This window comes from Coptis chinensis, chromosome 9 (assembly GCF_015680905.1).
Source record: "Coptis chinensis isolate HL-2020 chromosome 9, ASM1568090v1, whole genome shotgun sequence".
NCBI lineage: Eukaryota > Viridiplantae > Streptophyta > Magnoliopsida > Ranunculales > Ranunculaceae > Coptis > Coptis chinensis.
Genome location: NC_141464.1, coordinates 84,695,501 through 84,766,699, shown reverse-complemented (window position 1 = coordinate 84,766,699; position 71,199 = coordinate 84,695,501). Strand labels below are relative to the sequence as shown.

General features: G+C 37.1%; 6 protein-coding genes and 3 pseudogenes across 9 annotated transcripts; 4 read left to right on the top strand and 5 right to left on the bottom strand.

The window, feature by feature from the left end:
- The first annotated feature begins 23,548 nt into the window (after positions 1-23,548).
- LOC147479033 (uncharacterized) lies at positions 23,549-27,195 on the top strand. Its single transcript, XM_086586321.1, has 6 exons — positions 23,549-23,588; positions 24,086-24,456; positions 25,839-26,091; positions 26,186-26,340; positions 26,475-26,748; positions 26,840-27,195. The coding sequence occupies exons 1-5, from the start codon at positions 23,549-23,551 to the stop codon at positions 26,559-26,561; spliced, it is 906 nt and encodes a 301-aa protein (XP_086442447.1). The 3' UTR covers positions 26,562-26,748; positions 26,840-27,195.
- LOC147479034 (acetylajmalan esterase 1 pseudogene) lies at positions 26,584-27,051 on the top strand (annotated as a pseudogene).
- A 952-nt stretch (positions 27,196-28,147) lies between the features above and the next one.
- Positions 28,148-31,925, bottom strand: LOC147479032 (uncharacterized). Of its 3 annotated transcripts, none has more exons than XM_086583923.1 (9): positions 31,676-31,925; positions 31,248-31,548; positions 31,012-31,056; positions 30,843-30,922; positions 30,653-30,717; positions 30,497-30,563; positions 30,261-30,377; positions 29,492-29,564; positions 28,148-28,383 (listed from the first exon to the last, which is right to left on the bottom strand). In XM_086583923.1, exons 2-9 carry the CDS (start codon positions 31,251-31,253, stop codon positions 28,351-28,353), a joined length of 486 nt encoding a protein of 161 aa, XP_086440049.1. In that variant the 5' UTR covers positions 31,254-31,548; positions 31,676-31,925; the 3' UTR covers positions 28,148-28,350. The 3 variants fall into 3 exon arrangements, with proteins under 3 accessions (XP_086440049.1, XP_086440050.1, XP_086440048.1); XM_086583924.1 differs by having other exon boundaries at positions 30,261-30,374; positions 31,676-31,816; XM_086583922.1 differs by lacking the exons at positions 28,148-28,383; positions 31,676-31,925 and adding an exon at positions 28,814-29,055 and having other exon boundaries at positions 30,261-30,374; positions 31,248-31,445.
- A 133-nt stretch (positions 31,926-32,058) lies between these two features.
- Positions 32,059-33,602, bottom strand: LOC147479031 (uncharacterized). The gene has a single exon (XM_086583921.1). It carries the CDS (start codon positions 33,487-33,489, stop codon positions 32,059-32,061), a length of 1,431 nt encoding a protein of 476 aa, XP_086440047.1. The 5' UTR covers positions 33,490-33,602.
- Positions 33,603-38,632: 5,030 nt separating this feature from the next.
- On the top strand, positions 38,633-40,673 carry LOC147479030 (acetylajmalan esterase 2-like). Its single transcript, XM_086583826.1, has 5 exons — positions 38,633-38,978; positions 39,319-39,531; positions 39,626-39,780; positions 39,921-40,194; positions 40,285-40,673. Exons 1-5 carry the CDS (start codon positions 38,657-38,659, stop codon positions 40,494-40,496), a joined length of 1,176 nt encoding a protein of 391 aa, XP_086439952.1. The 5' UTR covers positions 38,633-38,656; the 3' UTR covers positions 40,497-40,673.
- A 579-nt stretch (positions 40,674-41,252) lies between these two features.
- LOC147479029 (dihydroceramide fatty acyl 2-hydroxylase FAH1-like) lies at positions 41,253-45,993 on the bottom strand. The gene is given in 6 exon segments (XM_086581805.1): positions 41,253-41,809; positions 42,361-42,507; positions 43,431-43,536; positions 43,655-44,034; positions 44,942-45,012; positions 45,836-45,993. Coding segments are annotated over 5 exon segments (819 nt in total). The 5' UTR covers positions 44,993-45,012; positions 45,836-45,993; the 3' UTR covers positions 41,253-41,674.
- Positions 45,994-47,583: 1,590 nt separating this feature from the next.
- On the top strand, positions 47,584-48,852 carry LOC147479028 (putative pentatricopeptide repeat-containing protein At3g15930 pseudogene; annotated as a pseudogene).
- Positions 48,853-54,904: 6,052 nt separating this feature from the next.
- Positions 54,905-57,626, bottom strand: LOC147479027 (uncharacterized). The gene is made up of 3 exons (XM_086586320.1): positions 57,306-57,626; positions 55,740-56,163; positions 54,905-55,667 (listed from the first exon to the last, which is right to left on the bottom strand). Exons 1-3 carry the CDS (start codon positions 57,384-57,386, stop codon positions 55,222-55,224), a joined length of 951 nt encoding a protein of 316 aa, XP_086442446.1. The 5' UTR covers positions 57,387-57,626; the 3' UTR covers positions 54,905-55,221.
- A 754-nt stretch (positions 57,627-58,380) lies between these two features.
- On the bottom strand, positions 58,381-67,723 carry LOC147479026 (anaphase-promoting complex subunit 5-like; annotated as a pseudogene). Its single transcript, XR_015209894.1, has 21 exons — positions 67,501-67,723; positions 67,262-67,421; positions 67,058-67,176; positions 66,725-66,965; positions 65,789-65,910; positions 65,497-65,672; positions 65,281-65,359; positions 65,110-65,196; positions 64,477-64,606; positions 64,351-64,383; positions 63,442-63,690; positions 63,228-63,305; positions 62,856-63,118; positions 62,376-62,435; positions 62,184-62,251; positions 61,552-61,657; positions 61,314-61,455; positions 60,755-60,853; positions 60,257-60,521; positions 59,728-59,795; positions 58,381-58,762 (listed from the first exon to the last, which is right to left on the bottom strand). The product of XR_015209894.1 is annotated as an anaphase-promoting complex subunit 5-like (transcript).
- Positions 67,724-71,199: the final 3,476 nt, after the last annotated feature.

The window sequence follows — 71,199 nt, the reverse complement described above, 5'->3', positions numbered from 1 at the left end:
ATATTAGGTTACCAAAAAAATGGTGTATATTAGGTTTTCAAAAAAAAAAAAAATTGTGTATATTATGTTACCAAAAAAAAAACTGATGTCTTCGGCAATTTGCAGTGGCGTTTCTTGACATTCCCATTATGTCTGGGTTGTTTAGGTATTTATTGTGCCACTGATGTCTCTACATTTGCTTTTGTGGCATCCCATTTTTAGACTTCTGAGCTTCAGAACCACATTCTTAGGAGTTGTAGTCTAGTGCCTTTGGATGATATTCTTGATTTTTCTAGCAATGCATTGAGTCTCTGCCTAACCGATTTTGACCTCAATTCTCTGGTTGTAAATATAGGAACCATTATGTTTTCGCCGAATGATTTACTACAAACTGCGAAACACCCACTTGCAGCGGAATAAGGGGTGTCACGGTTTGGTTAGATATGGTACTTTTGGATCAGCTAAGATAACTCTGAGAATCCAATGGCTATGAGATCAGCAACCTCTTGATTTTCTGTTGTATTCCTATCAATAGATTGGACGTTGTGCGGGCAACGATCTAACAACCCCCTTCTTTCTCTCTTGGCCTATCTCACTCACAAAGCTAGAACTGATTTTGGATCTATCTTTTTTTGTCTCTCTTTTTCAATCAAAATGAACTGTGAATTCGGCCAGGAGAGAAGGGTTTGTTTTTATAGGCTACAACAGGGACCATGAGGAGAAATTAGGATTGGGCCTCCTGCCAGGCTTGGGCTTCCTATGTTCCCCCAGAACACACGACCCAAGTCCGTCAACAAATGGCTTATTCCACTAAAGGCCATTGTTGCACTACCGCCCAAATCCCAAATTACGTGTTATGTTTATGGACTTTATATTATATGCTTGTTGATCTCCCCATGTTTAAGATACCAAATGCCCGTTGATTAAGTCAAGTTATTGACAACTACATTAATCAACTTCTTATGTCCTTGAGTAGTACCACTCAACCTCATTGTCATATTGGAATAAATCCACCTGCAGGGTTTACATGACAATCCTTTTAAGCTCCACAAGGGGACATCATCAACACGACTTCCTGTGGGTCATGGATTCCTTCTATAATCAAAAGCAAACCTTACATACAATGTCATTACCCAATCCATCGAGTTTGTTGATTCACAAATGAATTTCACTCATTGATGATTTAAAGCAATGTACAATGCACGTAAATGCCCGTTATTATATCCGGATTAAGAGGACAAACATCTATAATAACAGAGGTGTTTGTTCTCTTATATAGTCAGTATAAAAATAAACAACCTCACTTGGTCCTGTTCAATACACACAAAGTGTACTAGTGCAATCCTATAGTCAAGATAGACTAATACCAGATTATACTACAACCTTACCAATGGTTTGTCCAATCCATTTAGGTTGTGAACGTTTACTTATACTTTATAAGCTAGGTACTGATGATATGATATTCTGTGTGTCACTACACACCATATCATCTACAACATAAAGTATTAGACACATGCATATAACTAATAACATATATAATATGCATAACATTTGATTCTTATTTAAAATATAAAGAATTAGAGTTAATTCAAAAGTAATGCTTTTAGTATATAACCCTATCAGTAAATGCTACCGTCCCTTCAAAACCACAACACGTTTTGGAGGAAGCGTTCTACGATAGGATTGTTGCTGGTCTCGAGAGGGAGTTTGATTTATTTGCTCATCAAAAGGCAGTCATGAGATGTTTGCAGTCGGAACACGTAAATAATTTTCAACTTGCTTTTCAAATGGAGGGACTTGTACAACGTATGTCGCCGGTGGAGTATCGTTCAATTCTCCAGTACCGTCTCACGATTCCTTTGTACCCTGAAGGTGGTTTATGTCCTGTTTGTAAAAAAGAGTAGATTGAATGCTTTTGGGGACCATGTAGCACATTGTCGACATTTTCCAGGTTTCAAATATCTACATGATTATGTCAGAGACATTTTATATTAGGTTACCCAAAAAAATGGTATGTTACTAAAAAAAATAAAAAATTGTATATATTATGTTACCAAAAAAATAAAAAAATAAAAAAATGATGCCTTCGGCAATTTGTAGTGGTGTTTATCGACACTTCCATTACGTCTGTGTGGTTTAGGTCTTTATTGTGCCACTGATGTCTCTACATTTGCTTTTGTGGAATCCCATTTGTAGACTTCTGAGCTTCAGAACCACATTCTTAGGAGTTGTGGTGCAGTCTGTTTGGATGAGATTCTTGATGTTGCTTGTCGTGCATTGATTCTCTGCCTAAACGATTTGGTCCTTAATTCTCTGGTTGTAAATGCTATCGTCCCCTCCAAACCACAACACGTTTCTGTGGAAGCGTTCTACGGTAGGAATGTTGATGGTCTCGAGAGGGAGTTTGATTTATCTGCTCTTCAAAAGGCAGTCATGGGATTTTTGCAGTCGGAACAAGTAAAGGATTTTCTACTTACTATTCTGATGGAGGAAGTTGGACAGCGTATGTCGCCGGTGGAGTATCGTTCTATTCTCCAGTACCGACTCATGATTGCTTTGTACTCTGACGGTGGTTTATGCCCTGTTTTCAAAAAGAGTAGATTGGATTCTTTCGGGAACCAAGCAACACATTGTTGACATTTTTCAAGTTTCAAATATTGACATGATTCTGTCAGAGACATTTAAAATTAGGTTACCAAAAAAAAAAAAAATGGTGTATATTAGGTTACCCAAAAAAAAAAAAAAAAAACCTATTGTATTTTAAATTATAAAAAAAAAAACTATTGTATATTAGTTTACCAAAAAAAAAAAACAAAACAAAAAACCTGATATACATTAGGTTTCAAAAAAAAAAACACTGATGTCTTCGGTGATTTGCAGAGGAGTTTATCGAACTCCCATTCCGTCAGGGTGGTTTAGGTATTTATTGTGCCACTGATGTCTCTACATTTGCTTTTGTGGCATCCCATTTTAGACTTTTGAGCTTCAGAACCACATTCTTAGGAGTTGTGGTCTAGTACCTTCGGATAAGATTCTTGATGTTGCTAGCAGTGCATTGAGTCTCTGCCTACCAGATTTTGACCTCAATTCTCTTGTTGTGAATGCTACAGTCCCCTCAAAACCACAACAAGCCTTGCAGCGTAAGTTATCTGAGGGGATTGTTGTTTGCCTCGAGAGGGAGTTTGATTTATTTGCTCGTCAAAAGGCAGTCATGGGATGCTTGCAGTCGGAACACGTAATAGATTTTCTGCTTGCTATTATGATTGAGGAACTTGGACACCGTATATTGTCGGTGGAGTATCGTTCTATTCTCTTGTACTGACTCATGATTCCTTTATACTCTGACCGTGGTTTATGCTCTGTTTGCAAAAAGAGTATATTGGATTCTTTCGGGGACCATGCAGCACATTGTCGATATTTTCCAAGTTTCAAATACCGACATGATTATGTCAGAAACATTTTATATTAGGTTACCAAAAAAAATTGTATATATTAGATTACCAAAAAAAAAAACCTAATGTATTTTAAATTATAAAAAAAAAAATAAAAAAACTAATGTATACAAGGTTACAAAAAAAAAAAAACAAAAAAACTGATGTATATTAGGTTACCAAAAAAAATAAAATAAACTATCGAAAAATAAAAACTAATGGATTCGGCGATTTGCATTGGCGTTTATCGAACTCCCATTCCGTCAGGGTGGTTTTGGTATTTATTGTGTCACTGATGTCTCTACATTTGTTTTTGTGGCATTAAGTTTTACGACTTCTGAGCTTCAGAACCACATTCCAAGGAGTTGTGGTCCAGTGCCTTTGGATGAGATTCTTGATGTTGCTAGCAATGTATTGAGTCTCTGCCTTCCCGATTTTTCCCTCAATTCTCTGGTTGTAAATACAACCATCCCTTCGAAACCACAACACATTTTGGCGGAAGTGTTCTACGGTACGATTGTTGCTGGTCTCGAGAGGGAGTTTGATTTATCTGCTCGTCAAAAGGCAGTCTTGGGATGTTTGCAGTCGGAACACGTAAAGGATTTTCCACTTGCTATTTCGATGGAGGAACTTGGACAGCGTATGTCGCCGGTGGAGTATCGTTATATTCTCCGGTACCGACTCATGATTCTTTTGTACTCTAACAGTAGTTTATACACTGTTTTCAAAAAGAGCAGATTGGATGATTTCGGGGACCGTGCAACACATTGTCGGTATTTTTCAGGTTTCAAATACCGACATGATTATGTCAGAGACATTTTATATTAGGTTATAAAAAAAAAATGGTGTATATTAGGTTACCAAAAATAATAATAATAATAACCGCTGTATATTAGTTTACCAAAAAAAAAAAAAAAAAAACTGGTGTATATTAGGTTACCAAAAAAAAAATGGTTTATATTAGGTTTCCAAAAAATAAATGGTTTATATTAGGTTACGATAAAAAATTAAAAAAAAAAAAAAAAAAAAAAAAAAAAAAAAAAAAAAAATATAGATTAGGTTGCCAAAAAAAAATGGTGAATATTAGGTTACCAAAAAAAAATGATGTAGATAAGGTTAACAAAAAAAAAATTGTGTATATTATGTTACCAAAAAAAAAAAAAAAAAAAAATTGATGTATATTAGGTTACCAAAGAAAAAAATGATGACTTCGGCGATTTGGAGTGGCGTTTATTGACGCTCATATTACGTCTGGGTGGTTTAGGTATTAATTGTGCCACTGATGTCCCCATATTTGCTTTTGTGGCATCCCGTTTTTAGACTTTTGAGCTTCATAACCACATTCTTAGGAGTTGTGGTCCAGTACCTTTGGATGAGATTCATGATGTTGCTAGCAGTGCATTGAGTCTATGCCTACCCGATTTTAACCTCAATTCTCTGGTTGTGAATGCTACTGTCCCCTCAAAACCACAACAAGCCTTGGCAGAAGCGTTATACGATAGGATGGTTGTTTGTCTCGAGAGGGAGTTTGATTTATTTGCTCGTCAAAAGACAGTCATGGGATGCTTGCAGTCGGAACACGTAATAGATTTTCTGCTTGCTATTACGATTGAGGAACTTGGACAGCGTATGTCGCCGATGGAGTATCGTTATATTCTCTTGTACCCACTCATGATTCCTTTGTACTTTGATCGTGGTTTATGCTCTGTTTGCAAAAAGAGTATATTGGATTATTTCGGGGACCATGCAACACATTGTCGATATTTTCCAAGTTTCAAATACCGACATGATTATGTCAGAGACATTTTAAATTAGGTTACCAAAAAAAAATGGTGTATATTAGGTTACGTAAAAAAAAAAAAAAAACATATGGTATTCTCAATTATAAAAAATAAATAAAAATAAAAATAACTGATGTATATTAGTTTACCAAAAAAAAAAAACAGAACAAAAATCTTGATATACATTAGGTTACCCAAAAACAAAACTGATGTCTTCGGTGATTTTCAGAGGAGTTTATCGAACTCCCATTCCGTCTGGGTGGTTGATAAAACATAAAAATGATAATTTACCTACGAAATGAACGATGAAACTCAAAACGTAAGTAAACTAAAACTTAATTACGTGCCTATATTTATCAAAGATTTCTACTCTCAATCCTATGATATATACTGGAGTAGATGATTCGTTCCACTCCTAGTCCTTCCGCATGCTGTGTTCTCTACGTATAAGTAATCTTGACTCTAAAGTCTAATGAGAGATTTACGAAATGGCAACTAGACTACGATGCAACTACCCACAAGACGCAACTAGTCGACTATTAGAACAACTATGGGAATGCTACGTCGATTCTATGATAAGGAGTTAGAGGGGGATTGATCCTACCTTAACTAGACTTAATCCTACTAACGATTTAATCGTCAGAATCCGAATTGAATCCCCCGCAGAATCATCTGGGTTACTCCTAATCCCTAATTACACATGACATTTCTACCAATTCATAACTAGCATGTGAACGATTACTCCCATTCTCATGGTGAACTAATAATTTCTAGAGTGGAAGGGAAATTACGAAAACTCTACGATAATCGAATCAAGCTTTCATCAAAGCTTCTCAACCCCCTCAAATGGAGGGTTAGCCGAGAATCATCAATGCTTATCATTCCCAATGGAATTCAAACAAGACATGATATAAAGATTTGAACTTTGCTTGTTTAAACTCAATTCAAAACTACTCATGCAATAATTGAATTTAACTAATAATGACAAACAATTGAATCTAAGAATTGAACTAAATAAGTAAATGGAAAATGAACTAGATTACCAAAAACACTATTTTATTAATCTAATGAATAATAAAACAATTATTCAAATATTAAATTAATAATCCACTTGTTCTAAAGTAATTAAATATGAAACTAGATCTAAAACAAGATATGAAAAACTAATTAATTAACTAATTGGAATTCTCAAACTAATTAATGGAGGCTAACTAATCTAGGTCTAACTATCCACACCCCCCATTAACAAATAGTCAAGCTCTTGTTTTTATACTTTCAGATCCAAAAATTGTGCATGGGCTTGGAGCCATGATTTGGGCCAGAGAATCAGGCCCAAAACCCAATTCTTTCAGTTTAAAAAGGCCTCTTCTGCTGCAAGTGGCTTCAACAGATTTTTCGTCCACTTTTGCTCCTCTGATTGACTCAAGGCTTAGACCATTGGAAAGCTCTTTCCGAGCCGGTCGTTTTGACATAAGGTAGGCCCAATTCCGAGGTCTGCGTCCAAATATACAGCCTTTGGAAGTTCTACGACTTTGAGTCTTTGTTTACGCCCGTGTCGACTTTTTCTTTTGGGGGCTTTTAGAAAGGCTTTGTCTTCTTGAATCTTGGCCTTTAATCACGGAACTCCTTAGTAACCGACCTTTGCTCCTTTATCTCTATAAAGTGACACATTTCTGCACATAATGAACTTTGAAGCCTGAAATGCATAAAAACACGTAATTAGTGTTAACTCTTAATTATTACTCACATAATTGGTCTAAAAGTGTGACTGTTACAGGGTTAAAACTACAGTTTTGGGCTCTTATCAGTGGTTTAGGTATTTATTGTGCCACTGATGTCTCTACATTTGCTTTTGTGGCATCCCGTTTTTAGACTTCTGAGCTTCTGAACCACATTCCTAGGAGTTGTGGTCCGGTGCCTATGGATGAGATTATTGATGTTGCTAGCAGTGCATTGAGTATCTGCCTATCCGATTTTGACCTCAATTCTCTAGTTGTAAATGTTGCCGTCCCTTCAAAACTACAACACGTTTTGCCGGAAGCGTTCTACGGTAGGATTGTTGCTGGTCTCGAGAGGGAGTTTGATTTATCTGCTCTTCAAAAGGCAGTCATGGGATTTTTGCAGTCGGAATAAGTAAAGGATTTGCTACTTACTATTCCGACAGATGAACTTGGACAGCATATGCCGCCGGTGGAATATCGTTCTATTCTCCGGTACCGACTCATGATTGCTTTGTATTCTGACGGTGGTTTATGCCCTGTTTTCAAAAAGAGTAGATTGGATTCTTTCAGGGACCATGCAACACATTGTCGACATTTTCCAAGTTTCAAATACCGACATGATTATGTCAGAGACATTTAAAATTAGGTTACCAAAAAAAAAATGGTGTATATTAGGTTAACCAAAAAAAAAAAAAAACTATTGTATTTTAAATTATCAAAAAAAAAACTATTGTATATTAGTTTACCAAAAAAAAAAACAAAACAAAAAACCTGATATACATTAGGTTTCAAAAAAAAAAAAAAAAACTGATGTCTTCGGTGATTTGCAGAGGAGTTTATCGAACTCCCATTCCGTCAGGGTGGTTTAGGTATTTATTGCGCCACTGATGTCTCTACATTTTCTTTTCTGGCATCCCATTTTAGACTTTTGAGCTTCAGAACCACATTCTTAGGAGTTGTGGTCTAGTACTTTTGGATGAGATTCTTCATGTTGCTAGCAGTGCATTGAGTCTTTGCCTACCAGATTTTGACCTCAATTCTCTGGTTGTGAATGCTACAGTCCCCTCAAAAGCACAACAAGCGTTGGCAGAAGGGTTATACGGTAGGATTGTTGTTTGCCTCGAGAGTGAGTTTGATTTATTTGCTCGTCAAAAGGCAATCATGGGATGCTTGCAGTCGGAACACATAATAGATTTTCTCCTTGCTTTTATGATTGAGGAACTTGGACAGCGTATGTCGCCGGTGGAGTATCGTTCTATTCTCTTGTAGTGACTCATGATTCCTTTAAACTCTGACCGTGGTTTATGCTCTGTTTGCAAAAAGAGTATATTGGATTCTTTCGGGGACCATGCAGCACATTGTTGATATTTTCCAAGTTTCAAATACCGACATGATTATGTAAGAGACATTTTATATTAGGTTACAAAAAAAAATTGTGTATATTCGGTTATCCAAAAAAAAACCTAAAGTATTTTAAATTATAAAAATAAAATAAAAAAACTAATGTATATTAGGTTACCAAAAAAAAAACAAAAAAACTGATGTACATTAGGTTACCAAAAAAAATAAAATAAACTATCGAAAAATAAAAACTGATGGATTCGGCGATTTGCAGTGGCGTTTATCGAACTCCCATTCCGTCAGGGTGGTTTTGGTATTTATTGTGCCACTGATGTCTCTACATTTGTTTTTATGGCATCAAGTTTTACGACTTCTGAGCTTCAGAACCACATTCCTAGGAGTTGTGGTCCAGTGCCTTTGGATGAGAATCTTGATATTGTTAGCAATGCATTGAGTCTCTGCCTTTCCGATTTTGACCTCAATTCTCTGGTTGTAAATGCTACCGTCCCTTCGAAACCACAACACATTTTGGCGGAAGTGTTCTACTGTACGATTGTTGCTGGTCTCGAGAGGGAGTTTGATTTATCTGCTCATCAAAAGGCAGTCATGGGATGTTTGCAGTCGGAACACGTAAAGGATTTTCTACTTGCTATTCCGATGGAGGAACTTGGACAACGTATGTCTCCGGTGGAGTATTGTTATATTCTCCGGTACCGACTCATGATTCCTTTGTACTCTGACGGTGGTTTATACCCTGTTTTCAAAAGGAGTAGATTGGATGATTTTGGGGACCGTGCAACACATTGTCGACATTTTTCAGGTTTCAAATACCGACATGATTATGTCCGAGACATTTCATATTAGGTTATAAAAAAAATGGTGTATATTAGGTTACCAAAAATAATAATAATAATAACTGATGTATATTAGTTTACTAAAAAAAAAAAAAAAAAACTGGTGTATATTAGGTTACCAAAAAAAAAAGGGTTATATTAGGTCTCGAGAGGGAGTTTGATTTATCTGCTCATCAAAAGGCAGTCATGGGATGTTTGCGGTCGGAACACGTAAAGGATTTTCTACTTGCTATTCCGATGGAGGAACTTGGACAGTGTATGTCGCTGATGGAGTACCGTTATATTCTCCAGTACCAACTCATGATTCCTTTGTACTCTGACGGTGGTTTATACCTTGTTTTCAAAATGAGTTGATTGGATGATTTCAGGGACCGGGCAACACATTGTCGACATTTTTCAGGTTTCAAATACCAACATGATTATGTCAGAGACATTTTATATTAGATTATCAAAAAAAATGGTGTATATTAGGTTACCAAAAAAAAAAAAAAAAACTGATGTATATTAGTTTACCAAAAAAAAAAAAAAAAAAAAAAAAACTGTGTATATTAGGTTACCAAAAAAAAAAAATGGTTTATATTAGGTTACCAAAAAATAAATGGTTTATATTAGGTTACGATAAAAAAAAAATAGATGTAGATTAGGTTGCCAAAAAAAATGGTGTATATTAGGTTACCAAAAAAAATGATGTAGATTAGGTTAACAAAAAAAAATTGTGTATATTATGTTACCAAAAAAAAAAAATTTATGTATATTAGGTTACTAAAATAAAATGATGACTTCGGCGATTTGCAGTGGCTTTTATTGACACTCATATTACGTCTGGGTGGTTTAGGTATTAATTGTGCCACTGATGTCTCTATATTTGCTTTTGTGGCATCCCGTTTTTAAACTTTTGAGCTTCAGAACCACATTCTTAGGAGTTGTGGTCCAAAGACCTTTAGATGAGATTCATGATGTTGCTAGCAGTACATTGAGTCTCGCCCACCCGATTTTGACCTCAATTCTCTCACGGTTGTGAATGCTACCGTCCCCTCAAAACCACAACACGCCTTGGCGAAAGCATTCTACGGTAGGATTGTTGCTTGTCTCGAGGGAGTTTGATTTATTTGCTCGTCAAAGGCGCCTTGGTATGCTTGCGGTCGAACACGGAAAAAGATTTTTACGCTTGCTATTCCGATTGAGGAACTTGGGCCAACATGTCGCCGGTGGAGTATCGTTCTATTCTCCGATACCAACTCATGATTCCTTTGTACTCTGACGGTGATTTATGCCCTGTTTGCAAAAAGAGTAGATTGGTTTCTTTCTGGGAGCATGCAGCACATTGTCGATATTTTCCAAGTTTCAAATACCGACATGATTATGTCAAAGACATTTTATATTAGGTTACCAAAAAAAAAATGGTATATTATGTTACCAAAAAAAAAAAAAAAAAAAACTTGATGTATAATAGGTTACCAAAAAAAAACAAAAACAAAAAACTGATGTATATTAGGTTACCAAAAAAAAAACGGTGTATACTAGGTTACCAAAAAAAAAAAAAAAAACTGATGTACATTACGTTACCAAAAAACAAATGGTGTATATTAGGTTACCAAAAAAAAACTGATGGTTTGGCGAGTTGCAGTGGCATTTATCGACATTTCCATTCCGTCTGGGTGGTTGAGTTATTTATTGTGCCACTGATTTCCCTACATTGGCTTTTGTGGCATCCCATTTTTACACTTTTGAGCTTGAGAACCACATTCTTAGGAGTTGTGGTTTAATGCCTTTGCCTGAAATTCTTGATGTTGCTAGTCGTGTATTGAGTCTCTGCCTACCTGATTTTGACCTCAATTCTCTGGTTTTGAATGCTACCGTCCCCTCTAAAACACAACATGTTTTGTCGGAAGCATTCTACGGTAGGATTGTTGCTGGTCTCAAGAGGGCCGGAGTTTGATTTCTCTGCTCATCAAAAGGCAATCATGGGATGCTTGCAGTCAGAACACATAAATGATTTTCTACTTGCTTTTCCGATGGATTGACATGGACAGCGTATGTTGCCGGTGGAGTATCGTTATATTATCCAGTACCGTCTCATGATTCCTTTGTACTCTGACGGTGGTTTATGCCTTGTTTGCAAAAAGAATAAATTGGATGCTTTCGGGGATCGTGCCGCACATTGTCGATATTTTCCAGTTTTCTAATGCCGACATGATTATGTTAGAGACATTTTATATTAAATTACCAAAAACAAATGGTGTATATTTGGCTACCAAAGAAAAAACTGATGTATATTTAGGTTACCAAAAAAAATTAAAAAAAATTGATGGCTTCGGCAATTTGCAGTGGCGTTTATCGGCACTCCAATTATGTTTGGGTTGTTTAGAAATTTATTGTTCCACTGATGTCTCTACATTTGCAGTGGTGTTTATCGACACTCTCATTACGTATGGGTGGTTTAGGTATTTATTGTGCCACTATTGTATCTACATTTGCTTTTGTGGCATCCCGTTTTTAGACTTCTGCGCTTCAGAACCACATTCTTAGGAGTTGTGGTGCAGTTCCTTTGGATGAGATTCTTGATGTTGCTAGTCGTGCATTGAGTCTCTGCCTACCCAATTTTGGCCTTAATTCTCTGGTTGTGAATGCTACCGTCTCCTAAAAACCACAACACGTTTTGTCGGATGCGTTCTACAGTAGGATTGTTGCTTGTCTCGAGAGGGAGTTTGATTTATATGCTCGTCAAAAGGTAATCATGAGATGCTTGCAGTCGGAACACGTAAAGGATTTTCTACTTGCTATTCCGATGGATTTACATGGACAGCATATGTCGCCAGTTGAGTATCGTTCTATTCTCCGGTACTGTCTCATGATTCCTTTGTACTCTGACGATGGTTATGCCCTGTTTTCAAAAATAGTAAATTGGATGCTTTGGGGGACCATGCGGCACATTGTCAACATTTTCTAGGTTTCTAATACCGACATGATTATGTTAGAGACATTTTATATTAGGTTACTGTAGACACCCCTTTTTTGCACCCCAGGCATAATTCATTCACGATTTTGCCTTGAATTAAATTTGATCATATAAAGTGATTTGCTTTCTAGAGTCTTCTTTTCTACTTCAAACTTCTTTCTTTTCATCTTCTCTTAGCATTTTTAGACTCTCCTAATCATGTTCTAGCTATGGCTGAAGTTTCGTTGCTTTCTGAATTTCGAGCTGAAAATGAACAAAATGCCATTGTAACCCTTTGGAGCCCAAATCTCAATTTTTCCACTCTTTCTTTGGATGAGATTATTATTTGAATTCCCCTTGAAAAATCCTTCAAAATGAGTACAAGCTTGCTTAGGTTCTTTTTGGATTTCCGAAACCCTAATCTTACCATATCCCGTTACAACCCGTTGTGTGCGTTGTTCAGTGCAATACATTTTTGGAGTAAGTTTTTGACCCAAGGGTATTTTAAAGAGTTCATGGACCTTCTTAATGGATTAATGAACAATTTTTTTGAAGAAGAGCTTGCCTAATTTTGACCCGGTCAAAGGGAATTTCAAGTGTTAAGAAAATGGTCAAAATGGGCCTTTTGGTTGATTTGGACTTGTGCTCGTGGGCTGTGGATCTAGCTCGAGTTGGACCTTTTCATTAGATTTTCTAGCCCATTTTCAAACCTCCAAAAATCTAGAGAACCTTCCTTAATTGTTTGATTTGATTTGATCCCTAAAATCAAGAATATTCTAGAGAATATGCTATTTTGGAGCCAAGTTTGGAAACTCTGGATTATGGGCTCATTGAGGTCGTCTAGGGTTTGTTTGTTGTTGAGACACCAACTCCAACTGTCAGACCATTCACCAGACAGACAACTAGAGCTCTACGCGCATCACACACCTATGTGCCCTAAGAGTTTATTTTAAGTAAATTACTATTTAAAGAATATTGTGAATATTGTTTCCTAGTTATAGTAGGAAACTGTTAGGGTTTGGACCTATATAAAGGTCGTAGGATTGTTCTTTAAATCTATCAATTGAATTCATATTATAGAAAAAGGTAGTTTTAGTCTCTAATCAAAAGACTATTGGTAGCTGATCTCTAATCAAAGGATCAATTCGATCTAATATTTAGACTCAAGAACTGAGTCTCATCATCTTGGTATCAGAGCCAGTCGATTTATCTCAATTTTTTTTTCTTCTTCACCATGACAGTAAAAGAACTTGAGGAGATTATAGGAAGACATGCGGATACCCTGGCCACCCACACCACCACGCTCGGCAATCACACCACCCTCCTCAACGATCTCACCACAAACATGCAGCGCCTGCTTGATAGGGTTGATAGTCCTAATCCTATTCCGCTAAACCCTCATCAACGACTTCAACAGCAGGACAATATCCAGGGACAACCACTTCACTTGGATTTTCCCCGCTTTGAAGGAGAGGAACTTGAAGGATGGATTTTTCAAGTGGAACAATTTTTTAGTTTGAATCTTATGCCTCCTGCACAACAGGTCACCATGGCCTCTATTCATCTCCGTGGAGAAGCAGTCGCTTGGTACAGGTGGCTCTATAATTCGATGGGAGATTTAACGTCGAATCAATTTTCTAGGGCCCTTTGTAAACGATTCGGTTCGAGAAAAAATCTGGATCCTATGAGTGCAATATCTAAATTGGTGCAAACAGGTACAGTCTCTGCCTATATCTTACAATTTGAAACAATGGTTAACTTGGTTCCGGATTTACAAGAGGCTCACCAAGTCAATCTATTCCTTTCAGGAATAAGAACTGATATACAGGCAGGAGTCCGTCTTCTAACACCTACAAGTTTGTCCCATGCTTTTGAGTTAGCATTATGTCAAGAGGATGCGATAAAGGCTACTAAGTCGTTCCATGCAACAACCAATCCCTATCACCAATATACCAAACACCCTAACCCGATCAGTAACCATAAACCTAACTCCTCGAATCCTTTGCTGCCAACGGGAGTTAAACGCCTTTCATGGGTTGAGCAAAAAGCAGGGAGAGAAAAAGGCCTATGTTTTAACTGTGACGACATTTATAAGCCATGCCATCGTTGTATGACAACTCAATTGCTACTACTGGATGCGTACTCACCAGAGCAAGACCAAGAGGGTTTCACCGATGATCACCAGTCCAAGGACCAAGAAGACATCATTCAAGTATCTCTGCATGCGCTCGAGGGATCATTTCGGTCTAGCACAATGCGTACCTCAGCGCTAATTAAGCATACACCTCTATCTGTGCTCGTCGATTCAGGATCAACTCACAATTTCATCCATCCGACAACAGCTTGCCGTTGTGGTCTGTCTATCACCAGTTATGCCACACTCCAAGTAATGATCGCGATGGTGGATATTTACCAAGTAAAGGCGTGTGTTAGATGCGTTAAAGTACAAGTGCAAAGGATTCAATTTCACCACAGATTTCACAGTTCTTGCTATCAAAAGTTGTGACATTGTGCTTGGCACACAATGTCTTCATACACTAGGCTGTATACAATGGGACTTTGGGCAGTTAGTCATGCAATTCTCTGCTAATAACCAAGTCTTTACAATAATGGGTAATGGTTCCCCATTGGTCAAGCTCATCGACTCTCCAACAATGACAAAGGCAATCTAGCAAGAGAAACAAGTATACCTACTTTCCTTGGGCCATCCGGTTACTTATTCAATCGCGGGGAGCATCTCAGAAAATTCATCTACAACCACATCAGGTATCCCTACAAAGCTTACTTCTTCAATTTGCTAATATATTTGGAGTTCCACAGAGCTTACCACCTCCTAGAACACATGACCACCGCATACCCCTCCAACCAAATTCCTCACCTGTCAGTGTCAGACCATACAGATATCCTCACTTTCAAAAAGCCGAAATCGAAAAAATTGTTAAAGAACTCCACATGTCAGGTTTTATTCGACCTAGCTCCAGCCCATTCTCTTCTCCCATTTTACTAGTCAAGAAAAAAGACGGCTCATGGCGTTTATGCGTCGATTATAGAGCCCTTACTGCCATCACCATCAAAGATTGTTTTCCAATTCCAGTTGTGGACGAGTTATTGGATGAACTTCACAATGCCACAATATTTTCTAAACTCGACTTTAGGGATGGCTATCATCTAATTAGGGTACATGACAGTGACATTCTTAAGACAACATTTAGGACCCATGATGGACACTATGAATTCATAGTTATGCCCTTTGGCCTCTCTAACGCACCAGCAACATTCCAAAGCTTGATGAACGAGTTGTTTCATCCCTATCTTCGACCGTTCGTATTGGTTTTCTTTGATGACATATTGGTATATAGCAAGGACGAGTCCTCACATGTGCTACACCTCCACAAAGTATTGGAAATATTGCGAAAACACAAACTATTTGTCAACGATCTAAGTGTTCGCTTAAATAAATCCTCTATTGCCTATCTTGGGCACATTATAGATGCAACCGGTGTCTCCGCCGACGCTGAAAAGATTAACATAGTGACCGTGGCCACTTGCATCCAACATCAAAGAATTTCGTGGGTTCCTCGGGTTGACAGGGTATTATAGAAAATTCGTAAAGGACTATAGCAAGATTAGCGGCCCTTTCACTCAGATGCTTAAAAAGGATTCGTATGAATGGAGTCTTGTTGCCACTGTTGCATTTAATGACCTAAACTTGCTCTTACCACAACCCCAGTGTTAGCATTACCAGATTTTACCATGGAATTCTATATTGAATGCGATGCATCAGGAAATGGTTTGGGTGCAGCTTTAATGCAAAAGGGCATGCCAATTGCTTATTTCAGTAAGGCATTAGCAGGAAGAAATCTGTCTCTACCTATCTACGACAAGGAAATGCTGGCAGTCATTGCCGCGGTACAAAAGTGGAGACCCTACCTGCTGGGATGACATTTCAAGATCTTCACAGACCATGCATAGAACATTGAAATACTTCAACGAGCAACGATTAAATTCGTTAGAGCAGCAAAAGTGGGTATCTAAACTTTTAGGATACGATTATGAGATATGTTTCCGCCCTGGCAAGCACAATCAATCTGCAGATGCTTTGTCAAGGTCCCCTCAAGTCGATGAAGTACTCGCACTCTCCGGCCTATCTTTGACGGTTGTAGAAATAGTAATGTTCTTCCCACCCTACCATGCAAGCCTTAATAGAAGCCATCAAAGCGAGATCCATCTTCACGTAAGTTCTTCACTTATGAGGCTAACACCTTGCTCTATAAAGGAAGATTGGTAGTAGCCCCACATTCTTGTGGTGTGACAAATTGCTAGAAGAATTCCATGTCTCTCTAGCAGGAGGACACTCACGGGTTTCTAAGGACCTACAAGCGACTTCAAACAAGTTTTTCCTGGCAAGGAATGAAGACTTCAATTAAAGCTTTTATTGCTCATTGTGATATTTGTCAAAGAAACAAGGTAGAATCCATGGCTCCTCCGGGATTACTTAATCCACTACCAGTACCTGAAGATGTTTGGATTGACCTATCTATGGACTTCATCAAAGGTCTACCTCGTTCGCTGAACAAAACAGTCATTCTTGTGGTGGTTGACAGGCTCTCTAAATATGTTCATTTTAGCGTTATTGCACATCCTTATACTGCAAGCAAGATTGCTGAGATTTTTGTTCGAGACATGGTCAAGCTTCATGGACCTCCTAGGTCAATTGTAAGTGATTGTGGCCCTATATTTATAGGTAATTTTTGGGAGTCTTTTTCTTGTTACAAAACACTAAGTTGTGTCGCAGCCTCAAAGATATCACCCACAATCGGCGGTCAAACGGAGGGTAACAAATAGAATTTTTGGAATGCTACCTAAGATGTTTTAGCGGTGACGTAATCGCCTACTTGGGTTACATTTCTTCCATGGGTAGAATGGTGGTATAATTGTACATATCAAGCTACAATCAAGATGACTCCATTTGAAGGCGGTTTATAGCGAGAACTCCACCTTCGATTCTACAGCACATACCAGGCACAACCGCTGTTCATGCCATAGACGTAAACCTACGTAGCAGAGATGAGACCTTGAGGATTCTAAAGAAAAATATGATTGCAGCTCAAGAGCGTATGAAGATTTTGGCAGACACCAAGCGAACAGAACGAGAGTTTAAGTTAGATGACTGGGTCTACTTAAGATTACAGAAGTATAGGCAAACAACTACTGCCTCTCAAGCATATACTAAACTATCTCCAAAGTTTCACGGACCATTTAAAATTATCCAGAAAATTGGAGCTGTGGCATACAAATTATAGTTACCATCAGGTTGCAAGATTCATCCAGTTTTTCATGTCTCTTTATTAAAGAGGTCCTTGGGGGCAAATCAACCTGTTTCAGATGACCTACCAATTCAGCCAGACAGTACAACTTGGATTCCACACCAAATTTTAGAGACGAAGCTCACTAATGAAGGTACAACGGAGTGGTTAGTGCAATGGGAAGGATTTTCATCAGACGAGGCTACTTGGGAAGATTTTTCACAACTGATGCAGCATTTTCCTCAGCTTAAGCCTTGCAGTCAAGCCTTGTTTGAAGGGCGCGGGGATGTTGAGACACCAACTCCAACTGCCAGACCATTCACCAGACAGACAGCTAGAGCTCTACGCGCATCACACACCTATGTGCCTTAAGAGTTTATTTTAAGTAAATTACTATTTAAAGAATATTGTGAATATTGTTTCCTAGTTATAGTAGGAAACTGTTAGGGTTTGGACCTATATAAAGGTCGTAGGATTGTTCTTTAAATCTATCGATTGAATTCATATTATAGAAAAATGTAGTTTTAGTCTCTAATCAAAAGACTATTGGTAGTTGATCTCTAATCAAAGGATCAATTCAATCTAATATTTAGACTCAAGAACCGAAGTCTCATCATTTGCTTGCCCTAATCCATCTAAAAGATCCAAAAATCGAGGGGCCAAGATCGCACCCTTATCCCACCTCTTGAATCAAGGGCCAGATTTAGGAGGTGCATCCAGAAAGATATCAAGCCATTGGATTTTTCTTCATCAACACTCAGCCATTAGATCAAAATCATTACCATATTGAAATCCATCCCAAAAAACTATAAATAGGGGTCTCATTCACCCACAAAAAACATCTTCAGCTAGTTATTCATAGCTAATAGCCTAGTAGTCTTTTCTTTAGTGTTCTTCAGTTTCTTGAGTGTTCTTCAATCTTTCTTTCTAGTTCTTCATTTTAGTCATCTTTTCCCCTAGTTCAATCTTGAGTAGAAGCTCCATTTCATCAAAAGTTGTTTCTTCTCTCAAATCACCTGTTTCAATCCAAAAATCAAAGTTGTCAATTCAAAATCAAATTCATCATCATCATTCATCAACAATCAATCAAGATCAACAATCAATCAATCAATCTACAATCAATATGAGGCAACATTCCAAACAAGGTGACATCTTTCTTTTCTCTTTTGTTTCATTTAGCATTGCATATTAGGTTTTTTTTTTTTTTTTTTTATATAGCATATAGTTATTAGGTCTTTAAATAATTTAGTGAAGATCATCCAACATGGCAATAAAATTTCAAGCTTTCTTCATTCACCTATCTCAAAACATTACACCTCAATAGAAGTAAGGCTGGTTTTTACCAGGCGAGTGTGGGTGCCTAACACCTTCCCACAACGTACCTTGACTCCCGAACCCAATAATCATCTAGTTTCGAGGGCTAGTCCTTCACATAGGCTCAACTTTTCCTTAATAAAGTAAGTGGCGACTCTAAAATCAATTGCATAGACCTAGGTACATATTTTTGTGCGTACAGTTACCAAAAAAAAATGATGGCTTTGGCAATTTAAAGTGGCCTTTATTGACACTCCCATTACGTCTGGGTGGTTTAGGTATTTATTGTGCCATTGATGTCTCTACATTTGCTTTTGTCGCATCCAGTTTTTAGACTTCTGAGCTTCAGAACCACATTCTTAGGAGTAGTAGTCCAGTGCCTTTGGATGAGATTCTTGATGTTGCTAGCAGTGCATTAAGTCTCTGTCTACCCGATTTTTACCTCAATTCTCGGGTAGTGAATGCAACCGTCCCCTCAAAGCCATAACACGTTTTGGCGAAAGCGTTCTACGGTAGGATTGTTGCTGGTCTCGAAAGGGAGTTTGATTTATCTGCTCATCAAAAGGCAGTCATGGGATGTTTGCATTCAGAACACATAAATGATTTTCTACTTGCAATTCCGATGGAGGAACTTGGACAGCATATGTTGCCGGTAGAGTATCGTTCTATTCTCGATCTGGACTCATGATTCATTTGTACTCGGCGGTGGTTTATGCCCTGTTTGCAAAAATAGTAGATTGGATTCTTTCGGGGACCATGAGCACATTGTCGACATTTTCCAAGTTTCAAATACCGACACGATTATGTCAGAGACATTTTATATTAGCTTACCAAAAAAAATGCAGTTTAAGTTACCAAAAAAAAAAAAAAAAAAAAACGATGGCTTCGGGCGATTTGCGATGGTGTTTATCGACACTCCCATTCTGTCGAGGGGGTGGTTTAAGGTATTTATTATTACCGATGTCTCTATATTTTGCTTTTGTGGCATCTCGTTTTTAGACTTCTGAGCTTCATAACCACATTCTTAGGAGTTGTAATCCAGTGCCTTTGGATGAGATTCTTGATGTTGCTAGCAATGCATTGAGTCTCTGCCTACCCGATTTTGACCTTAATTCTATGGTTGTAAATGTTACCGTCCCTTCAAAACCACAACACATTTTGGCGGAAGCGTTCTATGGTAGGATTGTTGCTGGTCTCGAGAGAGAGTTTGATTTATGTACTCGTCAAAAGGCAGTCATGGGATGTTTACAATCGGAACACGTAAAGGATTTTCTACTTGCTATTACGATAGAGGAACTTGGACAGCGTATGTTGCCGGTGGAGTATCGTTCTATTCTCCGGTACCGTCTCATGATTCCTTTGTACTCTGACGGTGGTTTATGCCCTGTTGGCAAAAATAGTAGATTGGATGCTTTCGGAGACCGTGCATCACATTGTCGACATTTACCAGGTTTTAAATACCGATATGATTATGTCAAAGACAATTTATAATAGGTTATCAAAAAAACAAAATGGTGTATACAGGTTACCAAAACAAAACAAAAAAAACTGAGGTATATTAGGTTACCAAAAAAAAATAAATGGTGTATATTAGGTTACGATAAAAAAAAAACAAAAAACAAAAAACAAAAAACAAAAAAAAAAACTAATCTATATTAGGTTACCAAAAAAAAACGGATGTACATTAGGTTACCAAAAAAAAAAACAGATGTATATTAGGTTACCAAAAAAAATGATGCCTTCTGCAATTTGCAGTGTCGTTTATAGACACTCATTACGTCTGGGTGGTTTAGGCATTAATTGTGCCACTAATGTCTCCCCATTTGCTTTTGTGGCATCCCATTTTTAGACTTTTGAGCTTCAGAACCACATTCTTAAAAGTTGTGGTCTAGTGCCTTTAGATGAGATTCTTGATGTTGCTAGCAGTGCATTGATTCTCTGCCTATCCGATTTTGATCTCAATTCTCTGGTTGTGAATACAACCGTCTCCTCAAAACCACAACTGTTTTGCCGGAAGCGTTCTACGGTAGGATTGTTACTGGTCTTGAGAGAGAGTTTGATTTATCTTCTCGTCAAAAGTCAGTCATTGGATGCTTGCAGTCGGAACACTTAAAGAATTTTAAGTTGCTATTCAAATGGAGGGACTTGGACAGCGTATGTTGCCGGTGGAGTATCGTTCTATTCTCGGTACCATCTCATGATTCCTTTGTACCATATATGACGGTGGTTTATGCCCCGCTTGCAAAAAAGTAGATTGGATGCTTTTCGAGACCATGCAACACATTGTCGACATTTTCCGTGTTTCAAATACCGACATGCTTATGGTAGAGACATTTTCTATTAGGTTACCAAAAAAAAAATGGTGTATACTAGGTTACCAAAAAAAACAAATTGTGTATATAATGTCACCAAAAAAAAAAAAATGATGTCTTCGCAATTTGTTTGTGGCGTTTATCGACACTCCCATTATGTCTGGGTGGTTTAGGTATTTATTGTGTCACTGATGTCACTACATTTGCTTTTGTGGCATCCCGTTTTTAGACTTCTGAGCTTCAAAACCATATTCTTAGGAGTTGTGGTCCAATGCCTTTGGATGAGATTCTTGATGTTGCTAGTCGTGCACTGAGTCTCTGCCTACCTGATTTTGTCCTCAATTCTCTGGTTGTGAATGCTACCGTCCCCTCCAAACCACAATACGTTTTGGCGGAATCGTTCTACGGTAGGATTTATTTGTTTGTCTCAAGACGTTGCTTGTCTCAAGAGGGAGTTTGATTTATTTGTTCGTCGAATGGCAGTCCTGGGATGCTTGCAGTCGGAACACGTAAAAGATTTTCTAGTTGCTATCCTAATTGAGGAACTTGGAAAGCGTATGTCGCCGGTGGAGTATCGTTCTATTCTCCGGTACCGACTCATGATTCCTTTGTACTCTAACGGTGGTTTATGCCCTGTTTGCAAAAAGAGTAGATTGGATTATGTCGGGGACCATGCAGCACATTGTCAACATTTTGCAAGTTTCAAATACAGACATGATTATGTCAGAGACATTTTTTATTAGGTTACCAAAAAAAATGGTGTATATTAGGTTACCAAAAAAAAATTGTGTATATTATGTTATCAAAAAAAAAAACTGATGTCTGAGGCAATTTGGAGTGGCGTTTATCGACACTCCCATTACCTCTGGGTGGTTTAGGTATTTATTGTGCCGCTGATGTCTCAACATTTGCTTTTGTGGCATCCCATTTTTAGACTTCTAAGCTTCAGAACCACATTCTTAGGAGTTGTGGTCCAGTGTCTTTGGATGAGATTCTTGATGTTGCTAGCAGTGCATTAATTAAGTCTCTACCTACCCGATTTTGACCTCAATTCTCTGGTTGTAAATGTTAACGTCCCTTCAAAACCACAACAAGTTTTGGCAGAACCGTTCTACGGTAGGATTGTTGCAGGTCTCAAGAGGGAGTTTGATTTATCTGGTCGTCAAAAAGTAGTCATGGGATGTTTGCAGTCGGAACACGTAAAGGATTTTCTACTTGTTATTCCGATGGAGGAACTTGAATAGTGTACGTCGCCGGTGGAGTATCGTTCTATTCTCCGGTACCATCTCATGATTCATTTGTACTCTGACGGTGGTTTATGCCCTGTTTGCAAAACGAGTAGATTGGATTCTTTCGGGGACCGTGCAGCACATTGTCGACATTTTCCAGGTTTCAAATACTGACATGATTATGTCAGAGACATTTTATATTAGGTTATAAAAAAAATGGTGTATATTAGGTTACCAAAAAAAAAAAAAAAAAAAAAAACCCTGATGTATATTAGTTTACCCCCAAAAAAAAGAAAAAAATTGCTATATATTAGGTTACCAAAAATAAACTTCTATAGCAATAAATTTTCTGATTTCGAAATGAAATCTTTTCTTCTGTTGTTTCTGAACTCTTTTTTAATTTTAATTCTTCATTTCCATTAATTTGCATGTAAATGTTTTCCAAGTAAAATGGGAACTTTACAATATATGCTTGCTAAGCAGTTAAAATCTGAAGATCATAATGTCGAAAGATAAATGGGAGTGGGGACCAAGTTGAGGCGACCAGTAGAGACTTAACGCTTATTGGGGGTTCAACTGGCCACCCCTCCCATCAAATGTCTGGGGTTGCCGCTCACTACAGCTAGAATCAGTACCAAGGATTGCTTGCCATTGATTGAAAAAATCACCATGAGAATGTCCAACTGGAAGAACAGGTCCTTATCTTATGTGGGCAGATTACAGCTCACACAGTCTATCCTATCCTCTTTTCATATATATTGGGCGAAGACTTTTATCCTTTCAGTAGGTGTTTTGGACAAGGTTGCTAAACTCTGTAACAGATTTCTGTGGTCTGGAGATTCTGTGCAAGTGAAGATGCATAAAGCTAGTCATGCAACTTTGAGGTTGCATAAAGAGGAAGGTGGGCTGAGTATTATTGATCCTAGGGTATGGAACAAAGCAGCATACTGTGGGTTGGTGTTCAAGGTTGCTACTAAGGATGAAACTAACTCTGTGGACGAAGTGGAATTGGGAGTACCACATTCGATAGAAACATTTCTGGACTATGAAGATTCCTTCGGATTGTTCGTGGGTTTGGAGGAGTATCCTGAAACATAGGAAGATTGCTCGAAAGTATATTAGATGCTTGATTGCTAACGGGGAAGGTACAAGTTTATGGCATGATCCTTAGATATCCTCTATGTTGCTTATTCACAATGCACAAGCTAGAAATTTCATCCATGAACCAGATGATGCTAAAGTGAGTGATCTGATCACGAACGGTACTTGGAACGATAAGGTCCTCAACTTGCCAGACGGTGAGTTAAAATAAAAAATCTTGCAGACTTCCATCAACGTCAATATGGCTCAAGACTTGGTAGTGTGGACTGCTACAAGCTCAGGTAGGTTCTCCACAAAGTCAGCTTATATGTCCATCAAGAAGATGAGAGAAAAGGTTGGTTGGTATAAATTGGTGTGGGGCAAATACAATGTTCCGAAGCATTCTTTCATCACCTGGCAACTATTTGCAGGATGCCTGGCAACCCAAGATCGGCTGATTCATAGGAAACTTCTCTCTCATTCAGAGTGTTGTTTGTGTAACAAGCACCTTCCAGAAAGTTTGAAGCATCTTTTCTTCAATTGTGCTTTCACAATAAAGATTTGGGCTGTGGTCAAAGACAAACTAACGTTTGGGAGTGGTGCGCGAATCCTCTGGCCGAGTGGCGGTTTTAGCATAACTAGAACGGCCCGGATCTCGAGTGAGATAATCAGAGTTATGATTTGTGCAACTGTGTATGGGATTTGGAACGAGAGGAATAGCAGGAGGTTTAGGAACAAAGCTCACACTGCTGATTCGATTAGCAGATACATCATTGAGAAGATGAAAACTTACTTGCAGCGAAGTTATCAAGTCCATCGAGGACTCCTCGTCGGCGACAAAGGAATTTGATTAAGAGACTTGGAATTGAGATCAGCATAAGGCAGCGAGCGTATGAGCTAGTTAAGTGGACCAAACCACTATTTGGGTTCGTCAAGATTAATGCTGATGGATCGGTGACTGAAGACTGTGCCGGATATGGTGGTATTTTGAGGAACCATGAGGGGTCTCCTATACTCTTATACATGGGTAATGTGAACTTACGTTCGGTGATTATCCAAGAGATAAAAGGAATAGAGGCGGGTCTTCTGGCAGCTCTAAGTGTGAACTGTAATATGATTCTGGTTGAATCCAATTCTCTAAGAGCTGTCCAAGTGATAAACAGACAGGAGGTAAGTCCTTGGTACTGCCTCGATACAGTGGAAGCCATCTGGAGGCGGTTAGTGTGTCCCACGTGTATATGGAAAAGAATAGAGCGGCAGATTTGTTGGCCAAGTCTAGTACTACTCGGGATAGAATTTTTATCGCGTATTTTACTTCTAACATTACGTAGTACTTTTGTTAGCAACACAGAAGGGATTGTAGTGTCATTCCCTGCTTTAAAGACTTTTACACGGTAGAACTAAAAATGGACATTCCAGGCACAGATTTTCTCTCTACTTCATAATATTCGGCAAAGTTGGGAAACATTTAGAGTCGTGGAGATGAAAGACAGTCACAATATTTAAAATTGGTCTATCACGTTTGGACCTAAAAGTCCAAATTATCTACTGGAATATTCCACTCGACCACTCCAAGTAGAAGTTTTAAATCCTAATTGTCATCTAGGGAGAATTCGAGGACAACGAATTTTAATGAGTGTATAATCCTTTTAAAATTAGGACACCCCTTATGTCTATATAAATACAAGCTTCACCCTCTACCGTACCAATATTAAATCTTAGTTCAATTATGGCGAAGACAAGTTTAGTTCTCTTTTTGGTTCTGTCAAGTTTTTTTATTGCCCTTCTTCAATGTGATGCACGTACCCACAGATCAAGAACACAGCCACGCCCCCTTAGACCACAACCAGAACCACAAAGATGCAAGTACGATGGGATTTTTCAGTTTGGCGACTCAATTTCAGATACTGGAAATCAGATCCTTGAGCCTGCTGGTCCACGCTCTCCTTGCGCCCACAACCCTTATGGTCAGAAACTTATTGGTGAACCCACTGGTCGATGCTCCAATGGTCGTCTTATGATTGATTTTATTGGTAAGTGTATGTTTATTTAAAATTTCCTTTTTAACATGTTGCATGCATGGTATACTCTTGGGTTTGTGAACTGCCATGCGTGGTGAGTATGTTGACTGTTGTCGTAACCTTTTCGTAATCATAATCATAAGAAGGTGGGTCTGTTTTTTAATTACGAGCCTAGCAAAAGAATTCAAAACCAGACGTGAAAGTTAGGACAAAAAACGATACCCAGATTGAGGGGAGTCATAAGATAAAGCTACTGGGAGAATTTCTATATGTGTGCTGTTTTAAATAAATTTGGGTTTAATAGTATTTGGATGGATTGGATTAAAGGAGCTCTCACAAACATCAACGTCTCTATTCTTTGGAGGCTTTTGGTACACGAACCTCCCAAGAATACTGGCACCCATAACTGAACTACCACAAGATGGATTTCCCTAAGACACTTATTAATCGTTTGTTGATATATCATTGGGTACCTTATATTGTAGATACAGTTTAGTCATTATCGTGTGTATTAATTTGATGATTTTGCAGCACAAGCACTTGGTTTACTACTCGAAGCCGTACCTGGAACTTGGTTTACCTACTCCGAATCCGTACCTGGAACCTGGTGAACCTGCTGTTTCATTCAATCATGGAGTGAATTTTGCCGTAGCAGGATCAACAGCACTTAACACTTCAGTCTTGCTTCAGAACGGAATTCTTTCACCGGTCACCAATAGCTCTCTTCTTGTTCAACTGGATTGGTTCTTGGCCCATTACCAGAACCTCTGTGAGACTGCCAAAAGTAATGAGATTTATCATACTATTGAATTTTATATGAACTTTGAATACTTGTACAGTCTCATAACTAATTTATTTCTTTTATTGGTTATTTGTAGATTGCGAGACATATAACATACTCAAAGGGTCTCTCTTCATGGTGGGCGAAACTGGAGGTAATGATTACAACTATGCCTTTTTACAAGGTAAAAGCATCGAGGATGCCACTGCTTTAGTGCCTCTTGTGGTTAACAACATCAGAGACGTTGCCAAGGTAAGATTTTTTATTATATATATCAATAATATTGTTTGGAGATATATGTATTGCTGATTTACTACGTATAATTAATTTAAGCTAGCATGCAAAAGACTAACTGAAATTGCTTTGATATTGGGTGCTGGATGCAGAAACTGATTGACCTTGGAGCTACTCGATTAGTTGTTCCTGGGAATTTTCCAATTGGATGCTCACCTATGTACCTTTTACGCTTTTAAAACAACGATTCAACTTCTTACGATGACAAAGGTTGTTTGAAGGGTCTTAACACTTTTGCCAGGTATCACAATCAGTATCTACAAGATGCCTTGCAACAGTTAAGGTTAGAGTACCCTAATGTGGCAATAGTGTATGCTGATTACTATCAAGCTGCTGAATGGGTTCTTACCAATGCTCCACAACTTGGTAAGTTTATACACTGAATATGTCCGAAAGCAATGTCAAGTACTAATGAATTAATTCTAATATTAACTTCGTTTCTTTTTCTGAATTTTAGGATTTGAAACAAAGTCTATTCTAAAAGTATGTTGCGGAACTGGAGGTGACTACAACTTTAGTTTGATGAGTATGTGCGGGATGGAAGGAGTTTTTGCATGTTCTGATCCAGATCAATATATAAATTGGGATGGAGTTCACTTGACAGAAAAAGCATATCAGAGTATGGCTGATTGGCTTATTAAAAGTCAAGTATTCGAGTGCATTGTTTAGGACTTCAAGTTACAAAGATTTAGTCTTTTGTTTATGGTTTTAGACAATATTTAATTTACTGTCGTGTTAGGTTTTAAGTAGGAGCTCATAGTAGTTTGCTTCTGATTTAGGGAATGATGTTTCAACACCTGTCTACTGATTTGTTAAGGATATTTAAGACCTTCAAATTGTTTGATCTATTTTAAGAACTGGTTTTACATTATTATTAGTGATTTATATGATTTACATGAATGCATTAGTAACTCTTTATGATCTTAGAGGGGCACGTTAATTGAATTAAGGAGATGAGCTTTATGTTCGCAAGTTTTCATAGTTCCGTAACACATTTCTTGACCATTCTACACAAAGACGTACTGCGGTACTGGTTTGAAGTTGCCAAAAGAGGTTCTTGGGTCAAGTAGATACAATTAAGATGACATGCCTGATTTCATTGGGTGTGTGAATTGCGAGTTGCGCGCCTGATATGTTGTGAAGTTAGTCATGCAAGGAGCCAAACTAGTTAGGATGTTGCTGCCTACACATGCAATTGATATTAGTACCTCAAATATATTCTTTCAAGGTATAAGTGATCATGCACAAACGAAAAATATAGTGGTAATGTCATGACCCAAATTTCAAAATGACTGAATACCATAGACGCCACTACATCATAACAGGCTATTACTAACGACAAATTGTTGCAATGCTTAAAAAGCATTGCAAATAGAGCGTGGGTAAAGTGTTGGAAATATTTGTAACAGTTAAAAAGCGTTGCAAACCAAATTTTCCAACGGTTATTAACCGTTGCAGAGTGACAATTACTAACTGTTAAAAAACGTTGCAAACCAAATTTTCCAACTGTTATTAACCGTTGCAGATTCATAATTACTAACCATTAAAAAACATTGCGCATTTTGATTTGTAATAATTATTGATAAATGCTTTAACATTTATTTTTTGCTTTGCAACGGTGTACAATTGTTACTAATGTGTTGATATGGTAAAAAAAATTATTTTAATTTTTTTCCTGCCCTGAACCTCCTGGTTTCATATAGAAGCAAATAAAATTACCAATGCTTTTTCATACCATTTGACGAGTAAAATAAACATAATCAAATGCCTAAAAAAATATTATATTCATTGAACCATACATATAACTTCAAAAGAGTTTTGAGGGTTACAAATTCAGATTTACTAAGGGTTACAAGTTTTGAGGGTTACAAATTCAGATTTACTAAGGGTTACAAGTTTCTATACGATTTTCCAAACAATCCCGAATCTTCAAAATACAATAACAAGCTTTAGTGACGATGACTTCACTCAATAATTTCCTAGTGCCGCTCCACAAATCCTCTAATTCCAAAAAAATCACAAAACAAATAATGAACTCAAAAAAACAATCATACTAATTAAATCAATCAATTAACAAACTATCAACAATGACTCCACATATATGCTACCCAAAAAAACAAAAAATTACAAAATACTAACCGACCCTGAACTCAGCATATGATTTTACCACCGAAGCCAAAGAATAAGTTCCCATGCATAGTTGACGTTCTATAATCTCACTCAAGGGTCTGCCCTGACCTTGGGAACCTTGCTACTTGCTTTATAAAAGAAAAAAAGAAAGATAAAAGGAAACAGGTCCTAAGAGAGATATAAGAAAGATTCATCACACATACAAATGGGGTGCCTGTCAACCAACACCCCCCACACGCACACACAACAAGAGATCCCGCTGAATAAACTTCTGATTAGTAAAAACTACTTAGCAGACTTGAACTTGCAACCTCCTAGGTTCAAACTGCTTTGATACCATGTTGGGAACCAGTCGTTCTAAAAGCTCAAACTGTAGAGACTGGAAATAGATCATTGGTCAAACTGATGGTAGGTACACACCTCACCACATTCATGATACCTTAAGTGGGATCAAGTCACACCCATGGCACACACCACTGGAAAACAGTAACCAAGTTCAGATACGTCATCTATCCACCCAGAGGCAGTGTTGCAGGGTACAGACTGTTCGATTCACAGAATTCAAAAAAAGTCATTCTAGGACTCATCATTAGTCTTAAACAATCCAGACAAAAACTGATGTTTGTGTTCTTTCAAAGTTCATATAATGAAGTAAAGAAGCATCTGCTGAGAGAGGTCTGTGAGTTAGTCCCATTGACCTAGTTTCATAGGATTTATGAGCGCCTCACCAATATATCACTAATTTAAACATTTAGTTTAGACAAAATGTAAGTTAATGACATGTATTAAGAGATAACTGCAGAGGTGAAATCAGGATAGGTTGGCCACATTGGATTTTCATAGTGCTCAAAAATTCCTAACAGTTTGAATAGGCAATATATTACAAAATTACATATCAAACAAAAAAAAATAACAGCTTCAATAGGCAATACCGCAATATATTACAAAATTAAGAAAAAGACGACATCATGTGGCATACCTTCCTGGTTTGAATCACTGTATACTTCAACAAAGTCCCCACCACACATAGAAAACCCTTCAGTAATGCCGCACTGTTCACAAAAGTAAGTCAAAAGTTACTATCCTGGGCTCTTATGTTTACGTGTATGTTTATGTTCTTTTTAACAACAGAATAAAAAAAATGTGAAGATGTATTAGACTAGGTTACAAGGACATACACCAAAGGAGTGCAAGTTAACCAGCTAAAGAATAAATATGACTTGTAAAATAAGTTTTTGAAAATGCCTTCTATCATAATGGCTAAGAAAAATTAATAAGTTTCATTTTCATTTAAAAAAAAGGAAACTAAAATCTTATGTTATAATTTACATATTCCATTTCAATATGAGATGATCTGCAAGCATCTCGTAGTAAAGCCACTAGGAACTGGTTGTCCTTATGTGAGTGTCTCTTAGTAAAGCCACTAGTGTGTTTGCCCCACAACCAGTCCTTTTCATATACATTGTTGTGCCTCTCTCAAGCAAATAGGGCTTTTTGAGAAAAGTGGCCCTCAACAGGTTTCCAAACTTAAATTTCAAAGGTGGATTGATTCGTCAAGGCATTTTGATCAAGAAGTATGCTATCTCAGAGAAGACTAACTTGGATTGATCAGATGTTTTCTAATAATTTTTTGGTTTCCAATATCAATTTGGATTTAATTTCTTATTGTCCTCTTCCTAAAGAATTGTATTTGGATATTGATATACAGCAGAGATTGAATGAAACCTCAGGAAAGCTTGTATGAATACCTGGCAGGGTGAATATCTGGAAATGAAACGGCCCAAAGTTGGTCATTGTCTGAAAGAGAATTGCAATTGCTGTGGATCCAAGGATGAACTGTCCACTCCCCAACAGTTTCAGTGCTACTGGGGGGAGAGAGAGACAGAAAGAAAATAACAGTTTTAAAGAAAGTGGAATCCATGTAAATATAGAAGATGCATACAAAGGAGATATTTTTTAAAAAAAAAAATCACAGACTTCTTACTGGTTTAGAATAAACATAGAGCAGATCATCATATAGTATGAGAACTCATTTCCCTGGCTTATGAAACCTGTTTAGAAATATAAAAGAGACAGCCATTTATAAGGAAATTGCAAAAGATGATTTCCATTTACTACTGATTCAGTGTTAGATACAAACCAAGGCATGAAATCTCCAAAGTCAATCTCCCAAGTCTAGCACCAGGAACTAAACAGCAAGGAGGACTATAAAAATTATTCAATTAGTCAACTAAAATAAATAAATAAATTATGTGCTCACATGCTTTGGAAAATAGACAACAGTTTCCCATAGTTCTCTAAAGATAACAGTAGGAATCAAACTAGAATACCTGTCTTTAGATCGATTGGGAAATAGGCGATCAAGCTCTTCAAGAATAGGAGTGTAGCAATGATCCTGTTCTTTCTCTCCCTGCAATGAATATGCATAGTATAACGGAAATGAAAAAAGGGACATAAAAGCCTTGAGGCCCACATGAAAAAATAGAGATGGATAAGTACCTCTGATGCCCAATCTCTAACTATGTTTCTTATAATACATCGGACCTGCCAGGAGTATTTAACAATTACTAGTTAATAACTCTTGACTAAAGTAAAATTTGAAATGACTGGCTTAAGACAATCACGAGTAAAGTAAAAAGGTAAGCATCTTCTAATAACCACTTATATACATGTAGTTCAACACTGTATCTTGTTTCAATGCCAATATTTCATCTAAGAATCACTTTGAAATTTACCTTCATGATCTCTAAAACGGGTTCCAATGCCTGCAATCCCAGGTTTTCTCTGGCACAGATCTTGATCTTTGGTGCAGGAACAGGTCAGAGATGAATAGCTACAGAGTTAAGAACTTCTTTGTAATGATTAGACTTTAAAGAATGGTCAGAAAGCTGAGCAGTAAAAAGAATCTCTCTCATCACATAGTTTGCAGAACCACAAGTAGGGTGTCTTGTTCCCAAAATATATTCGAATTTCCTGATTGCATTCATTGCACACACAATTGCTGCATTTCAAAGGTGAATCAACCGGCTCCGAGTCCTGAAGAATTTAATAGCATTAGACGGCCTACCAAAAGCAGAACTTGTTTGAACTTAGTCATGCTCCAGCACCATAACTGCTGTGAGAAGCTGCAATGCAAGAGCATTTGTTACTTTATAGTTCTTACCAGTAAACAAATACTCATCAACTAGTAAAATAGCGGTGAAAGCTTGCATATGGTGGCACAACCGCTTTCTTCATTCCTCAAAAATTTGGAAACAAGGGGAGTTTGCATTTAGAAATGTTGGTTTAGTTTCTTCTTATACTCATACTCTTACGCTTCTGGGTAAGAGCAAAGCGTCTAGCCATGGCAGTGTTGTAAAAGCTCCTCATATGTTCTGAAAGTCTATGGATAGCTTGGAGATCACCAACCGCAGAAAGCTTCATAAGAAATGAGTCAAACTTCCGCTACGGAAATTGCATCCCCTTATTCACCACATCTTGCAAAAGAAAACAAGCATCCTTTACATTATTACAAGCAAACAACCCCTCAATCATTACACAGTAAGTTTAGATGTCTCGTGCACAGCCCCTCCTCTCCATCTCATCCCAAGTCTCAAATGCCCCATCTGGTTGGCCAACCTCAAAATACATTGCTATCAGCATATTAAATGTATGTACACTAGGCACACAACCCACTTCAATGATTCTCAGATAAAGCTTAAGTGCTTCATCTGCCTTCTTGAGGTTGCAAAGAACCTTAAGGAAACAGTTATAAGTGACAATATCAGCTGGGTATCCTTTGCTCCCCATATCTTCCAAAAATTTGTAAGCGTCTTCAATCTTTCCAGCTAAACACAATCCTTCAATGAGTTCTTTGTAGGTTGAAACATCAGGAAGACAACCGCTACTGCTCATATCTGTTATAAGTTTAAAGCACTCCTCCATTCTATCAGACTGAGCAAGAGCAATAATCATGATTGCGTAAGTCTTAGCAGTGGGTGATGACATTGTTGAACCTCGAGTCCTCATGAACTCAAAGAGGGCAACTGCCTCAGACACCATCCCAGCTCTGCAGAATGTGTCTATTGCAGTAGTATAAGTAAAATTATCAGGAGTATGACCCAATTTGATCATTTCTTCCAATACTTGCATTCCTCTCATAGGATTTCTTACCCTACACCACCCAAAGAACAAGATATTATATGTGTTTGCATCTGGCTTCACCCTGCTCTTAACCTTTTGAAACATGCCTTCGGCTTCTTCAACTAAACAACATTTGCACAAAGAATCTAACAACAAATTAAACGCATTGATCTCCGGCTGAGTCTTTACCCTTATTTTCTTCTTGTGCGTAAATTTCTGAAGATGTGTCAGATGTTTTTCCGTATATTTCCTCAATATAACAAGAAGCACATCAACAGGCACCATATTCTTGTCATTTCTCTTCATATAATCAAGTAAATCACAAACTATTCGAAACTGTTTTACCTTATACTTTGTGCTGGACAATATATCAATCATCTCATTAAATGTCTGAGGTTGATGTGCATAGTTTTCTTGATGACCCGCCCACGTAAAAAATCTAAACGCAATCTTTTCCTCGAAATGAAGTTTCCGAAGCACCTCGTTTACCAATTCCGTAGTTAATTTTACACCAACCAAGTCAAGAGCCCCATCCATACATTGTTCCGGCTTACAATTGCCCATAATAGTTTCATAAACCTTATCCAAACCAACACAATTCTCCTCTGTCGAACTTTCTAAGCAAAATGAGGTTGAAGAACAAAAAGGGGCAGTCTTTAAATGTTGAAAAGAATATGCTTTAGATGAAATGATGAGATTTGGAACAAAAGATGATATTAATAGTTTCAAATGGGCATTTGAAGAAACGACTCTTGTCCATGGGGTTGTTATAAATAAACTTAGATTTCTAAATGATGTAGAACAGCATATGATAGATGAACGCTTGACTACTGGAATGAATAAAGATTTAAACATTGAAGCTGTAACTAGCCAGGAATTGAAACAGAGGAAAGTGAAACGAGCTTTTGTTTTTTTGGGGGTATCAATTTTTGAGGGCTGTCAACTTTGATTATTTAGAATGCAAGTATTTGATGCATAGTTAAATAAAAATAATGAATATTTGGAAAAGCTTTCACAAATGAGTGTATTTATAGTAGAATAGAGGATATGTTGAGTGAGTTGATTTGTAATTATAGTAGAATAGAGGATATGTTGAGTGAGTTGATTTGTAATTATTATCGATCAAGCTTATTTAATGTGCTTTGGACTGAGGTTGAGAAACCGCATTCGAAATGACTGTTGGTGGTTTATGTTGTTTTAAGTATGGATTTGTAATAGGTTATATTAAAAGGATCGTCTTATTTCAATGTTTAAGATGCTTGAACGAGTTTACTATCTCTTTAATTTTTGTTTGGATAACCAATATGAAATTACATTATAATCTTAAACTGATATATACTTTAACCAATAATTCAATAATTTTTCTCAATAGGCAGTCAAAGTTTAAACTTTCCCTACCATTGGATTGGAGGTCACCGATAGTATTTGTGAGCATAGGTGCTCTACTAGTTGTTCTAATATCCCCTCCACTACACCATTTGGGCTATTTTGCAACCATTGGGATTTTTCATTACCAACACATACATCGGTTAGTTAATGCACCAACATTTAGTAACCGTTAGCAATACAAGTATCCGTTGGTAAATATTATGTAACGTTTATTGTATATTTTCTAACACTTGTGTATATGTTATAGAGTTGATAAACAAAAAGGGAAAATAATTAAATTGTCAAAAACAAAAATCACTTTGCTAAAAATATAACAAAAACTTAAGCGGGAAATAACGAAAATTTAAGCGGGATATTTTTTGCTCTAGCTGCTCATCTAAACCCCGATGCCCTAAAAAGGAGAAATCAATAACAAGTAAATGAAAAGGAAAAAAGAGAAAACAGTGGAGTGGTGTTGCCGTGCCGGCCAAGGTTTCGATTCCTTACTAGGTAAGCTATAAGGGTGCTGAGTTTGAAGTTATTGAAGCCCTATTAGAGGGAGAAATGCTAGTACGACAATCTCCCTTGTTTCGTTGACACATGCACACAGGTAAAGTGTAAACAATGCTTCTCACATGTAATTATTAGATATTATGCTTGTTATTTTGATTATTATTAATAAAGTGTAAACAATGCTTCTCACATGCTCCAGTAGGACATAGATTTGGGGTGAGAAAGTTGGAGCTCTAGCAGGGTATGTCTGCATTGTTACATGTACGTGTGTTTTCATCAGAATCCTTCCATTGACAAGACTTTGACTAACATGTTGTTTTATTCTTCCTTGAATCTGTGGATAGCAGTTGTATTTTCCTCTGTCATGTATATAATAATTTTGTGCCCCTCAATGTAGGATCTACGTGACTTCAACCAAGCTTTTAGTCACCATACAAGTTTCAGCTTGAGTGTAAGTGATTCTGACCATCTACTTCGGAAGGTTGAACCAGCTTATTCCTTTGTGGGAATGCATTGTATTTTTGACACTTGTAAATCTCCAGGTGCTTTTCTGATTGATTTGGAAACTGTTAATTCTTTCATTATCAATTTTTCTTAAGGCTGGATCATATGTGACGGGCAGGCTAGATCATATAGTGCTTTTGTAACAGATTGCCTAATTGAGGTTGATATATCACCTTAATTAGGTATTTGATAATACAGATAACCACTAAAAGCACACACACCAACAACAACCTCAAAATGAGCATGCCGATCCAGTGAATAAATGAATCAGTCTTTATCTTCCTTGCCCAAATGGAAACTTCACTTTCAGTTCGAGTTGCCGCAAAAGAATTTGTGGATGGAGTTACAACATTGTCCTACTTGTGGCGCCAAGGTGCAAAGATAATAAGCAAAACCCTCAACATAAGCACAACCATGCACATTTAATTTTGGGTACACCATGCAAAATGATCAAACAACCCCCGTATAAGGCTAACAATGTGATCCCCAAGTTTCGAAAATAGAGGGTTAGGTCACTTTGACAGCTGGAGCAAAATACTTGTTTTTTTTATTGGTAAAGAATGAAAACGTAACAAGCAACACTAACTGAGTTGAAACACCAGTCTCCTTAGCGTTCTAGCAACACTAACTGAGTTGAAACTCAATCATCAAAAAATTTATCCCATTGAAAGCGTTCTAGCAGCTGATTTTCAATTTGGATACGAGTCTAAAAATTCACAAATAATCCAAATTTTCACCCCATTGAAAAATTCTAGCAGCTTTAGTCCATACACCATAAACTGGTATTGTTCAACTACAGTCTACACTCTACATCATCAAATGTCGTGAACAATGATACAATAGCCATTACTATATCAAAACAAGGGAAGTAACTAAAACAAGGGAAGTAACTAACCTGTCCTTCAAGCTTGCAATGACGGGAGATGCCGGGGTGATCAATTTGGAGTTTGGAGTGTGGAGTTTTTGGAGTTTGGTTTCGGTTTCGGACACTGTTTGACGAAGGTTTGTAAACAAATTTCTGTTTTGTGTTTTGTTGGTTCATGGGCTGGGCTTTAAGGACGTGAACAGTAGAATGTCACTCTAAGTATGTCACGCTAAGAATGTCATCCTAGCCTAACCGTATATATATATATATATATATATTATATATACACACACACTTCTAGGATCAACTTGGTGTAGGACGCTCAGTCAAGTTCCAAGGCTCTCTCGAGCTACAACTTTCTCACTAATTGAGAACCTATACTTCTAGTATCAATTTAGTGCAGAAATCAGAATGCTTTCTTGAGCTACAATCTTCTTACTAATTAATTGAGGACCCACACTTCTAGGATCAATTCAATACTTGTCAAAGCGACATCATTTGCATATTCAGTCATTACCCCTTGTGTTTCCCACGTGTGGTATTAATTTCTCATTAGATTGTCCTACATAATAAGAACAACCTAATGAGAGGGGGCTGTGTGAGAGACTAATATACACAGCCAATGTATATTATACATGTTGTGGATAAACAACTGCGGAAACAACGTTATCCACTACAAATAAATCAACCCTACACAAGAATTGATCATTCTCTCTAGACAATACTTCAACACACTCCAAGTACCATCCCATCACTTCTCAATATCAACTAACAAGCATATAAAGTAAATAGAGAAGATAAATGCACAACCCTACACAAGGATTGATCATTCTCTCTAAACAAGACTTCAACACCCTCCAAGTACTATCCCATCACTTTTTAATATCAACTAACAAGCATATAAAGTAAATAGAGAAGATAAAAGCATACTCACACAAGACCAAGTTTTACGTGGTTCGGCAATTTGCCTACGTCCACACGGCGAGCCTTTGATAGATTAGATGTACTAGATACAAGATTACAAAGAGGAGCACTCAATACTCACTTAGAATGTATCACTCACACTCACAAAGAATGTTCACTCTCTTTTCTTCTTGGTTTAGTTCTCTCACAGTCTTTCTCACTTAGAAAAAAATTTCTCTCACAAAGAAAGGTTAAGTTTTTAGAAAAAATACTTTTCTTTTTGTACTAGACCGAAAACAATCGAAGACTCTGAATTTGATTGGAAGCGCGCCTTGGGCAAGGCATAGAGCCTGAAATTTCTCTACTTTTCAACTTCAACTTCTAGTATTGTGGGCGCGTGCGCCCCTTGGGCTTGGCTGTAGAAGAGTGCGTGCACACCCTCTTCTCTGACAGCAAAAAATGAACAGTACTAAAAAACAACAATACATGTGTCCAGCGCAACTCATCACAGAATTATACCAAGACCCCAGCCAGGTCGATTATACCAAGACCTCAACCAGGTCACTTATACCCATAGTTCATAATTCCGAACGAAACTCCGGAATTCCGAATATAGAGTCGAAATATCTGAAATTTCAAAAGAATTCGAAATTCCGAATATAATAGAGTCGAAATTTAATGGATTTCGGTTTTTGGATTTATCGGAATTCCGAGAATTCCGAAATCCCGAACTATGCTTATACCAAGACCTCAGCCAGGTCTTATAACGCTCATAGAAGTAAAAACAGCAATTCTATAACATCAGTTATGCACTCATTTAAGCTCATTGAAATCTAATAATTAAGAGGACCTGACCTGAGGAAAAGGAAGAGTCAAATACTACTACAAAAGCAAAAGGAGGAGGCTAGGAAAAGGAGGAGAGCTCCATGCTCACATTCTCTCCATCTTTAGTTTAATCACTCAATTCCAATATGAACTACGTCTGCTAACTTAATTCCAGTTCGCCAGAGAACTAGATACGTAACCAATTTGATCATTCGAATTTAGTTATAACATCATCTTCCCCGGTCATCTAGATTCGTAAGGTCACGACCAAAACACACTTTTACAATGTGCGTCATCCATCAAGTCTTTAGCACTATTTAGTATTTACATTATTAGCTCCGCTCATTTTTTTTTATCTCAGGTAAACCTCAAGTAAATACATCACACTCAAATTCACAATCAAGTTCACGTTATTAGCAACAGAAACCATATCCTCTTACCCATAAGTACCTCACAATCAAATTTAACGAGCAGCAAAAAGTTCTTGAAACTCCTTGAGAATAGTTACAATTGAATCAGTGGAGGTCATTAATTTGTAAACTGGTTCATAAATGTTGGTTACGTCTCTATTATTCTGTACTTATCAATAAAATTATAATGGTTTAGGACACTTAATTTTTATCGCGTATTTTACTTCAAACATTATGTAGTAGTTTTGTTGTAGTGTCATTTCCTGCTTTTAAGACTTTTACACGGTAGAACTAAAAATGGACATTTCAGGCACAGATTTTCTCTCTACTTCATAATATTCGGCAAAGTGGGTAACCATTTAGATTTTAGAGTCGTGGAGATGAAAAACAGTCACAAAATTGAAAATTGGTCTATCACGTTGGACCCAAAAGTTCAAATTATCTACTTGGAATATTCCACTCGACTACTCCAAGTAGAAGTTTTAAATCCTAATTGTCATCTAGGGAGAATTCGAGCATCATCAGGACAACGAATTTTAATGAGTGTATAATCCTGTTAAAACTAGGACACCCCTTATGTCTATAAATACAAGCTTCACCCTCTACCATACCCATATTAAATCTTAGTTCAATTATGGCGAAGACAAGTTTAGTTCTCTTTTTGGTTCTGTCAAGTTTTTTTATTGCCCTTCTTCAATGTGATGCCGAAGACCAGATAGATTTAGCTAGATATCCACGTACCCACATATCAAGACCACATGCACATAGACCACAGCCACAGAGATGCACCTACGATGGGATTTTTCAGTTTGGCGACTCAATTTCAGATACTGGAAATCAGATCCGTGAGCCTGCTGGTCCACGCTCTCCTTGCGCTCACAACCCTTATGGTCAGAAACTTATTGGTGAACCCACTGGTCGATGCTCCAATGGTCGTCTTATGATTGATTTTGTTGGTAAGTGTATGTTTATTTAAAATTTCCTTTTTAACATGTTGCATGCATGCATGTATACTCTTGGGTTTGTGAACTGCCATGCGTCCGTGGTGAATATGTTGACTGTTGTCGTCCAAAACACACACACAAAGAAAAAATAAAGACGGCTGGCTATAGAGTATAAAGGCACCGTATACTTTTGTCATAATATAAAGTGGGTCTGTTTTTTAATTACGAGCCAAGCAAAAGAATTCAAAACTGGACGTTTGTTGATATATCATTGGGCACTTTATATTGTAGATAGAGTTGTCATTATCGTGTGCAAATTAAAACCATGTATATTAATTTGATGATTTTGCAGCCCAAGCACTTGGTTTATCTACGCCGAATCCGTACTTGAAACCTGGTGTTTCATTCAGTAATGGAGTGAATTTTGCGGTAGCAGGATCAACAGCACTTAACACTTCAGTCTTGCTTCAGAACGGAATTCTTTCACCGGTCACCAATAGCTCTCTTCTTGTTCAACTGGATTGGTTCTTGGCCCATTACCAGAACCTCTGTGAGACTGCTAAAAGTAATGAGATTTATCATACTATTGAATTTTATATCAACTTTGAATACTTGTACAGTCTCATAACTAATTTATTTATTTTATTGGTTATTTGTAGATTGCGATGTATATAACATACTCCAAAGGTCTCTCTTCATGGTGGGCGAAACTGGAGGTAATGATTACAACTATGCCTTTTTACAAGGTAAAAGCATCGAGGATGCCACTGCTTTAGTGCCTCTTGTGGTTAACAACATCAGAGACGTTGCCAAGGTAAGATTTAGTTATATATATCAATAATATTGTTTGGAGATATATGCCATTATGTATTGCTGATTTACTACGTATAATTAATTTAAGCTAGCATGCAAAAGACTAACTGAAATTGCTTTGATATTGGGTGCTGGATGCAGAAATTGATTGACCTTGGAGCCACTCGATTAGTTGTTCCTGGGAATTTTCCAATTGGATGCTCACCTATGTACCTTACGCTCTTTAAAAACAACGATTCAACTTCTTACGATGACAAAGGTTGTTTGAAGGGTCTTAACACTTTTGCCATGTATCACAATCAGCATCTACAAAATGCCTTGCAACAGTTAAGGTTAGAGTACCCTAATGTGGCAATATTGTATGCTGATTACTATCAAGCTGCTGAATGGGTTCTTACCAATGCTCCACAACTTGGTAAGTTTATACACTGAATATGTCTGAAGCAATGTCAAGTACTAATGAATTAATTCTAATATTAACTTCGTTTCGTTTTCTGAATTTTAGGATTTGAAACAAAGTCTATTCTTAAAGTATGTTGCGGAACTGGAGGTGACTACAACTTTAGTTTAATGAGTATGTGCGGGATGGAAGGAGTTTTAGCATGTTCTGATCCAGATCAATATATAAATTGGGATGGAGTTCACTTGACAGAAAAAGCATATCAGAGTATGGCTGATTGGCTTATTAAAAGTCAAGTGTTCGAGTGCGTTGTTTAGGACTTCAAGTTACAAAGATTTAGTCCTTTGTTTATGGTTTTAGACAATATTTAATTTACTGTCGTGTTAGGTTTTAAGTACGAGCTCGTAGTAGTTTGCTTCTGATTTAGGCAATGATGTTTCAACTCCTGTCAACTGATTTGTTAAGGATATTTAAGACCTTCAAATTGTTTGATCTATTTTAAGAACGTATGGTTTTATATTATTACTGATTTATATGATTTACATGGATGCATTAGTAACTCTTTATGATCTTAGAGGCGTACGTTAATTGAATTAAGGAGATGAACTTTATGTTCGCAAGTTTTCATAGTTCAGTAACACATTTATGTTGTGAAGTTGTCATGCAAGGAGCCAAACTAGTTGGCAATTGATATTAGTACTTTTTTCTATTCAAAACAAATTTTCAACAATAAAGACTACATAGCAAAATGAAATTTGTACGAGTATGTTGTTCACTAGGATTTCTTTCAGTCATTTGTATAAGGTGGAAGAAACTGGCGTTCTTCTTTGCATTACCTCATTTGAGTGAAGTAGTAACTTTTAGCAATCTAACTCTCTATTATATAGAACTCCTGTACTGCATTTCCTTGTGAAGACTGAAGACTAAGCTAAAATTAGTTAAACGCATTCTTAGTATGAACCAAACGCATTCTTAGTATGAACCGTTACTGTATTTCACTCATAACATGTTAACTTCTCACAGGAATTATTCATAGCAATTAGATATGAGCTCTTATATGGACAGCTGCAGGATTTGATCCAAGTACCCAAACCATTTCATGATTTAAAAATCATCAATAAGTTTCACCTTGGTATATTCACAACTCAACAACTTGTTGAACCAGAGAGGAACTGCTACAAGAGAAACTGAGTCTCCAATTACCATCGAATCAAAATGACCAACAAACCTTATGGCATTCACACTGATTGAAACATAAAAGAAAACCTAACACCCAACAACATCCTGAAACTGGGAGAGGCTGAAAAAATAAGTTAATATAGCTAGAATAAATAATGAATGCATGAAGTACCCTGCTACTTGTCCTCCCAAGCTTACTACCGAACCACATTGATTAATGACATGCAAGTATGCAACACATTCCACAGTAAGCTAGGGTCCTTTGACTCAAACAAAGAAACCGAAAAATCTTTAACAACTTTTTGTCAAGTAGTCTTCAGCTGCCTTTAGATTGACTGATTTTCTCATAAGGTTTTGATGGGGGAAGCGTTCCAAAGACCCTGTCCCACAGTGCAGATGTGATGCCAAAGCCCTTGTCCTGAATTCTGAAGTGATGATTCAAGTGATATCTCTGCAAAATACGTGAAAATTAACATTCTGTTAGTAGTGTTCATCTATATCTCTCTTATTAACATTCGTTTATTTTTCGTTAACTAGATGGGAAATTATGGTCCCCCACCCCCAAATACACACAAGAAAAAGTCAAATTGGGTTTACCGTGTTTTTTATTTTGTGTATTTGGGGGGTGGTAATACTCATTAACCCTTATTTTTATTTATATATTTCATATTTTATAATATTATTGTAATATTCCTTCATCCTTTTGCTTTTCTCTAGGTAAAATATGCTATTTTATCTGTCAAACGAGAACAAAATATCCAAGGCACGTTTAAATTCGAACGAGAGACCAAAATCCATGTTGCAGTAATCTACATCATGTAGTCTCTTTCAGGGAAGACCCTATTCATCCAATGAATCATCTATTCTTGCTGATTACATATAGAAAAACTGATAATAAAAATAAATAAAAATAGAAGAGAGAGACAGCAAGACAGAGAGAACTAACTCTTGCTATAATTTCACTGAAGGGTTTTGAAGAATAACTCTATTTCCTTATCTCACCTTCAGGTGTTTATGTACATCATTTGAAGGCTGCCCATGGTGCAGGTAGTAGTGGGTGCAATCATATATAACATAGCCCAATAAGCCACCTCCAACCAAAGCAGGCGTAGTGGTAGGAGTCGATATGAGCTTGACCAGGTTCCAAAACTAGCAGACAGAGCAAAATGAATTAGAAGATGCAATGAATCAAGGCAATAATATGTATATCACAGTAAAATCTGTGAGAAAGTATTAGAAACAAGATGTGATTAGATACTGATGAATCAGACATCGATACTCAGTAATGTATGAGAGGTTTTATATTGAGAGGAAGCAGTCATGAAGTCTTCCTCACTTTTAAAGAGCAGAATGACCAAGGTTAAAGAAAACACATTGGGGCATAGGCCTCAAGGCACACTTGTGCCATGAGGGTTAAGCCTTAAGACTTTATACACATATACTTTGAGGCTACACCTCAATGGTGTGAGGCGTGCACTTTGAGGAATACGTCTTGAGGCTTAGTAAGGCTCAGCCTCACTGGAATTAGGGTTTTACCCCAGCCAAACCATTTTTTTCTACTTTCTTTCATTTTTTCACTGTTTTGACAACTTAGCCTCTAATAAGCTCTTTAAAGACTATGTAATCTATGTAATGTTATGTGAGCATCCAAACACCTTATTCTGTTAGAAGTCAGCAAACTCCATCATCAAACCCCCATTTTCTCTCTTGCAATGTTTTCAACATAAAAAGCTATGTGTCAATCAGTGAGCGTCTTTAAGTCGATGTGTCTATGTGAGTCAGTGAGTGTCTACTGTCTAGTGACCTGTAACTATGTCTATGTTTGAGACTTGTTTTCACTAGTTAAGTACTTAAGTATTTGCATTTTAGTAGTATGCTATAGTAATTTTATCTTGTTTCTCATTTTTCTGAATTCACAGCTATTTTTTCTTATATATATATATAATTGAGGCTTAAGCCTCATGTCTCTTATGAGTTTTTTTTTTTAAAACACTGGCATTGACTAGTAACTTTTCCATAATAATAAAAAAAAACACTAAAAACACTATTTCCATGATAGTAGGAAAACTAACTGGATATAAAAGAATAGCTGTTGCTGTAGGAGGGAAAACGAGGCGCAATCCATCCATGGGATGCTTATGATGGCAACCATGAAGAAGATAATGAATGGTATTTCCCCTGCAGCAAGTTGCCATTAGTTTAGTCAATACAGGTATACAACAATTCATATTAATTCAAGATAAAGCTATATTTAAAAGGAATGAGATTATGCAGACACAGCAATAAATTAACGGACCAGTAGCTCGTCGTCTCAATATGGAAAAGGAAGCGGTGCACACAATATTCCAACAATGTCCATATAAGTATCCCTCCAGCAACCAACAAGACTAACTTCGAACCGTGACGTCCCATTTGGAAGGATTTGAACACAGCCCAACATACAACTGGTAGCCAAATGACTGGAATAGCCCACCAGACTGTAATGGGTCAAGAACTGTTTTGTTTACAATGTCAACGAGTCAGGAAAATGATGATTATGCACTTGAAATATGGATATGCACAAGGAGAGGAACAAATTGGTACCTCCCAGAAATCACTGGTAAAAAACCTTGGCCCTTCCCTGCTGACAATAGGCTGATGAACCCATTCCTGGTAAGCTTCTCCCAGATAGCCGACCTACGAACAGGTTAGATGAATAAGATCCCACGGTTCATATCAATGTATAATCCTTATTTACGACAAGGAACAGACCCAAATCCCCAACAAGAAAATTTCTCTTCTTTATATGTACTATCAAAAAGCAAAGTAATATACTATTTCATTGGTGTATTCTCGGAGTACCCGCATCCTAATTTTTCAATATTTCCGTACAAAGCTTGTGTCCATGTCAGTGCTTCCTTGTTTATAGGTTGAAGAATGGCATTTATTGACCTTGAAAATAGTGGCACATGAATGCTAATTCACAGATGTTCAACACCTTTGAAAGATGCTTCTGCATGCTTCTTGTGAAACAAATGAACAGAATGAAATCTTTGTAACTTTGAATGAAGTGTATATAAAATTAAGAACTTTAGCAAGGTGAACAGAGCCGGTGTGATTTGGTGCTCATTTACCAACAGAGTTGAGAAGTTAACTCGAAAGACTTGGCGTACGATGTGACTGAATATTCAGTCTAGGCTATGACGGACATAATTTTTGTTTTTTTGGTTGGTATGAAGGACATAATGACTTGAATGTGAAATCTAGAGACCACCTAAGCCAATATGCGGTGGAAAAAGACACACGGTGCCTTCCCCTTCTTGACTTACTGGGTCTCTGTTCTTGGTAGGCACTTAGCATTTAGCATAGAAGCTGTTCAGACCTTTCAATCTGGACCGCACTTTCACTGAACAAAGCCTTTGTATTGTACAGTGAACTATTTTTGGTGGCATCATATCTAAAGTTTAACATGAAAATAAAAATAAATTCCACAAGCAAATGGAACAAGCAGATTGTAATGGCACATATAGGACTTCCAGAAAAAACGTAAGATATTATGAAATAGAAAATTTTAAATAAAGAGGTCAAAACAATGAAATCTAACCTGGTAGACAAGTGGTTTATTGAGATCAACAATATATGCCTGTGCAACCATCTTATCCCCTTATCATGCAACTGGACAATCATAATATATATATACAAGTTGGTTAGGTCCAAAATAAAAACAAGATAAGTAGATACAAAGAAAACGAAAAAAGATAATGAACTCCGCAACACATAAAGAAGGCACAACTACAAACATAGCTAGTAATCCTCCGTTTTATACACGTTTTACCGTATAATACGAATAATAAGACCAACGTTTCAAACCTAAGGATTAATACTCGAATTCTATGATCCAGGCTTATAATTGCCCAATAATACGGTCCGTATTTTTTAAATGAAAAAAACACACTACAATTTGGGCAAAATATTACTTTCTAAACTTATAATGCAACAAAATATATTATACCCGTATAAAACACGAATTATATGTTTGACATTTTTTTCGGCCGAATTTTTTAACGAATTAGAATCCAAATTTTCGGATTTTTGATGAATAATTTTCGTACAGAATTTTTGCCCGTCCACGAATTTACTAGCTATGACTACAGATGGCATAGAATACTGATTGTCGGTTTTTATGTTCTCCTCATAACAAATATACAACCCCTCTATTCATTCACATGCACCAAATCAACCAAACTAAATCCATGCATTAAAATTCAGCTCAATTTCATTCCCATTATAATGGGCAATCCAATTTTTCCATTTCTTGCATGTACATACATTGCCAAGTCAAATAAATTGACTTTTCTAACATTTCATTTCCCTTGTTAATAAATAAATAAATGTCCTTTTCCATGAATCACTCTCAAAACTTATAAAACTTTTCATACATAACCAATATACATGCAAAAAAAACCAAAAAAAAGCCCAGATCTAAAGAAAGCCTAACCTGTGGAGAAATGCCAGGCCGATCTAAAGGAGAGAAGCACCCAATAAAATTCAACACCAACTAATTTTTTAAGTTGCTCTCCTCCTTTTTTTTTTTTTTTTTTTTTTTTTTGAAATGACTCAAATGAGAAGAAGAAATAAAAAGGGAAGGAGGAGAGTGAGTGACGGAGATTATATATATTATTATATTATATATTATATATATATTAAATAAATGATGGACGACAGATAGAAAACCAATCTCAGCCGTTTATATTATTTTTTTGCCAGCTTGCCAGCTAGACATTGTCATGTTACTTTACATATAATAGAAAAAAGATGCTGCCCCTTAATGTGACATATAACATTCCATTTTCTAAACAAGTTCCTTTCAATATAATTGACAGTTGTTTATTAGAAGTGACTAAAAAAATGGAAATAGAATAAAAATGAGTTACTTTCAGGAACATTGAGTAATGCATTTACAAAAAGTTTATATTCTGATTCTTACTATAAAAATGGAAATAGAACAAAAATGAGTTACTTTCAAGGAACATTGAGTAATGCATTTACAAAAAGTTTATATTCTGATTCAATTTGAGGAAAATAGAAGTATGGTACATAACTTTTTGAGCTAGTGGTGTTGTATCTATCATGGTGGCATTTCTGCAAATAGTGTCAATTACGGGGGAAAGTTTTGGTAGTTTTGCAGTTTTTTTTTAATAAAAAAATAAATTGGTCAATTTCATGGGCTCCGTTTCACTCAACAATTTAAAATTTGCCATGTGCACAAAACTAATTTCGTTGTAGAATAGATTTATATTTAAACTATTATAAAGATAGCGACCCTCAATTACACTCCCACAACAGTGAAATAGTATTTTTTTTAATATAATTCTAAATCTCTTCATCCATTTTTTATTATTGTATCTTTTATTTTTTAGTTGATAATATTGCATTTCTATGCTTTGAGCAAAGTTATTGTATTAATTATTGTACCTCTTGCTTTTTAGTCAATTGACGATATTGTATATCTATGCTTTAAGCAAAACGCACGAATCCTTCTATGGTTGTGCGTGAATCAATCTAGTACATAGAAAAATGGGGGAAAAAAAAGAATGCTATTATGCTATTCTGAAATGTAAAGGTGACAGTCAGTTCACTTTCACATTCTTGGATATTTTGTACACATGATATGAGTGAGTTGAGCCCCCTAGTGTCAGTGCCTCAGACATCAATACACTCAACTAAAACACTAGCACAACAGACATTTTGTACAACAAAAATACAACACTTTAGGAATCTGAATATTTGATGATCTCAACAAAGCAGACCCAAAACTAAATAGTTTGTACACATGATATGATCATGAGTAACCCCTTGCACAATCTCTTGCCATTGATTAAACATTCATCCCACAATATCAAACACCTTGCTCAAATTTTAGCCCAGACCATAACAACTGGTCTAGTTAAGAACACCCTCACATGGAACTATATTCTTAGGTCCTATTCCAAGAGTTCTTGCCCCATCAATACCATTCTCATTTATAACTCCTATGTAAAAAATAACTTTATTATCCCAGATAATCATACATACCCTTCCCTTTTCAAGGCATGTACTCACTTATGTGCTCTTGCAAAGGGCAAAGAAATACATGCCCATGTCACAAAAATAGGCCTTGAACATGACACTTATATTTCGAACTCTTTGATACATTTTTATGGGTCTAGTGGACACGTTAAGGATGCCCGACAGTGCTTCGATGGAATGCCGGAGAAAGACTTGGCAAGTTGGAATTCTGTCATAGCAACTTATAGCGCAGTTCCTGATGTAGGACATGAAGCATTGGTTCTGTTCAAGGAAATGGTTTTTAGTGGAGTTAGAGCTGATAATATCACATTGGTGATTTTATTGTCAGCTTGCGTGCATATTGCTGGGATGGAGTATGGTAGAGGAATACATGGTTATGTTATAAAAGTAGGGGTTGGATGTGGTTTAAATTTGAGGAATGCACTATTGAGTATGTATGCTAAAGGTGGTGAAATTGATTCAGCTTCTCGAGTATTTCATGAAATGGCTGGAGAAAGAGATGTCGTTTCACATACTATTGTGATCAATGGTTTTGTTGAATTGGGATTAGTAGACGAAGCTCGCAAAATCTTTAATGAGTTGGTTGTTAAAGATAGTGTTGCATGGAATTCAATGATTAACGGGTACGTGAAGGTAAGTCGCCCAAAGGAGGCTCTAGAACTTTTCAAAGAAATGGACAAAGATATGGCGAGTCCAGATGAGAACACTATAGTCAGTGTGCTTTCAGCTTGTGCGAGCTTATCAGACTTGCAACTTGGTAGGCTTGTTCACCGCTACATTCTCCAAAGAAGTATAAAACAAGATGTTTTTGTAGGAACGGCTTTGATTAACATGTATGCGAAGTGTGGGAGTTTGGAAGAGGCTCTGCTCGCTTTCTACAAAATGGAACACAAAGATGTTTTTGCGTGGACTGCAGCTATTACAGGACTTGCAGGTTACGGTCATGGGAAGGAAGCTTTAAGTTTGTTCAAGAACATGGAAAATGAATCGATAAAACTGAATGAAGCTACATTTGTCTCTGTTCTGATGGCGTGTAGTCGGTCAGGATTGGTTGAGGAAGGGTGCATTCTGTTTGGTAGGATGGTTGGCTTCTATAAGATTCAACCAACCATTGAGCACTTTGGTTGCCTAGTTGATCTCTTAAGCAGGGCTGGTTTGTTAGTCCAGGCAGAGAAATTCATTGAAAGTATGCCAACTGAGGAAAGACTTGTAGCCTACAAGACTCTACTTAGCGCTACCATAAGCTACTCTCGTATTGATCTTGGGGAACAAGTAGCAACAAAGCTGATCAACTTAAAACCTTGCAGTCACGAGGTTTACATCTTGCTATCGAATTTTTATGCTTCTGCAGGTCAATGGGACAAAGTTACGGAGATGAGGAAATTCATGAAGAACATGGACAAGAGAAAAGAGGTAGGCATCAGTTTTGTCGAAGCAAAAGCTTAGCTTCATAGTTCATACACATGAAATCAAGGCCAGCTATCTCCAAAGCCAGCAAGAGAACCATTAAAGATAGGAAGGATGAAGCATACTGACTTGACAGAAAGGCTACACGAGTTCAACATAGATGCAATTCTCAGTTTCACAGCTACCTGATCATACCTCAGAACTCACAATAGACGGTAAAAATAAGACTTCACCAATAGTCTCGTTTTGGGGATGAGCAATTGCGCATGACATAAATACAAAGATACACTCATAGCAAGGAAGTATGTTTTTTCTCATAACACATACAAGAATTGCATCCAAATGACAAGATGGAAAGCCAAATATAGTAGAAGTCAACAAATCTATCTGTAAATTAATAAGAGTACATTGTGTCAACACAAGGTTGAATCTGTATTGAGACTGATCTTTAAGAATACAACTTGGTTGCATGATAACTTTACAAAACCCAAACAACAGAATAAATACAAACATTTCTCTTACAGGGTTTTTCAACTGTGTTTTGCTCTTGCAGCCTGGAGGTAAAGTGTTAATCTTTCTCATCTCTTCAGGTAAATCTTTACCACTTTGTGCAGGTTTCGCAGCACTAACCATGCTACGCTTAGCCCAAGTGCCAAAGCTCGACCACAAACAAGTCCAGAGAGAATCACCAAAACAGGTACCAAATTCCTAGAGCTCCAAATTACCTTTCTCCCTAAACCTTCTTGAAATCCCACTTCTCTATGGACCTCTGAAAGATCTTTAGAATCAGGTCGATCCACTTTCTTTAATTCTTGCTCATCATCGTTTTCATTATCCTCTTCTTCCCATATGTCACGCTCTACTACATTCTCGTTTTCTAATGTGTTTGAATTTAGCTCACATTCCTTAGACTTCCTTTTCTTCTTCGATTCAGCTCCAAACTTCTTCACCATGAATTTCTTAAACTGGGCAGCTTTCACTTTCTTTACTTCTTGTTCATCAACGTCCTCATTGTCGTCGCCATTGTCTTCACCAGCATCTTCTTCCCCTATGTCACCCTCTAAGAGTCTCTCATTTTCTAACGTGCATGAATCTAGCTCGCCTTCCTTACCCTTTCTTTTCTTCTTCGATTCAGACCCAAACTTCTTTACCATGAATTTCTTGAACTGCGCAGCTCTCAGTTTAGCACTCCGAGTTCTCCTCGGACGGCCAAGTTCCACATTCTCAACAGCATTATCTTCACCATCTTCCTCAATCTCTCTCTTCCTCTCACAGTCCAAAAGGTCACATAATCTATCATGCTTTCCCAACTCCTCAGAATCAATTTCTTTAATCCGTTTTTCTTTGATCAAATCATCAAATTCTTCTCTAAAACCAACAAAATTATTCACCACTCTCTCTTCTACTCCAATCAAGTTTTTATCTTTTCCCAAATGTATAGAAACCATGAACCCCTTACATCCATTTATACATGATTTCAACAAAGAAATCAAATTATTACAACAAAATTCAATAAAAAATAGTAGAAAAGCCGACAATGTAATCCCAATCACAAGCCTTTTCGTCGCCAGAGCTAGAACTAACACAACAGACATCATAATAAATATCTTATAAAATTTACTGGAACTCGAAACGTCAAAATCCACAAAACTATCTTCATTCAAACTCTGCTGCTTACTACTTTCATCAGAATCATCTTCATTTTTATCATCACCAAACAAATTATTAATAGCATTCAATATAAATGGCGCAAGAGGAATCGAAATAGGAAGAACTGGCCCATCTTCCCCGTCCTCAATCTCTGAACAACAAGCAACAATTTCATTCTGACTGTTGTTCTTCCTGGTCTTTTTCTTATTCAATCGATCACGATTCTTTACAATAAGATCAATTAAAGAAGTTGGAAAACCAGTTTGAACAACTAATGATTCCCCATGTTTAGATGAAGAACGAATATCAGCTACAAATCTTGAAACTCTTGTAAACTTTTTCTTGGAATGTGAATTATTATTTTCTTTCTGGCATGAAAAAGGCATGATCTTGAAACAAGAAAATGAAATGAAATTTTTGTTTGTTGGGGTTTTTGGTTTAAGGAAATAAAATAAATTAAAAATAGGAGAAATTAGTTTAAGACAGAGAGAGAGAATGTAGGAGTGTTTGAGGGGTGAGAAATGGAAGTGTTAATAATAATGAGTTATAGTTTGGTGGGTTGGGTGTTGATGGTGGAAGGAAGGAGTGAAGGACAAGAGAAGAAGACACGTTTTGGACAAAGAAATGATTGTTTGTTGTGGATGACTTTTGGAGTCAAAATTGAGTACTGTTACACACAAAAAATGTGTACTGAGTACTGACATATATGTCCATTGTTTTTTTCTTTATCATTTCAAAGCATTTCCATTGCAGTCGACTATTATTCACTTCCATATAAATATTATTTTTCTTCGTTTCTAAAAAAATAAGATGAGATTGTCCAATGTAAAGATGAATATTAATCTCGGACGTAATATTAGATTCTGTCTGGTAGTAAAAATAAAAAAACACTCACAGATAACCGAAAAAAAACACACACACACGAGATGGAATCCAACATTCCGTCCGAAATTCATAACTCAACCACTGTCTCGGTTGAAGATTTCACCTTAGTTTTGATTTGGGAAAATAGTCATCACCATATTCACTTTTGTATCAAGTTGGCTGAAGCCCACAATGTAATGAGAATTAAAGCCCAAACGGACTCAAGTAATGTGGTCTCATTTCTGAAGGACCAAAATCAATACCCATGGCAGGCAAAGAACATAATGGATGATATACACCACTATATAGGGAAATTGGAAGCATTTTCTATTGTCCATGTATATAGCGCCATTATATAGGGAAGCTAATAAGTTGGCAGACGCACTAGCTGCCAATATTCCTACTCTCAGCTTCATAGAGATAGTACCTAGTTCATTTTCTGAAGATGTTAAGAAAATTGTATATGAAGATGCTACAGGCAAGGAATATGCAAGAATGTAAAAGCTCTTATTATTTTATTTATGAAAAGGGGTAAGGGACCTCTCTAAAAACCCTGTTTACCTACCAAAAAAAAAATATATATATTCACTTTTGTATTGGGCAAAGATTTTGAACAAAAAAAAAGTGAATAAAGTCACAAACCCACTATATCTATCTGTATTGGGAATATTCTTAGAAAATGCTTTAAGAGCATTTTTAGGAGTGATACTTTCATAGCATCAACAATTTGGTGCTTTTTCATTTTGAGGAGAGTCACATGTTGATGAAAACACCAAATCAATTCAAATAAGTCGTGTTTTCCGCCTAAAATTTGGTTCCAGCTTTAGTGTTGTATCAAATCTCTCAAAACCGCGTAGTTTTTCTAATACCGCATGGATTTGGACTTCTAAGTGGGCTTCTATGACGCGGTTTTGCCAAAACCGCGTGAGGGATTTAGAAAGAAAATAAATAAGAAAGTTAATATGCCACACACATCGCACGGTTTTTCCAAAACCGCGTGGGTTTGGGCTTGTCAGATAGGCTTTAGTGGCGCGGTTTTGATAAAATTGTATAGATTATATGGCGCGGTTTATCCAAAACCGCATCATTTGATGTCGAAAATTTGATGTTGCTCCTAAAAATGATTGGTGTTTTTATAGTTAAGTATTTGGTTTGGTTCAAAATTTTAATATTTTTTTGGTTTAACTCCTAAAAATCTATAAAAAAAAAAAAAGCAACTCATTTTTTTTTATAGGAGTAGGCATCTATGCCTTAAAATATCTTCGTATGGAATATGGTTAATACGATAATATAATGTGATTTTGTTATGAAGAAGGAAAATTGACATTCAAGATATATATATATCAATTGAGCTATGTGCTGGAAAGAAACATCTGTTATACACACCAATCAAATTATCGACCTCTAACAAAAATCCACAACAATATAGACTTTTTGGTGGGTTTGTCACTGTCATATATTATTAAGAAAACTCATCCTGAGAGATTTTAAGCCTAGAGTTTTTGATGCTCATGAAAGTGAAAGTGTGCAACCTAATAATGCTTGGGAATTGGGATTGAACCAGTGAAATGTTACTATCTAAACTCTAAAAGGGTCTTGTCGGTGTCTCTTAGCCGCGTGCTACCTAAGATGATTTTATCTGACAAGAAACTGAAACCGCGGTTTGTTTGTTGGGAGGAGATAATGTTATCATTTATTTCAAAGCGTGTGTGTGTCTATGGCCCGGTCCACTAAGGAACTCTGGACTTCAAACACTCTGGATTAAGTCTATTCTGAATTGCAATTTGGAGTGCCCAAAGTACACCAAATTTTGTATCAATCAGGCAATCAATCTCCCCCGAAACCATATTCATAATCAGAAGGGTGGGCTGCGGTATTGATACCCTATAAAATGAGACTAGTAAAATGATTGCTAGTCTTAGGGGTGGGCAATAGGCCAAGTCGAGTTAGTCTGGCCCTAAACATTTAAAGCCTTTTAGATATTAAAGTCGGGTCGGCCTAGTCTTAAAATCAATATAGAGTCGAGTCGGGCCGGGTCACAAGTCTAAATCTAAAACCCTGACTCTATCCTAAGTCCTCTTTAAAGGTTTTAGAGTTGCGCCTATATATTTTCTTTTTTTTACTACATCAGTTTAGGCTAGTACTCATTGTTTTTTTTTTTTATCAGCACATCATTGTTCTTCATGGTTGCTATGTTGATAAGTTTTTGTTATATATGACAAGTTATTGGAAGTACTTTTGGGTGTAAGTGATAAATTACAAAAGACAATGCTATTTTAATTGAAAATATTTAACAAAGAGTTGAACAATTATGGTATGTATACTTACAGTGAAAGTGTGAAACTATAACTAGGGCTTAGTTAGGCGTCTAATGATGGCTGAATTAGGATCGGGCCTATGTTTCAGAACCTTAGCCTTAGCCCTGCCCTAGAAAACATTAGGAATGGGTCGGCCCTACCCTAAACTCTATGAGGGCTTTAGTTGTGAGGGCTTAGGGTCAGGTCAATCAGGGCTAGGTCAGGGTCGTTAGGGTCAAATCCCCACCCATAGCATAGTCCCATTTTATAATGGGGTGCTAGTGGTGTTAAATGGGCCGGGCCGGTCTGGCTCAGCCCTCAAACAATGAAAGCCCTCATGTTTTGAGAGCCGGACTAGCCCTATCCTCATTTACCTCGAGGGCCGGGTCGAGTCGGGCCAATGCTTAAATCTTGAACCTTTACCTGCCCCTCAACCCTCTCGAGAGGGCTTGAGAGCCAAACATGAGGGCCAGATACTTTGTTATACATTTGATTTACAAAATAAATTTAGAAACATTAGTTAAAAATGATAAAATTGAATGTACTTCACAATTAAAACTTCAAACTACTAAAAAAACTTGTTAAAGTTGTATTAGTCAATTAAGATCAGCTAAAATCATTTCATAAAATATAAAAAATATAAATATTATAATAAAATTATAAGGTTGGCAAACTTAATAGATAAACGTTATTTTAAGTAATTTTTAGCATATTAATGTTAAAATGAAATATATAGTAAAAAAATTTATTAAAATATATATAATAAATATTGAAAGCTGGGCTTAAAGGAAGACTTAAGTTTCAAAGTCTAGACCCTTACCCTCCCCTCAAAGGCTTGAGGGCCAGATAGGCCCAGCCCACAAATGTGTAGAAACCTCATTTTGAGGGCTTTTTCAGCCCATGGGTTGGGTCGGGGCGGGTGGGGGCTGAGAGTTTGAGAGCCATTTTGACACCCTGGGGGTGCCAATACCGCGGCCCTATTCATAAACCTTGTTTAAATCGAAATTAGTTACCCAAAAAAACACCTTGTTTAAATTGATTGCAATGATCATAGGCTCATTTTGAGGGCTTTTTCGGCCCATGGGTTAGGTCGGGGCGGGTGGGCTGAGGGTTTGAGAACCATTTTGACACCCCTGGGGTGCCAATACCGTGGCCCTATTCATAAACTTTGTTTAAATCGAAATTAGTTACCCAAATAAACACCTTGTTTAAATTGATTGCAATGATCATAGGCTCATTTTACAAACGATTAAAATAACACCAGTGCAACTGGCGACATCTTATATTTTGAAAAAGAATGAATTAAATTTTGCCATTTAACGCCCACATTTTCTTGCAAATCGCAATACATCCTCTTATAATATCGAACTCTCACCAGTAATCAACTTTGACATAACCCATTGATCACCTGAATATAGTTGAGCACTTTGGTGAATCAAAAAAATTGGACAGATATACAACACTCATATTTTATCACCAAAGGGACTCTCCGATCATCAACAATGGGAATGTGAAGTACCAGAAAACTGGTGGTCCTGCAAGCTTTTTGATCATTTTGAAGCGCTCACATCCTTTGGCCGCTGATTATAATAAAAGATCAATACGGCACTGTGTATGGTAACGCATATATATCAACCTCAGGCAAGTAGCAGGCCCTTGGCCAAAGGCTAGGGTTCTCACGACAAGACGCACCGTCGCTGACTTTAGATCTTTTAGCTTCATGTTTGGAAGGAGGCATATCAAAGAGCCATTCCAAATTTTCTGCATCCATTTGCTCAAACTGTACAGCTGAGGGAACCCAGTTGTCAAGCGTCTCTCTCAACTGCACATCTGTTTGAGGAGTGATACTTTTACGTGTACTCAACTTTGCAACAGCTGCATGTTTGACACTATCTTGAACTGCTATTTCAATTCTCCCAGAATCAAGACAGGGCTGTTTTATGGTCAAATTGGAACTAATATCAGCCATCTTCTGGGCAATGATCTCAGTTCCTCCTGATGTAGAGCATAACTGCTCTTTGATGACCAGTTTTTTTCTGGATCCTTATGCCTTTGGAGTGGCAGCCGAATTAAGCATGGTGCCTTTCATTATTGAAAGAACTTTTTTAGTACAACTATGAGAAGCTAGCAGACCAAACAACATATCCTCCAAAAAGAGAATAACATAAAGACACTCACTTTGGTTATGGTTGCCGTCTGAGGGCAAGCTGCGGTTCTTCCTCTTGCGGCTTTTCTGAGTGCTGTCAGACGAGTCGCAGAGATTTAGAATTCCGGCAGGCTGCCCATGTTCTTCGGAGAGGTCACTTCTCTCCAACTGCTCAATTTCACACTCTTTCATTTCCTTACAAAGAGTTACTTTATGTTCCGTGTGCCCCCCTTCCTCCTTGTGACTCTGTTTTTTCTTTTCAACCTCTCCATTTGCCCCCAATTTTTCTATTTTTTCTCTCTTCTTCTTTTCTATTTTTTCTCTCTTCTTCTGTTCTTTCTTTTCCCGCTTCTTTTCCTTTCTCCTTTCCTTCTCCGCTTGGTCTCGTTCTCTCTGGAACATCAAAGCACCATAACACCATAAATTTAGTATCATGCTAGAGAGGAATGCCCATCAATTATCATGTCCTATAACATTCCTACGTAAAGCAATAATGCTTAAAAGAGTATGTACACACGCCATGTTGATTTTTGAAACAAACTTACAACACAGACAAAAACACACTCAACTCTATCTATGACCTCTCTACAAAGGCTTCCTATATCTGACACATCTAAACAAGTGTATGCCTCAAGTGAACATTTCTAGCAAATTAAAACTAGAAATTCCAAATTATCTGTAAGTGCTATAAGTCAACTAAGACTGTACCACGAACGCTTAACCATTTCAAAACTAGGGTAAATTTAAGTTGTCCAAATATTAATCAGGGGGCGTGATCTATACACGAGATATCTAAGCCAGTACCAAGACCCTAAAGAATCAACGTACCATTTGACACCATACCACAACTATCTACAATTCACATTGTCAATTCCTAATCCCTTAACCACTCGATTAACTAAGTTTATAGCCTATTGATTCTATAAACCTCTAGTGAAAAACAGAACCACTCACAACATCGGATAACTATAACTAAACAGGGCGGTGAGAGAATCGAACTCGCCACCTTGTCAATTCCTAATCCCTTAACCACTCTATTAACTAAGTTGATAGCCTATTGATTCTATAAACCTCTAGTGAAAAACAGAACCATTCACAACATCAGATAACTACAACCACTATAACTAAACAGGGCATTGCGAGAATCGAACTCGCAATCTTGTCAATTCCTAATCCCTTAACCAACCTCTAGTGAAAAACAGGACCATTCACAACATCAGATAACTATAACTAAACAGGTCATTGCGAGAATCGAACTCGCCACCTCTCGCACTTAAACACAAGAGAATCATTCCACTAGACCAAACGCCCAAATATGCTTTCTCTGAATCGAAACTCCAACAAAAGTCTTAACAACTAGTAATTCATGCTATAATTTCTCAACAATAAAACATGTTCAATACATGAATACTTCATTCAGAGTATTTATTTATTTTACAATTTACATTGATTTTTTTTTTTTTTTTTTTTTTTTTTTTTTTTTGGTAAGTTGAGCATAAATAAACCATTGGAAAATTTCTCTAAGCTCAACAAACCTTAATAATAACAACAGATCCTTTTTCTTCTTCTAATATCTTCTTGTATCCCGGTGGTGGAAAACGAAAACACCGAGACATTCTTTCTCAAAATCTCGATATTCCAAAATTCCAAAAAATTTCTGGTACTACTACTGATGATTGATATGTTTATTGTTATTAGTATATATGTGTGAGATGATGAGACAGTTATTGCTGTCTGGTCTGGTGTGTGTTTTTTTTTTTTAATTTTAGGTTTAGGGTTTGAAGAGGAACCCGAGAGAGTTGGGAGAGAGAGAATGAGATTGAGATTTGAGGAAAGGGGTGTTAGAGAATGGGTGGAGAGGTGTATTTATAGAGGAAAAAAGTGTGGTCCCTACCTGGCCTCCTTATTTTACTCTAAGTCGGTTTACTAGGTTTCCCTGTGGGCATACGTATACGCGTTATTGGACCATTATTTTCAAAGCCCATAGGAAATTTCCATTCTGTTTGACTCGTCTACTCTTTAGTCGGTTTATCTTATCACACGATGGGACTTCATAAGTGAGAAAAATGACACCCATTTGGGATTGTACGTTTTCTTTATGTCATTGGTCCAAGCAAATATATATTTTTTTTTATTGACAAGCCTTTTTTTTTTAAAATGAGATCAGTAACTTTTTTACTGATCGGGTACATTGAAATATCCTAGTCCGAAGGCTCATCAACCCCGAAAAATCTCGCCAATGTGTCATTTTGAGTAGACCCAACCACCACATTGTCCATGAAGACATTGTCCATGAAGACTTGATTTTGCTTTTCAGTCCACCCATCGTAACAGCACCTTGTCTCTAGCTTGGCCCAAAGGCCCATCACATAATTACACAAGAAATAAATCTCAACCAACATTTGGTGAGATTCGAACTTGCAACCTCTCCCATGAGAAGAGGGGTACACAACCAATTGAGCTAGAAGCTCTTGTGTAAAAAATGCACTCAATGGTGTGTAGAGGGAACTTTAGTATCATCACCCAAAGTTTTTGCCAACTAAGCTAGAAGGCACTTACATGTACAACAGATAAATTAAAAAAAGGTGACCACTACGAAGCCTGACTACCTGTGCTAGTAAACAGTACACAGCTCCCGTACATGCCAGAAGATTGCTACTGACTCTCCTTGCTAGATTACAAGTATTTTGTCAGAAACAATGAGAATTGAGATCTGTCAGCAACAATTGTGAAAGAAAAGAGATCAAAATTTGGAGCAACACAAACTTGGGGCCATATGCTCGTTCCTGGCGAACATGCAAACTAGTACAAGTGCATACATTTGATTCTTTCACATAGTAGTGGAGAGTGGTTCTTCCTCATTCTTTGCATCTTGGAGAGCTAAAACATGTTTCTGGAATGAAGCTGCAGCTTTCTCCCTCTCTTCTAGCTGCCCCAGATTGTTAAACACCTGTGCCATCAAGTAGAAGGCTTCCGAAGCAAGTTCATGATACTGCATACCAACACCAACTACCATTAATCATGATCATAAGTAACTACTTCTGCAAAGGATAGAAGTTAAACCATATAATTTCTTCTTATATGATATAACTATATTAACTACTTCTCATAATATGGATGTTACACTTCCAGAAATAAGTGCTTGACACGGTGTTTGCTACCTCAAGTTCATTTCTCAATTACTCTTGAAGCGAAGAAGTTGATATGGCTATAGTATAGCCATATCAACTTCTTCGCTTCAAGAGTGACTTGTAGCAGTAGGTTCCACTGCCAGTGTACAACTACAGATGTGCTATATCAAGTCATTCTATGTTAGGTCCAGTCTAGCATCATTCAAATGCTCCAGCCACTACTAAACAACCAAACAGTTGAAATGTAGACGAGCCACGACTGAGAATGTGAAAATTACTAGAAAATCTTTCAAACATAAATATCCTAATAACATCATTTCTTCCACGGTGTTGAAGGGATGTGATTTTCAACAGAAGTTTTTTTAAAAAAAACAACATGCATTTTGTATGTAAAGTAAAATAACTTCAATGCTTCAACTAGGAATTCTCAAGCTGTCGCGACTCCATGAACAGATTAGATCAGAGTCTCCAAGTGAAAAGATCACTTATGGACGGTGATCATTTTCCTCCCAGCCACTGCAAAGTGCAAAGCAGAGCCAGCTTTTCAAGCAATCGATATCCAATAAGCTGCACTTAGACCAGGACTACAGAAACATGGCTTGTGACAAACACATAGCTGCACAATCATCGCTCACATATAACTGCCATTGAGAAGTTTATGGCTAATTGGCTACTTTGAGCTTTCCGCGACAGTTCATTCATGCTATACAGATGATTAGTGGATGCACGCTTTTTATAGGTTTACATGTATCATCTCTGACAGAAAATAACTGTCATATTCAATTTGCAATAGAAAAGTTACACGCAAACTCAAAATCAAACTTACTTCTAAGACTTCAAGGTCCTCAGAAGCTTGCCTCAAAGGATCCAAAACGGCTTCAAAATCTTCAGAAACTGCAAACATCGTACCAAAAACCACCAAGGAAATACGACTGAGAAGAATCAGAGGCATAAACATATAGGACAACACACACAAAAGATATTACAAAGTAAACCATAATAACACCACTCATTACATGGTAAACTATTAAACCATGAGTCGTCTTTAATCCAAATCAGTATATGGAAGTCAAATTTGAGAACGAGCAGTTGACAGAACTCGGTTCACAATATCATTATATATGGAAGAAGTTGACAAATCCACCAGTTGGCAAAACTTGAACTTGCAGAACAGGCGAAACTATTTAAAATCAATTTGCACCTCAGATGCCTATGTTTCGTACAGAGTCATAGATAAATACTGTTTATTCTCATTTCCGGCTTTTGACCGAAGATGATTTTGTCTATTGTCAGTAAGTAATAATTTTACTCGTTTACTTCACAGTATACTATCCGAAGAAGGAGATACTACGTACCTGAATAACTTGAATCTGACAAGTGGCATTTTGCGACAGCAACATTGGCTCGTGCACGCAGCTCCAAACCTCCATGGCCAAAAATCATTGGAAGCGACTTATGTACAAGATTTAATGCCCGCTTTGCATGGTTTGAGCCAAGTGAGAGCCACAATTCTCCAAGCATCAAGGTTGTTGATGCTTCCAGAAGATCCAAGTTTAGGGATTGGCAGAATGAAAGGCTTGCTAATGCATAGGATATTCCTAAGACAGCATTCCCTGCTTTCTGATGAATGAAAATTAAGAATCAATGTAAGTTTTACCCTTCATTATATTGCAATCATAAGTGAGTGTGTTTATGTAGACAATGGATACATGGACAACTTTAGTTGTACTTTTATGCATAGCCCCCACCATGAAGGAATCAGTTGCCAACTTCTACTGAGGAAGATGTCCCAATTATATTTCAGAATTCAGAATACCACCTTACAATTGATTATACTGTTTTATCAAGCATACCTTGTGGATCTCAGCAAGCAAAAGTAGAGATATGGCGTGTTCAACCTGCAAATTGAATTTGTAACACATGCAAAAAAGAGAATGTGCAACAGACTCTGCCTGCAAAAAAAATATTGGCCATTAGATTGGAGAGAAAATATATGCAAATTTATCTACCCATCTAATACCCCTGTTGAAAAATTTAGTATAGTCACACATCGGACATTGAAAGTGTTGCATAAAAGTATATAAGTTCTTGGCCTTCTCTACTTGTCACCAATTGGTTCTGACTTCTGAGTTGGATGCCCCAATATTTAACATGGTATTAGAGTAGGATATTGTGATTGGCCCAAAAGGCTCGTTTACTCCACATTACCCAAGTATGTTTGTCCACATGTTAAGCTCATGAAACCACACGTGAGGGGGTGTGCTGAGAAGTTTAGTATAGTTCCACATGGGACATTGAAAGCCTTGCATAAAAGAATATAAGTTCCTCAGTAATCATCAATTGGTTTTGAGTTCAATGCCCCAACCATATTTTTCCAGATCAAGAAATTATAACTGAAGGAAAATGATAAACCTGGCTGAACTGGTTGGCTGCAAGTAAGGTACGAGAATGGCGAAGGCATGCTTCTGTTTTCACACCCATGTCAACACCACTTACAGATGATGCCAACACTCCAAACTCATCACATACACGTTGGGCCAGCTTCAATTGTCCTCTGGATGAAATTCATGTCATATTAAAAAATATATAAACTGATTACAAATCCTTCGAATATCTTTCATACCATGAAGAGGAAAAATAAAAGGCTTACCGATGCAAAGCGCGATCATGAAGCAACTGCAGCTTTAACATTTGAATCCCTGACTTTGTTACGGATAAGAATTTGTCCTCTGCTACTTTCAGGGCAGAAAAGGCTTCTGTAGGGACAATGTTTAAAATAATGTCACTCAAGTGACTAAACTAACATAAGGTACTTTTGTAGAGAATATGGACCACAAGAATGTGCTATCATGCACAAACACCACACTTGGGGAAATTTCTATCTCAGCTAGTCAAGAAAAGGTAAGAGGAGCTTCCACAAACAAAGTACGAGATGGGTGAGGTAGCAATAACTACAAAAACTTAACCCAGAAATCGTACACTGTGCTTGGAAGTTTTTCACTTTTTGTCACACTTAATATAGATTTTGGTTTAAAACTGATATAAACCATTTCAAAACTGAGTCAAGACTTTGAATTAATTAAAAACTTTTGCAACTAATCAAAAATTTTGTGCTGTTTGTTGTGATCGTGATGACAGGTAATACAATCACAAGATTGCTTCGTACATATCAGGAGAGACTTAGTAAAGGAAAAGAAGACCAAGTAGACGGACAACTCCTAACATCATGAACAGGCTCTTAACATATATGTATTTCTACACTATTGATTCAAAAAGACCAACCTTTGTGTCCTTTGAAAATTGATAGATGTCGGATAAGTTTGATATATGCAAGTTCCCTGTCGGCAGAACTGATAAAGATAAACACAGCCGTTTTTAACTTAATGTTGAGTAGATATAAGTAAATACAAATACAAATACAAATGCATACTGCTTCCTACTAAACTTATGTGAGATTAAGAGCTTTTAGTTTACCTGGAAGCATCAGCAAAACACGTCGAATGGATTAATGCATTTAATCGAGCGAGAGTAGAACTGGAAAAAATCAGTACACAAAGGATCAATAAATTACCAGTGGAATGTGGAATACATTTTATTGGCATATACAAGCACTTCAATCAATTGTAACGAATATGCATTACACCACCAGTATGTCCAGCTGAGAGTGACCAAACCATCAAACCAGTAATATATATATAGTCCAGAGTATTGATTATCAAAAACAGCAAGAAGGCATTTAATGGAATTGATTATCAAAAACCATGCAGATGCTTACTTTGACCCACTCTTTTGGATTTGTAATTTGATCATTCACTAATAGAATTTCTTTTGTATTTATTAACAGAAGATAAACTAACTGGGGTGGTGAATGCTTGAAAGTGGTTAGAAAAACTAAAAGAAAAGAGGTGGGATATTTAGCTTCACAAACATGAGAAGCACCAAACTGGCACCCACCTGCCATAATGCTCCCAGGCAGTAGCTCGCAGTAAATAAGATGAACCTGATAACTGCAATAAGGACCCAGGGATGGGACTTGGTTGTCCACCAAAATGGAAAGATTCACAACCACTTCCAAGTTCATTCCCTTGCAACAAAACTGAAGAGGAGTTGGGCTTTCGTAAGTTCTTTAGCCATGCAGAACTAAAAGCACCATCAACTGTCACCGCTGCACCATCTACTCCAACCTCACCAAGCAAATACGAACTTAATCTCAGCTCCTGCATCGATCCCATCACTGTGAAGTTCATTTACATATTCTCAAGAAAAAAAAATCAATTATAGCACACAAACACACACATACACACACAGATAAAATACTTCGATTACCTTGATAACATTAGATGGGCATGTTCTCAGCTTGGTGGACGATTTAGGACCAAATGAAAGCAATGATCTCTTTACATGCTACATTAGTCAAAGATACATCAATAAGTAATAATCATCAAAAGTTACGCAAGATGAAGTTTATTTCTGCCAAAGGTATGTCTCAACAATCCTTTACATATAGGGCTATAGGCATAGGGATAATGTGCATCATTACCAATAGTTCAAATTTCGCCATTGCAAGACGATTAGATGCCACAAGACGTGTTAGCTTTAAATTCTCTGCCCTCTTAAGAGACCTTGTCAAGAGCTCAAGCAGTTGCTGTTGAATAGCAAGAGAAGAAGCAAAGCTGGTTACAGGCAAATAAGATGAGCCAATGATGCCAGTTGCAGTTGATATACCAATATCAGACAACAGGTTGCAGATAGCTGTTAGGGCATACGAAAGACAAGTATCATCATTTTTCTGCATGAAGAGAATATTTGTTATTTTGAGTTTGCAAAATAAAAAATAAACTTGGAAAAAAAAAAATATTGGTAAAAGTGTAGGAGAAGGCAAAAACGAAAAGATCAAGGAAACAATAATGAGAAGTCATTTTATATAGACAAGGGGAAGAGGGAAAAGGAAAAGAGGAAGACATACAACAGACATGATTGAGTAATTGGTCTATATTGTTAAAATAGTTATAAGGGTCGCATTTCATTTTAATTCAAGAAATTTAAGGATTTTGAAGAAATAATCATTAGAATAAAAATACTGTTAATGCTTAGGAAAGGTACCACATAATCTGATATGCAACAATAAACATGTACAACACTAAGTCAATCCATTTTAATTGAAAATAACAGCTCCTCGGCAAGGACTATAGTACTGATGAAGTTATAAAGATATAGCATCTACTGTATGGTGCATATCTTTATTAAGGTGTTATAAATATTGTATCAAAATTCACATATTGTAGCTGTCCAGTGGCATACTGGTAAAGCCTAGCGAGGTTCAGAAAAAGGCCTCAGGGTAAAATCCCACACTCAGAGAGAAAAGGGGATTTAAGGGTTTAGGGAACAGAGTTGTAACTACAAAAAGAAATATAATGAAAATGTACAAATTATTGTCCACTGTTAATACCTGTTGTGCAACCTGAACTGCTTCTGTTAAAACCTGATCAATTATCAACCAGAATGAGTGTAGGAAAGGAACAACGTATCAATGAATATTAAATAAAAGAGAAACATAATTCTACCACACTTTTACCTCCAAAGCTTGCTTTAGATGCCCAAAATGACTATGCATCATCCCCAAGCACAACAAGGCAGTTTCATACTTTCCAAAACTCATTGAAGGAGAAGAAGATGGAGCAATATCAACTCCTTCCTCACCTGCACTTTAATTATTTATAAAAAAGAAAAAATTATATATTGCAATACATTTAGTTAATCAACATATCTTGAGAAACACTTAGATGGTGACACAGTGTCTGGGTCCCCATTTTTCCATAAAAATATATTACAATGACAATGACACTTTGGTACCTAACCAACAGGACAGTTCTCCATGGGAGAAAAACATAAAAGAACTCCATTCTGGATTTAGTCGAACCAAAAATGCTTCTTGTTGAAATGCTAAATGATGCACATTAAAAAACAAAGCCTAGTTTCCAATAAAATCCAAGTCGATCAGTATGAAACCCAGTGTAAAGTTTGTCAACGAGAGGGGAAGACCTAATCACCCAGCAACTACTTAGATCAAGGAAGAAGGTGATAGCTGTATCCTAGTTATGTTAATTATGTTAACCTCCAAGGCCAAACCAAACAAGGTTCACAGCAGACACTGCTATAATTGGAAATTGAATGTACAAAAATCAAGAAGCTCGGCATTTTCATCTACCTGTAATCAAAATAAGAATGAAGATTTTCTATTGAGGCAGGATAATCATCGTGGATAAAGGCTATTCAGGTATCGTAAGTAATGAACCTGCATAAGAATGAAAAGATAGAAATGAAGCACAAATTAAAAAGATAGAAATGAAAAATGAAGAATCCAGTTTCCAAATCTTACACGATGCAGTTCTGGAGCCAATCTTTGGAGCTGTTTTAAGATAGCTTCAAAAGCACTTAATGGAAATGAACTGGCATGCCTACAACAAACAAAGAAATGAATTTTTAGATGCCCTGTCATACTCTTCTATCAAAAGCTGATTGATAGATGCGTAAATGCATAATCTTGGTTAATGTGTCAATAGAAAGGTTTGGAGTGACAAAGAGCTAAACTGACATGAGTGAATACAGAGACGGGGAAGGTCCATGAAGATGTTTTTGAAAAGGCTTGATTTGGCGGCACCAAGGACAAAAGGCTGGATTTATGGTTTCCAAACTAAGTATAAGAGCCTCCCAACCATGGTGATATGGACCGAGGTTGAAGTGTTTCCAGAGAGCATCCACGTGAGAATTATATAGCGATGTCGGATGGTTCGAAATTTAGTATTCAGAAACAGTGCTGATCAATCAATTATCTGGCCACTTACTTCTCAATCAGATCAGCCTGTTCTCTTTAGGTAGCCTTGCACCTGCCAGTTGGTATCACGTGAAAACATCCCGCCACGGTGATCATCAGCTCGTAATGCATCAGTTAAATGGTGTGCAAACAAACTACCTTTGTCTACAATCATCACGGGCCTTAACTCCACACCTAAACAGGCATCTCTGAATGTAAAGATTCCAATTTAAAAAAGTGTATTACGTTAGAAAACACGCAAAGCTCCAAACTGCGAGGGTCATTAAGATGAAAACAAAACAGATTCCATACCAGCTAAATGATGTTGGGAAATCTTATGATTTGGGGGAAATCTCTAATATGGCATACAAGCAGAGTTGCTGAATGCAGATTTTAGACATCCCTACCATGTATATTCTACAGTATGAATCCTAATGATTATCATAATCTATCCGGAAAGTATACTTGCTCCTAAACATTGGGGTACAAAATCATTAATTTATCTTCAGTTAACCAACACCTTTTAGATAATGCAGTTTTCCAATCACCCCAGGGTTGTGGTCTAAAATTTACAGATAATCATCTTAGCTAAAAGCTTCTTTCGTTTTGTACCCATAATTTTAGTGACAACTGTAACACCTATGGATTCCTAACTCATACTCTTGTTGGATATATGCAGCTGTGTTAAATGTGAATGTAGATCCATTGAAATTGTCCTTTTTCACTTCAGCTCTTCACATCTTAAATATGTAAGATTGCCCATGGTTTCCCTCCAAAATTATAACCCAAAGTTGGGTCTCTATTTCTACACAAATTCAAAGAGTGTGACTCTATGTGTCGCAGCAGTTCACTTTCAGTTTTATTTTCACACTCCATCAAGGCTTCAAATCATCATAATACTCAACCAGTAACTTGCATTAGCCAAAAAACAGCAATATTCACTATTCATGTGTTTACAAAGAACAGAAGAAATCTATATACTCTTTAACATAGTTGTATGCAAGATTACCTTCAACCATTTCAAGAAGTGGCCTAGGTACATGGATATGAAACATAGAACCTTCTCTACCCCTAGTCCGACCTTCACTTTCTTCAATAATCTCCTCAAAACCATAATGTTCAAGATCCATGTCTTCACAATCAACCAATTCTTCCAAGCCGTTATTAGAATCGTCCTCATCACGTGTATCATGAGAAGAGGAAGCCTCTTTAGTATATATCCCAATATTAGTCAAAAGGTGGCATACGCCCTGCATTAACAATTCAAACACATATTGAAAATACTACAAAAAATAGACAACAAAGCAAAAAAAACAAAAAAACTATACTATATGTATAGTACCTCAAACGATAGTTGATTAAAAGCAAGTAAACAACGTCTTAGAAAAACCCCAAGCTGACTATTCGGATCCAATATAATTTGATCATCCATAACTGTCGAATCAGGTGACCCAAGCGTACCTAATTAAACAATTCCATTTTCCAGTTAAGATTATATTCCAACAAACAAATAAAAAAAATAAATAAATAGTACTCAAAAACTCACCTCTTAATGTACTAAAAAAGTTAAACAAGTCATCCGGCGACTTAAACGAAGAAAGATGATGCATCAAATGTTCAGTTAACCATTGATTTAGTACACCACCAATTTCATCCAATTCATTTATTAGCTCATCCAATTTTTGCTCCAAAAAATTGTCACATGCCTAATTTTAATAAAAAAAAAAAAGCATCAATAATATAATTCAAAAAATAAATAAGGAGATTGAGTTGTGTTATTATTACCTTAGTTAAAGTGAGTAAAAATAATCCAAGACGATTATGTTGAGAAACAGTTGAAAATGGGAATGGGACTAAAACTTGTTCGGGTGGTGCGTAGAGTTGAAGTAAGATGCATACTGAAACTTTGTGTGGTGTTATACGAAAACCAACATTTGATTTTCCCGCCATTTTGTGAATTTGGAGTGAGAAGAAATGAGGAAAGGTTTTGATATGGAGAAGAAATGAGGAAGGGTCTGATTTGAGTAAATATATGGTGGGCTTTTCTTTTGGGCTTTTTGTAAATTTAGGGTGTGTTTGGATGCTCTACTTATTTTCATACACTTCAGGCATTTTACTTAGAGCTTCCATATTTGCAATCCAAACATATCCTAACCTTTTGGCCTATTCTTTTAGAGACCCTTGTTAATCCAATATGACTGGGTAAATTTAAATACAAATTGAATTCTAATTATTTTTTAAAGTTTGCCAAATACACATCTGGTAAGTTGGAATCAAATTATATTTGAGTGAATTCCATTACATAATGGATTCCAACTCAATTTTATTCTTAAGTAGTTTTCACTCTCAGTTGCCAAACACACTCTTAAAACATTTCCAATGTAAGCAGCTTTGAGGGAAAATAGCAACTTGTCATTCTTGTTGAGCAATCTCAAGGGTACAAGGGGTGAATTTTCATAAAGAAATGTAATGCTTTTTCTTGGGGCGCAACAATGATGATAGAACATTTTTGTTAAAATGGTGTGAGATTAAATTTACATTTTATTTTTCGACGAGAATGTTTTTCCATCCCAATTTTTTCGATTTTTTTTCGTTTTTAAGTTCGGATGGAATGTTTCATTCCATCCTACATGTTTTTTTCGATTTTTTCCGCTTTTTAAGTTTCGATGGAACGTTTCACCAATCAATCGCTTTTCGATATTTTTGTCTTCTTTACATTTAATAAACCTAAAACATTCCATCCAAAATTTAAAGTCATCTCTCAGATAGTTTTCACTAACAAAATAGTTTTTGTTCTTACCAAACGGGCGTGGAACGGAGCTTTGGACGGAATAAGGTGATGATCGCTGGTATCTTTTCCAGTGGACGAGGTGTAGATTTTGAAGGTGCAACTTCGCCCATTATAGGTTGCGAGGTAGAGTTGGAAGGACGCCACCGTGACTTCCGGCCGATTCCTCGCCCGCATAATGATATATTGTCGGCGGTTCGCCGTGAACTAAGAGTGGTAATGGCATTTACCCTGGCTTGGATTACTAGGTCCCGTGCATTGTCGAAGTCTAAAGGCGATGTTCGAGTGCTTAGGTTTGAACGCCGCCGTGGAACACGCCTTTGACTTTATCCCGATCCCGAAAACCGGAGAGACCGGCTGGATAGAAGGTTAGGGATTTGATTCCGCATTGATTCATGTATGTCAGAAAGTTTCGGCCGCTTTTATCTACCGCGGATCGTACCCAAAGGAGCGCGTGAACTAGTTCACGGTTATTATTTACGGGTTGATTTTGGTAGCCATATCCTTGGTTACGGGAACAAGATCGCGGTTGTTTTGGTATCCCATATTTGCGTTATCGGGAAAATTATTTTGCCCTTGCTGAAATTGTGGAGGATTTCCTTGGACGATAGGAATCAGAGTTCGCGCAGGTGGTCGACGGGAACGTTATTTGCCACCGGAGGAGCTTGTTGCTGACGGGGGCGCCCTGCCAAATTCGGATGTTGTCGCCAAGGTGCGTTAGGGATGTTGAAAGCAATGGCCTCTTGAAGGTTAGGTCAGAGGACACTCATATACCAAAGGACAATAAGAATCGGCGCGCGTTTCGGGACTTAAGCAAAGAGGGCATGGGGAAAGTCGGCCTATGACACCGTTTGGGTTTTGTTCATTTACTTGTATCGAAAAGAGCATCGACCTTTTTGTTTAAGGTCCGATTAGAGTTTTTAATTCGGATCGGGTTTGACCTCGAACATAGACTTAACTTTGGTAGGAGTGTCTTTAGAAGATCTAGAAAGAATCGTTTTCCCCAACGGGTGCTTCGTGAGGCCTGTTTCTCAAGAAAAGTGTATGCTTCAAGATGGCGCCCTTGTCCATGATGAAACAACCGCCGCTCATGATGTCTAATGTTTCCTTTTGATGGTCGAGAGACCATTGAAAAATGAACGAACTCAATACAGCGGTGTCGAAGTTGATGATGGGGACATTCGAAGTAGATCAATAAAAATCGCTCCACGCCCAAAAGGATTCCCGGGGTGCCGGGCGAAAGAATTGAATCTTTTGAAGCATTTCTGTAGTTTTTTTTTGAGTATAGAACTTTATCATGAATGCTTGAACAAGTTTGGCCCATGTGTCAATGGATTCATGGGCGCTTTGTCCCATGAGCCAAACCGAAGCTTTATCGCCTAAGGTGAAGCGGGAACAACCTAAGCAAGACTTGTTCGTTGGGTAACGGTCGGATGGGCGGAAAGTGGTGACTACTTGTTGCATCCGGACGAAGATGATCAGACGGTTTTTCATGGTCTAAACCATGGTAAACCGGAACAAACCGAAAATGTTTGGCGGAATACTGAAAATCACCTACAATCGTGATCGAGTTTAATGCGAAGCGTGTCCTTCCCCGTAGGCGTGATAGAACCGAAAGGGTTTCTCGACCGTGAGGTTTTCTTGACCATAATTAAAGGAGATAATGGAAACGGAGATGTTTGACGAGGTTGATTTACGAGGAGGAACTATGCCTAGGAGATAACATAGCGCTTGTTTCTTGTATTTTCGACGATGATATGTAAGTTCTAATTCCTTATGTTTACGTAACCGTAGTCTCATACAAATATGAATTTTAATTTAGTGCTCATAAGGAATGAATAATGACCGGAGGTTTTGAAGTTAGGAAGGAGGGAATTTAAGCACGTTTTCACGAATCATTTGCTAACCCGGCGGGGAAGCTAGGATAACGTGTGAATATTCCAGCTCCAGCCAAAGTTACCCGAGAGAATCGAGGGAGGTTGTTCGTGCTAGCAAGTTCCTTAATTAAAGCAACCTCAATTTTTTTCTCAAGTTTCCTAGGCAATCGATGGAATAGGATGATGATTTATGATGGTGTATTATGCGGGTGTTATTAAGATGATTTAGATGAAATTTTTAATTACGATGATTTTTGTTTTTTTTTTTTTTTTTTTATTTTTATATTTTTTTTATTTTTTAATTTACGAATTAGTGTATTATGGAGACGGATTACTAAAACATGCAATTAAAACGATAAATGCTAGAAATAGAAACTAACTAACATATACTAGTTTATTAGAAAGTCTACTCATGCAAATCTATAGTGCCTATATGCAACTATATGTAAGTTATCGTGAGCTAGGGGAATGTCGAGAACTAACTCATGCAATTGAATACCGTGGTAATGCGGAATTGATGTAACATACACATACAAAAATATTCTAAGGTGTGGTTTGAAACTACGCGATATATCAAAATATATTTGAATCATATTGTGTTAATGTGAATATGTAATGTCGAACCACCTTTACATGCACACGTAGTTCTCATGTTAACATACAAATATATGAGGTAAAACAGGTTATAGCGAATAATATCCTCGACAAAGTTTGAGGAGTTTAAGAGTTTGAAACCCAAGGCCCCGCGATTCCTCAGATAGCGATCGACTACTCCCGAAGCTTATGCTACTAGAAAAACAGGACCAAAGAGCCCAAAAG

Coding starts and splice junctions, on each gene's coding strand:
- LOC147479027 (XM_086586320.1), bottom strand. CDS start 57,386: ATGTCTCGGTGTTTTCGTTTTCCACCACCGGGATACAAGAAGATATTA. Junction 56,164..57,305: donor GATCTGTTGTTATTATTAAG/GTTTGTTGAGCT, acceptor TTGATGTTCCAG/AGAGAACGAGACCAAGCGGA. Junction 55,668..55,739: donor TGGTCTGCTAGCTTCTCATA/GTTGTACTAAAA, acceptor CAAAGGCATAAG/GATCCAGAAAAAAACTGGTC.
- LOC147479033 (XM_086586321.1), top strand. CDS start 23,549: ATGGCTCAAGACTTGGTAGTGTGGACTGCTACAAGCTCAG. Junction 23,589..24,085: donor GTGGACTGCTACAAGCTCAG/GTAGGTTCTCCA, acceptor ACTTACTTGCAG/CGAAGTTATCAAGTCCATCG. Junction 24,457..25,838: donor AAGTGATAAACAGACAGGAG/GTAAGTCCTTGG, acceptor ATGATTTTGCAG/CACAAGCACTTGGTTTACTA.
- LOC147479030 (XM_086583826.1), top strand. CDS start 38,657: ATGGCGAAGACAAGTTTAGTTCTCTTTTTGGTTCTGTCAAGTTTTTTT. Junction 38,979..39,318: donor TCTTATGATTGATTTTGTTG/GTAAGTGTATGT, acceptor ATGATTTTGCAG/CCCAAGCACTTGGTTTATCT. Junction 40,195..40,284: donor TACCAATGCTCCACAACTTG/GTAAGTTTATAC, acceptor TCTGAATTTTAG/GATTTGAAACAAAGTCTATT.
- LOC147479031 (XM_086583921.1), bottom strand. CDS start 33,489: ATGTTTAAATCTTTATTCATTCCAGTAGTCAAGCGTTCATCTATCATA.
- LOC147479032 (XM_086583922.1), bottom strand. Junction 30,923..31,011: donor TTAGAGATTGGGCATCAGAG/GTACTTATCCAT, acceptor TATTCATTGCAG/GGAGAGAAAGAACAGGATCA. Junction 30,718..30,842: donor CCCAATCGATCTAAAGACAG/GTATTCTAGTTT, acceptor TAATTTTTATAG/TCCTCCTTGCTGTTTAGTTC.